Source organism: Symsagittifera roscoffensis, chromosome 7 (assembly GCF_963678635.1).
Source record: "Symsagittifera roscoffensis chromosome 7, txSymRosc1.1, whole genome shotgun sequence".
NCBI lineage: Eukaryota > Metazoa > Xenacoelomorpha > Acoela > Convolutidae > Symsagittifera > Symsagittifera roscoffensis.
The window spans coordinates 45,179,874-45,241,216 of record NC_087068.1 but is presented as its reverse complement, the minus strand read 5'-3'; the positions used below and the strand labels follow the sequence as shown (position 1 = coordinate 45,241,216).

The 61,343-nt window shown below is 34.0% G+C and overlaps 2 protein-coding genes and 1 long non-coding RNA gene across 3 annotated transcripts in view; 2 read left to right on the top strand and 1 right to left on the bottom strand.

Annotated features, from left to right (window-relative positions):
- The first annotated feature begins 8,363 nt into the window (after positions 1–8,363).
- LOC134850949 (importin-11-like) lies at positions 8,364–13,596 on the top strand. Its single transcript, XM_063866780.1, has 7 exons — positions 8,364–8,706; positions 8,952–9,219; positions 9,554–9,937; positions 10,273–11,571; positions 11,899–12,088; positions 12,461–12,742; positions 13,269–13,596. The coding sequence occupies exons 1-7, from the start codon at positions 8,519–8,521 to the stop codon at positions 13,478–13,480; spliced, it is 2,823 nt and encodes a 940-aa protein (XP_063722850.1). The 5' UTR covers positions 8,364–8,518; the 3' UTR covers positions 13,481–13,596.
- A 5,777-nt stretch (positions 13,597–19,373) lies between these two features.
- LOC134850950 (uncharacterized) lies at positions 19,374–52,694 on the top strand. The gene is made up of 11 exons (XM_063866781.1): positions 19,374–19,475; positions 19,815–19,943; positions 20,471–20,670; positions 21,104–21,236; positions 24,264–24,497; positions 28,626–28,776; positions 28,993–29,020; positions 50,066–50,107; positions 50,275–50,298; positions 50,548–50,630; positions 50,999–52,694. The coding sequence occupies exons 1-11, from the start codon at positions 19,389–19,391 to the stop codon at positions 52,405–52,407; spliced, it is 2,520 nt and encodes an 839-aa protein (XP_063722851.1). The 5' UTR covers positions 19,374–19,388; the 3' UTR covers positions 52,408–52,694.
- An 8,488-nt stretch (positions 52,695–61,182) lies between these two features.
- Positions 61,183–61,343, bottom strand: part of LOC134851728 (uncharacterized) — a 5,729-nt gene continuing 5,568 nt past the window's right edge. The window contains exon 3 of the long non-coding RNA XR_010164252.1: positions 61,183–61,343. This exon is cut by the window's right edge and continues 471 nt beyond it. This is a non-coding gene — a long non-coding RNA (uncharacterized LOC134851728).

Below are 61,343 nucleotides of genomic sequence, written 5' to 3'. Positions count from 1 at the left end.
TTCTCGAAAGCTATGAGGATTTGAGCAGTCATATTTGGAGGCAAAAATCTCAATCCCTGAGAGTACCCTGACAGCACCCAAATATAGGGCGAGGAATTTCAAATTTTAAAAACAAAATTAAGTCAAGTTTTCTGAAATTTTTTTGAAAAAAAAAATCAAAAAAACGTGATATCTCAAAAACTACAAGGATTTTAGTAGTCTCATTTGGAGGCAAGATTTGCAATCCTTGAAAGTTCTCTGATAGCACCCAGTTATAGGGTTAGGAATTTTAAACTTAAAAAAGATCAAAGTTTCGTTTTCTGAAAAACAATGACAAAATCTCAAAAACGTCTTATCTCGAAAACTATGAGGATTTGAGCAGTCATATTTGGAGGCAAGGTTCTCAATCCCTGAGAGTACCCTGACAGCACCCAGCTACAGGGTTGGGAATTTCAAGTTTTCTAACTTATTCTGTAATTTTAATTTTCCGAAAAACTTTGAAAAACAATCAAAAATCGTCGTATCTCGTACACTAAAAATTATTGAGCTTTCTTAATTGGACACCAAATTCGCAACCACTTTGTGGACTCTGACAGCATCCCACTATTGGGCTGTTTTTTAAACTGGGCGGAATAGCACTGAAATAAAACTTGAAAATCGAGAAAAAAAACTGAACCCTTGCAATATACGATATAGCTTGAACGTGAAAATTTTTTTTTCGTTAATTATGCAGGAATATTTTGTTGAAAACGCTTAAAGGTGGCGAAATAGTGAAGCTCGTATTTAAAAGTATAATAGATAGATATAAAAAGTAATCAAACGAAATTTATCTGTAAATTTTGTCAAATCAAAAAAGCTTATCTTAAATCATTTTTAAAATTATATTACGTACTGCAACCATCTGTCGCGTGTTTACATTTTAATACCTAGAATAAAAAGAACAAGACTGCTCGTATCAGGGCGAAGCCCTGAAGGTTCCGACTGACTGTTAAGGTCGATGGAGCATTAATAACAAGCCAAATTTCAATGTAATAAAAACTTTGATATTTTATGTAAAAACATCCCCCCACACGCCATATAAAGTACAAAAGGATAGATTTCGCTCCTAGTAACAAATCAATTATGGCAAATAAGCTTCTTTCAGCCAATTTGGAACACAATTTCTGAGACGGATTAAATCTCCGCTTACGCGTTAATAGCGCGAAATATATCGCGCGTTAATTGTCCCAAATTGACCAAAATGGCAATCTTTAAACCCCCTTAACTTTACGAAAAAAGATCACCGGTAAAATATCTTTTCAAATTCAAGCTCAAGACAACAATACTTTTTGAATTAGATAAAATAATTAAGTCAAAAATAGCCAGTTAAAAATTCGAAATTTGTCTGAAGAAAAAAACCTTCCCGGGCACAACTTTTTGGGCTGTTTTGGAAACGAACTTTTTTTTTGTCTAATTGTTCCTTAAATTTTTCACAGAAATTTACAGGAAAATGTTATTAAGGATTACGTTATTTTTTACGTAATTACATTTGTTTAAATTTGTTGGTCAGAAAGTTTCAGAGCATTTTTAGACATGTTTCCCATATCTTTTATCGTTTTGTAAATTTTGTAAAAATTTTTAATCCTGATGATGCACAAAATGTGCGAAAACGTTTGTATTAACATTTTAAACTTCTTATAAAACTATTCCTGTTCGCTCGAACAAAACTGCTGCTATTGTCCGGCCAAAATTTTTAACGAAGTTCCTCGCCCAGAGAAAAAACTGTTAATAGCCATCACCCATTAACTTGTCATCACTGCTGGAACCAATTCAATGCGCGGTGCAATGCCTTAAGCAATAAATTGAAACCCGCAGCTTTTCTTGTAAGGTTGTCATAAAGCTTAGTGAGTATCTTCAGAAAAGCCAAACCAACCCGCAGTTCGAGAACGACAGTTGGCATGATCGAAGCGTAGTACTGGAAAAACAGATATCATTGACTCTAAATTTTCGGCTGTGCGCTTTCTACGTTCTCTATTTCAATCACAGTTAGTGCAGGTATCAACCGTAGTCGACGAATAAATGACCAAATGGAATGAAAGTATTGACGCAGTTATAGCCGAGCTTTACACGAGGAAAGCAGAGACTCAACCGGATTTGTCATTAAATATATTATAAATTAATGCATGTTGAATTTCGAAAAGAGCCGCAAAAAAAACGTCGAGAACAGCCGGTCGATCTAACCAAACATTTGGTCAGATCATATGCGAAAACCAGGTTATAAGGCTCGACTTTTTCATGGCTATACAAAATAATGATAAATGAGTGTTTTTTACCGACAAACAGGAGCTGGTTTACGATTTTTTACTTCAAAATGTGTCCATTATTTGAAATAATTTTAGCTTAATTTGAAATGAAGTTGATTTTAAAAAATCAATTATTTCTAGATTTCACCAAAATTGAACTTTCTACCAAAATTGCAATTCTCTTTTCTACGCCAAAATTGAAAAAAAACTTGCAATCCAAAGTTGGCTGTTTATTTTTGATTTGTCGCCAAACTCAGAAAATATGCGTTTCAACGATATTAGAAAGGATTTTTTAAATTAATTTCTTTAATCAGCCTTATATCAAAAATTTTGAAAAAAATGACTGATTTCGATCAAAATTTTTACTTTTTTTGTTTCAGAATTGGGAAAAAATGACCAGGAGAAAAAACTTAAAAAAACAGAAAAAATCAATGGAAAAAAAACAAAAAGTTTTTTTTTCAAGAAATAGAACAACTAGCAGAAGCATTGAAAGTCATATAAACGCCATAGTGTTAGTTAAATTGCCCTTTAGGTTCCTCTAGAAAAATTATATCACAGTTAGGACAAAAAACATAACAGTTTTCCTCAAAAAATGAACAAAAAACAAAAAAAGGAAAAAACTTCATCGGAAAACATTCGAAAGCAAATTTGGAAAAAATACTTCTGTTTTTCTAGGTTATTTTTAAATGTTCTTTTAAAATGATTGTCACCCAAGTGTTCTTTGAAGCTTCAAATTTATGTCTTTTTGGTATAAAAACTTGCTTTTCGGTGTTTGAAAAAAAATTTAGGCTACTTTCTAGCAGGTAAAGCGAGCGAGCAACCCCTTTACGACCTACTCATTAGAAAACAGACTCAACCTGAGAGTTTCCGGCTCAGTTTTTTCTCTATAGGGACAGGTTCTTAATTTTCGAGCTCGTTTGAATCACGTCCCAGAATGGTTCAAAAAGAATGCTCCCCGAACCATCCTAATGATTATTCGTGATACAAGATTTTTCCTGAAAAAAATTTAGAATACATCCAGAGACAACACTACTCCTTATTTTAAATGCTCGCAAACAAACCGTATTGTCTTTCAACCCTTGCTAAATTAAAACCAAGAACGCCTTCTAGAAGTAGAACCTATCATGATTTGTCATTGATTCTCGGAAAAACACCCGTGTTTTTTCTGAAAATTTTGATTCCTGACAAAGTCTATTTTAAACAAACGAGTCATTGCAAACAGTTCACATCAAGTTCAAAAAATTGATGTGCTGATTTACCTATCTACGATCTGGAGTTTTTGATTCTTCTTTTTCAAATAGTTTTTTTTTCTAAAAAAACGCTAGTCATGCAATTTTCATTTATGGAAATTGTATGACTAGTGTTTTTTTTTTCAAAAAACAAAAATAAAAAAAGTCAAAGTTTTCAGTTGTAGCAGCCCAAAAAACGCTTAAATGCTTTGCCAGAAGTCGAATTGATTGTTCAAAGCGTTTTTTTTACAAAAAATCATATGAAAAAAATGCTAATCATACAATTTCCATATATGAAAATTCTATGATTAGCATTTTTCCATAGACTAAGTGTATGAAATTGTATGATTAGCATTTTCGGTCTATGGAGGTCATCCCGGGAAATCAGCTTTCTCGATTCTGAGCAGTTTTTAGAGGCTGTTTGTAGCTCAACCACTTAGATTCAGATTTTGCCTTTGATATTCAGGGTTGCCTCATGAACTTTGACACTATTTTTGGTACCATTTGGAGCAACACTCTATGCGTTATACTGCTTCAAAATGGCATTAAAAAAACAAAAAAAATCAATTTTGGTACATGTACATTTCAAGGAAAATGTAAGTTAATAAGTAATTTAAATAGATAGAGCAGATTAATCAGATACACTGTATCAATTAACATTGAATAAACAAAACCGTTTTTAAGTAATAGCAAACACCCAGAATAAATATGTTTATTCAAGTTTTACAAAATTAGCGAAACTAAAGCTTCAGCTAAAATATGGTTACGATTACCTTGACAGGTGAAATGTGACTTGAGCGCAGTCACTTATCACACCATCGAACATAACAAAGAGTTTTTAGACTGCTTCACGATATCCTGCTACGTTGCTGTCTTGTATTGTCTTACCCTCAGGGTTGTTGATCATCAGAGAAGAGCTCTTAACTCTCGCAGTAGAGGGATTCGCTCCACCCTTCTGCACGCTCGGACTGTTCAAGTCTTTCGACCTTTTATTTTTTTGTTTGCGATTTTTTTGCTCGACGGTTTCGCTGAACTGATTGATGAGGTTGCTTCACACTGCGGCTGTGTGGGACCGTCAGATCCACTTTGTCATGAAAAACACAGTTTCGATAGCCACGTTGTAATAAAGTTTAGCCGGAGCAAGCTGGCGGGTACCCTTCTCGACAAGCGATCGGGTTAGTATTAGGGCTCTACTGAACTTTGTGGGAATAAAATACTACAATTTACTTCAGTAAACTTGTTTAGATGATGACGACGAATAATTAATTTCTCATCGCCGAAATTATACACTATTGAACATAACACAATCAAATATTAGCAACTATGAGAGGACAGCTGACGAACCCATATGGGTTGCTAGGTGCTTCCCTGAATTTACAGACGTAGATGACAATCCAAATCAATTTTTAATCTTGAAGAAAATCACAAAAAAAAAAGATATTAACATGGGTAGCCGGTTCCTGTGCAAGTTGCACAGAATGTTCCGACCACATTTTCAGTTACACAAATATACGAACGCGTAGAAATTTAGTGAATTAGGAATAAATGAGTCTAATGGTCTTCAAAAATTAATTAAATTTAAAAAACGAAAAAGAGTTTTTTCTTTTTTTAAATTTTGCACTAAAATATTTTTAGGAAGATTTTTTTGCCAGAGAAGGGCTAAATGAAACGTCTCGTTTATAAAACCAAGAATTTTGTATCCTACATTTCTAATATCTATATATAACAAACGTTACTCGCTAAAAACATATCAAAAATAAAAAATTACAAAACGGTTTTTCTCGACAGTAGAAAACATTTTTGAACTTTTTTATTTATCTATTATTTAATCGGCGTTTCATGTGACACATGTTTAAGAAGTACCTATGTTGACATGTTTAAAAGAACTATGTTTGCATGGTTAAATTTTTTCAACTAATTGTTTTTTGTCTCTTTAACGAAAGTGTTTTTGCACGTTTAATCTGAATCGTTTATTAAAACGCTTAAGAAATTTCATTTGGCACATGTCTAAGAAGGCCCTATGTTGGTCTGTTAAAAGGTCAAATTATTGCAAGGGTTGAAAAGTTAACTCAAGTCAGCGTTCGAAATTTTGTTGGAGCTCGAGTGCTTTAACTCTTACGTTTTTTCCTTTATTCGCAACGTAAAACTATCAAGGTTTTTGTTTTACAATTTACTGAAATAATTTGATTTTGTCAACCCTATAGTGGGGTGGTATCAGGGTACACTCAGGGGTCGCAAATTGTTTGCTCAAATCCTTATCGTTTTCGAGATGTGGCGTTTTTTATGATTTTTCTTTTTTATTGTAGTTCAGATATAAAAATTGACCCAATTTGAAATTCTTAATCCTATAGTGGGATACGGCCAGAGTATAATTTCAGAAGTCGCAAATCTGACGTCCAAGTATGACTGCTCAAATCTTTTTGGTATTCGAAAATTCAAAACGCCATATTTCGAATACCAAAAAGATTCGAGCAGTCATACTTGGACGTCAGATATGCGACCTCTGAATTTATACTCTGGCGGTATCCAACTATAGGACTAAGAATTTCAATTTGGGTTAATTTTTATATCTGAACTCCAAAAAAAGAAAAATCATATGGCGTTTCTTAAAGTTCAGATATAAAAATTGACTCAATTTGAAATTCTTAATCCTATAGTGGGATACGGCCAGAGTATAATTTCAGAAGTCGCAAATCTGACGTCCAAGTATGACTGCTCAAATCTTTTTGGTATTCGAAAATTCAAAACGCCATATTTCGAATACCAAAAAGATTCGAGCAGTCATACTTGGACGTCAGATATGCGACCTCTGAATTTATACTCTGGCGGTATCCAACTATAGGACTAAGAATTTCAATTTGGGTTAATTTTTATATCTGAACTCCAAAAAAAGAAAAATCATATGGCGTTTCTTAAAGTTCAGATATAAAAGTTAACCCAATTTGAAATTCTTAATCTTATAGTGGGATACGGCCAGAGTATAAATTTAGAGGCCGCGAATCTGACGTCCAAGTATGACTGCTCAAATCTTTTCGGCATTCAAAATATGGCGTTTTCTTATGATTTTTCGTCAAAAAATATAGATATAAAAAACTAATCAAACTTGAAATTCTAAACCCTGTACTGGGTTGCTGTCAAGGTACTCTCATAGGTTGTTAGTCTAGCCTGCAAGTATGACTGCTCAAATTATTTTGGTTTTCGAGTATGCCATTTTTTATGATTTTTTGAGTTTATTGTTTTTCAAAAAAACTTGGATACAAAAAAATTAATGAAGCTTGGAATTCTCAACCCTATGGTCGGGTGCAGTCAGGGTACACTCAGGTTTTGCAGTTTTTCCCCTCCAAATGTTATTGCTCAAATCCTTTTGGTTTTCGAGATGTGGCATTAAACATTCGGCGTTGCAAATCTACCCTCCGACTGATCAAATCCTTTTCCGAGATGTGGCGTTTTTTTATGAAGTAGAAACGCCTCATACATGAGCCCAGTTCTTTTTCACGGTTGCAGTAATTAGTTTAGTACATGATTTGAGAAGCTCTTTCAACGTTCAACCATCTTTTTAAAGCACCGTTTAGTTAGTTCGAATCATGACTAGAAGGGCTGTTATGTGATATATCACTCGACCCTGTCCGGTAACCTTATGATTATTTGTGGCACTTGATTTTGCGTGGAAAACCAAAAGCTGAAAATTTCCCGAATACGAAGTTCCTCCCCATTTTCAATGGTTGAAACAATAAAATAACTAATAAAAGAGCATAAAAGGATTAATATTTTTGCCAAGGGATGCCGATGGTGTGACTATATATATGAGCTATTTAAGTTTACACTACTCTGATAATCAGAGATTGTGTGTTATCAAATTTGTTTAGCTTAACTTTCTGACAGGTTAATAATTGTGCAGTCTCCAGAATTGATTTAAAATTATTAATCAAGTTTCAAATTTTTCTTGAAAATAAATTTTTATGAACTCGGTAGTAGCTTATAATCAGAATTTAATGCCATATCCTATTTCTTTTCATTCCAGCTGAAGGTGACAGAATTATGATTTTTTGGTCAGTAAATTTTAGTTGGTTTCGTATTTGTTTTTGTACGTTTCTAATTACTATATTTATACTGTTTCATTGTGCTATATATTCAAAAACGCTGACTCAAAACTTTGAAATATATTTTTCAGATGATCTGATGTTTATTTTTTGACCCGGAAACATTTCCTCGAGCCGATGGAAGATTTAGTAAATGCGCTAAAGTTGTCTTCTTCGCCTGATGTTGCGGATGTGAAGAAGGGAGAAGAGTGCCTCTCAGTTTTGTCCGAAAGACCTGAGTACTTACTGAGTTTGGCCCACGTTGTTTCAAATAAAGGGATCAGTTAAACTTGAATCACCTCAAGTCAATGTTGGTAGCCAAACAGAAATTTAGTTTAGACTCAAAACGGCATCAGACACAAAAAGTACAGAAATATGAAACTTAACAAATAGCAGCTTTTTCGAAAATCAGCCGTCTAATATATTATTTCATTTCCTGTAATTAAATGTGGATACCCTCAGGGTTATATGAAAACCCTCTTGGAGCGTGCCCTAGTCTGTAATCGACCACTTATTGATTTGGTTGATAGAATCCATTTCATTTTTAGATGGCCCGAAAAATGTAACACTGAATTACGCAACAGTGGTGAAGTTTTCCTGACAGTTACAAATTACAACGTTCGAAATGTATCAAAATTTTCAGCACTTTTTTTGTTAAATTAGATCTTCTTGCGGAGAAAAAATTGTCGAAATTGTGCGATTGCAGCAATGTAATATCTTAAGTGAATTTCACAAATTTTATAGAGCCACTAAAGTGTATCATATGTTCTACGTAAGTAAATTTTCTTCCTACTTTTTGTTTTCTGCATTTGGACTCAGTTTTTTTTTGCGGCACTTGAGGCCATGTTTGAGCCTCTCGTGAGTATTTGGGGTGGTATTTAGTTTAATTGATCTAAATACAGATCTTGTATCAGCTTTCGGTGACCAGCAAGCGTTCATTATTCGATGGATGGCAGCTGTTTCTCTGAAGAACGCAGTGGATAGGTTTTGGAGGCGAAATTACACTGAAGAGGAGAGAGGAAGGTTGACAGAGGAACAAAATGCGATCAAAGAGAGTTTGTTGAGTGGTGTTTTGCTGAAGGAACTAGATCCTAAAATCAGAATGCCAGTTGCAGTTACTATCTCAAAAATAGCCAGGTTTGTTCGAATGTTTGTCTATCCGCAATTTTTATTCCCATTACCTGTGAATGAGCCGAGTGAATTTTCACTTAGTTGGGTCTTTTTTTTTGAAATCTACGGTCGCCCTCTCATATTCAAGAGGAAGAACAAAGTTTACGCCGGTTACAGAACCTGTTCTATGTTTTCTAGAGCCTTGGTAGTAATATTGATTATTGAATTTTGAGAGTTTGACTGGTAGTTTGTGTGAAGAAAAGTGTTCATAGGTTTGACTGCCCGGATAAATGGACAGATCTACTGCCAACTCTAATTCGAAATGTAGAGCTAGGATTGCAGGATGATTCGAGTCCGAACAACGCCATGCTGTTTCTCTATCACGTGACCAAAGTGCTCTCCCAGAAGAAATTGCCAGCTGACAGGGCCGCGTTTAGAAACTTGGCGGCGGAGGCGTTTCCCATTTTTAAACAACTGTGTGCAGTTAACTATGAGAAGTATGTCGGAGTGTATAGTTGTCTGATTCAGTCACCTAGCAATGTAAGATATTTCATCTAAAAAATCAAGCCGAGTACATTTAAATTCGGATTGAGTGTAATTTTTTGGTTCTCAAGTATAGCTCAGAGCATAAAAAGGGGACCTGAAAAAAAAATCTCACCCGATAAAAGATTTGGAGAAGACAAGTATGACTACCCCGTATAAATTTGACTCAACTAGATATTTTTGACACCCATCTGGTAGTTAAGGTTCTTAGAGTCAAGTAGATTGACCCTCGGAAAATATTCAAACTTAAAAAATAGGTGTGTGGGTTCCAATTTCCATGTAGCCGTTTCTCTATGCTTTATGTACACTACAATATTTTCACCTGTTCTAGAACAATTCAGATTTGAAGGAAAGGATATCAAATGACCTTCAGTTGAACTTTAAATTGATCAAGAAGCTCCTGGTTAACGGGTTTTCTAAGGTCCGCGAACTTCCGCAAGTGACCGAGTTTATCCAGTTATGCTTATCCGAATATCTTCCTTCCACATTGAGAATATCTCTGCTGCATAAAGTGACACAGAAAGTACCCGAATGTCTGTGTAAATTGTTCTATGAATTTGTCTACAATGATCCGATGTCTTTCGCAACATACGTGGGGCCGACAATCAAGTTGCTGATTCAGGTTCTTTTCGTTGAGATTGATAATATTGGTCTGTTGTCGGAGCGATTTGTATTGAAAGCAGTGAACTTGTTCAAGATTATCCTTCTTTCCGAAGTAAGTACTAAGTTCATGTTTTCCACAAAACCGTGTAGATTTTTATTTACAACTATAAAAATTTTGTTTGATGCTGATTTGAGTCAAAAATCAGTTACCACAACTTTTTTAGACAACTTGTCTAAATCACTAAATGTCAATGCGTTCAATTAGCTTTCTCATCACAACCCGTACAAAAAAAAGACTTTTATTAGAAAAAACCATTTACTTAAAAACCGCCTATCCTTGTTATATCTTTGCAATTGAATTTACTTCATACAATCTTTCAGTTTATTGGCTGTAACTTTCTTTGCAACTTTTAGTTTTACTGAACAGTTTGTTCTGATTGTGTGTAGGAGTTCCAGCCTAAAGAAACACTGCTACACTTAGAACACCCACTGACCGTCGAGGCAAGACAGAACATTGACGAAATAATGAATCACGATACCCTAACCTCCTGCGTCCGAATTTGCATAGAACATTACCTAATCATGGATGCCCATCAAGTGGAATCCTGGAACGAAGACCCTGAAACTTACTTCATTGATCTGGATACAGGGGGAGAAAGTTGGCAGACGAATAAAAGTGCAGCAGTGGGAAGCTTTTTCGTGACCTTGATTAAACAGAAAACAGAGTTGACCAATCAAGTTGTATTGGACGTTTACTCGAGTGTGATTGGATCAAATTCTGGGAACATGCCTCAAGATTTGAAGACTCTCTTAGCGTATGATGCAGTTCTGTATGCTTTTGGTCTTGCTTTATATGACGTATCGTCTCAAGTGACGTTAGGGGAAGACGTATTCATGGTTTTAGAGCGTTTAATTTATGCCGAAACTGAAATAGATGAAATGAAAATTGTTCGAAGACGGGTCTGTTACTTTTTATACCAATGGATTGACGTTGGTTTCCCAGCAACTTTGCTGGACCGATTGTCGAAACTTTTAATTTATGAGTTTAATAATGAAAAAGATGCGGTGGTCCTACTAACGGCAACTAAGACACTCCATACTTTGGTTGATTTTATAGACATGCTGCCTGAGTCTATAACAACTCATACACCCTTCTTTATTTCAACGCTACATTCTCTGATCGATAAATTAGAACAATGCGACTCAAAAGGAAAGGTCTTAGCTACTCTTACCTTAGTAATCGATCGAACCAGGTTTGACATCGCGCCTTTTGCCAATGATATCATAGCACTGCTTCAGAACCTGTGGAATACGTCAGCAGCAGCTAGTTTTCAATTTTTGAGATCTGCGGTTCTTGACTGTCTGGGATTTATAGTTTCGGGTATGAAGCAGAATTGTGATATGTTGTTTTCGTTTGTAAAATATGTTGAAGGTGTTTGCCTTGACCAAGAAAACGAACAGAGTATTAACTTGATGCAAGATGGTCTCAACTTGCTTCTCTGTTTTGTTCAAAATACGCAAAATGAGTTGAATGAAGAGTTGTTGACAATGTTGCCAGCAGTTTTACCGAGTCTAGAACTGGGCTCTGAATATGTTCAGCTAGCTTTGCCGATAGTTTCATCTTACGCTGTGTTATTCAAAACAAAGCTGTACCCCTTTTGTGGCGATCAAGTAAACGCCAGTTTGCTATCTTTGTACAGAGACACGTCACGTGACCTGATGATTTTGTTGGTACAAACTATTAAGGTGAGAAACGCATTGAAAATTATTCAGGATGATTTATACACGAACCTTAAAAGAATCTGACTTGAAATAGCTAATGTTAATTTCTAAAAATGGCGTCTTGAGCTTTCTAGATGTTTATACGACTAAAGGTGTTGGTACAGTGTATTTAGGTAGACGCGTGTTTCTTACGATAATTTTTTAAGACAAAAAGCAAATATTTTCTCTGTCAAATATGTATTTTTCTCATCGCCAATTTTTAATTGTGTTTTGGGAATTTTCTCGTTCGTTTAAAAACTGCCAAGTCGATTTTTGAGCCGAACGAGGAATAAAATGTTTTTTTTTCTTCAGGTGTATTTCCAAGTGTCTCTGCCGAATGACCAGAGCTGCTTGTCGTCTCAGTCTTTCTTCGAACTAACTAGAACCCTCCTGCAGGAAATTCTGGACCAAGATTGCTCCTCTTTAGTCCAGTCTGATCTCATCGCTCTTTTCTCCAGACTCATTCTGGAGAAATCACAATTATTTGTCGGAATCCTTACAGGTAGAAGAAGTGTGCAATAGTTTTGTGGTTTCCATGCTTCTTTAAACACTACTGAAATTTGACTTAATAGTTCGAATAAGGAATCTTTTCGAACTCACACTTGGTCTCAAATAATTCAACTTTTTCGTATCGGAAATTTTTTGCATGTTTGAACATAATGATGAACCAACACGTTGTGTATATTAAAATGAAAACATTTTGAAATTTCTATTGCATAGAGCATAAAATACAAACGGACTATGCTTAGACAGGCCTGATAGTCTTTCAGAGATCTTCTGCGGTTCGCAGAAGCATCAGTTAATTAAGCAATTAAATGGTGTTAGTGTCAACAAATTAAATTTAACTACTGACACCGACTGTACATTGTTTTAGCCTATGCACATGAGTCCCAAACAACACTGCCTTCAGTGTTGTCGCGACTGATCGGTATTATTTGTGACTGCATAGACGATATAGTTGACGTGAGGACACGAAAACTAACAGCTCTTGCTCTTATTTTCACGATGAACCCGGACAACACGTCCCTAGAACTGGTGAAGGAGAGATTTGCTGAAGTGTTCTACGTGTGTCTCGGATGCCTGCATGACCTGGTGGATCCAGTCACTGGAGCACCAGACATGCTCTTGATTCAATCGCCAAAAGTCATAATGCAAGGTGAAATTATTTGTTCTGAAAATTTCGATCATATCATTTTTAAAGTATCCGTTAGTCATTTTTAATCTTGGACTTACTGGCAAAAACTAATGGTGTATCGAATTATCAGGCGAAACAACATAAATCTCTGATATTTAGTATCAAAAACACTGAAAATTAGCCGAATAAATCACAAGAGATAACAGATTGCCCATGATTCACAATCGGATAACGCAACAGCAGTTATCTAAAAGTGAAGTTTTCCTTACAACTGTAAACTCACTAGAAAAAAATTGTGATAAAACAGCATAATAAATTCTAACGTAAACTCAATTACAGCAACATCACCTGTAATTTATTTCGTGTTTTCCCACAAGTTATTTTACCCAAAATTATGATGACAGCGCTGTAATTTTATAGCATCTCTACGAGGGGTTTAATAATGAGAATAGGGTTTAGTTCACGTTTTGTCATGCTGAATATAGATGAAGAAAAATTTTTATTTGCGTTTTAAAGAAACATATCCTAAAAATATGTGGTTGTTTAGACGAAGAGCAGCTTTCAGAGAGCATGGAAAATGCACATGACATAAGAGAAAGGTCGCTCAATGAAGGTTGCATTACATCATCTGTATCACTAAAAGAGGAATTACGCAATCTGTTGACCCTGTTACGCAATAGTTCTGGTATTAATTACGACGAACTGATGAGCTCTATCGATGATAGCTGCAAAATTGAACTTGAAAAATTCTATCAATAATATATGCGATGCCTTGTATTGATTTTCGTACAGCTTAATAATTTAATACAGTTTCATTTTTAAATGAGCTTGTTCTCGTGAATAAATTTATCTCAAAAGGGGCAAATGGATTCAAATTTAGCTACTTATTTCTTCTGGATTATTTATATTTAGGGAGGAATTTTCGAAAGTTTAATATTTTAAGTCTGTTTAATTTGGCAATAACCAGTCGTGATGAAGAATTTAGTCATTCAGAAATCTCGGAATATTTGGAAGGCTCAGTACTCAGTGCTCTTTAGGAACATCATCTTTAGATTCAAACAAAATTGTTTACTTTTGAATAGAAATTAATGTTTTGTTTTGATTGTAAACAAAAGGTGTGTACGAAAGATAGCGAATTATAATGCGAATGTGTACCCAGCAATATTTGAAAACAAAAATAAGTCAACAACCGATTTGAGCCCAAATTATGAATTAGCTTATGTCAGCAAACCGATCATATGGATGTTTTTGTCAACCAGAAACGGAATTCAAAAAACTTATCATAGACAAAGTGACTTAGTTCCGAACTTATTAACTTAATTTTATAGCATAATTTAAAGCATAAAATTGTTGCATCATGTACCGCGTGATAAATGACTATGCTGCGCAAAATGACGGTGAAATTGATCTTAGAATAGGTCAAATCCTGGAAGAAGTTACCTTCAATGAAGACGACACGTCAATTGGACATTCGACTCTTGATGGAAAAACTATAACGTTTCCTATGGATTGTGTGGTTAAAATATCTCAAGGGCTACCAGGTATGGATTGTATTGTTCACATGAAAAAATTATTAAATTTTTAGGTTTTATGCCCAAGTTTTTTCATTTGTGCTGTATTGGTTGACCAGAATTAGTAGTTAAGGTAGGCATGCTACTAGAAATTTTTCCTCGATTCAGTTTTTTTTTTACAGTAAAATGTTTCCGATTAACAGTATTACCCGCGTGTGAATTAGCTGACATGTTATGCCAGGGGATTTTAGTTTACCAGTTGAACATCTGACGAGCACTGTCAAAACTGTAGTTTCTACGAAGAGATAGTTGAATACCTAAAGCGTTAAAATTGTGGTGATTTCGCATAATATTTAGAAGGTTCAAAATAAATCAATTTGTGAACTGAAAGTTATTCAGTTGCTGAGTTCAAATGAATCGAATCAAAAAAAGGAGCCAATTCGAATCAAATTGGACCCAAACATTTCTTATCGTGGGGACAAAAACAAAAAACCATTACAAATTTTTCGAAGTACAGATACCAAATCTGAAAAAAAAATTTTGATATTGTTTGTTTAGAACCGCTTAGTCACTTATTTTTAAGAGTACTGGCAAAAAAAACATAAAACTGATTACACGCTCACAAAATCAACCTGATACACGCTCCAAAATTTGTCTGAATATAGAGTTAATAATGGCGTATAATCGGTTACCAGGTAAAATTTCCATTGCGAGAAAACTGAAAGAACTCGTTCATTCGCTCTGGCAAGCGCAAGACCTATCAGCAGCTTTCCTAAATGTTGCTAATTCTTATTGGTGTGCCAAATTGACGCTTCTGACAAGTTGTCGCTGCATGCATGAATATACACCTCTAAGATTCATAAACGCGTTTACTGGCAAAGTTTAATATTTTACTAGAAAAATTATCACGACTGACGTCTGTCAGACTAACCCCTTTAGTGAAAACTGCTTTTTTTTATTTGCATTTGTAGTTGTAGTTACTGCCGTCCATTCATTAATGGAAAACAAGAAGCTTAGTGCGCATTAACCATCGCAATTTGGCGAAATTTACCTTTTCCAAACCACTTAACTTACCAACACGAATTTTGTTACATAAATAGAAAAACTATAAATTTTTGTCTGCCTTTATCAAATCGGTTGTTAAGTTATGGGTGGTTAATGAACTAGTAAAACCAATTAGCTTGCCTCAATTGAAGCTGGAACAGTTTTGCTTGCGGCATAATTTGCTTCGCTTTAATACACTAGCAAGCTTGTGAGCGTTAGTGTTTTAGTACGAATCTTCTTTTTTTTGTAACCTAACTCGCAAATAAAAGTTCATTAAAAGTGTTCACTTAGTTGTTGGAATTTTTGCTTTAATCATAATCTGTTCTCATAGCATCTGTTTTCTGTTTTTTTGGCTAGTGTTTGTGATTTAATAAGTGTTCGCGACTGAGTGGTTAATATGTGAGACTCAATCCTTCGGCCTCAGGTTCGAATCCGAGACGTAGCCAAATTTTTACCAATTCGAAGCCTAATTCTAATGTTCTACTACTCGAAGCGTGTTTGCTAAAAGCTTTGCCTCTGTGTTTATATCTACTTAGTGGCTTTTTATTGAACTAATTGATAAACTTTTGTGTGCTTGTGTGTTCTGAAGGGAAAGGGTACTCAAATTTATTTAATGAGCATTTTTTTTAAAAAATGTTGGCATGAAGGGCTTCTGCTGACGTTTTTTTTTAATTACCGCTAGTTAAATTTTTTCCCGATGCTAATTTGAATTCTATTGTTTTGGCATGTTTTTTAAGAAATATCTTCATTCATTTTAACAGATTGTTTGTTTTCAATATTCATCAAAATTAAATTTTTACTGATAATTTTTCTGCGTTTGATTGAGCTCTCAGTTTAGTTTCGGAATTATGTATATTAACTTGAATTCATTGCCTTTATGGCTTTTGTGGATACTATTTGGGCAGTAAACGTAAGTATTTCATCAATTTTTTGCCGAGCAATTTTGGTTCAGTTCAGCTTATTGGCTGTCGAATTATTTACCTAATATTTTGTTTCCTACAAACTTTTGATAATATTTTTGAAATTGTGGAGATTTACTCCACTTGGAACTGTAAAATTTTTTTATCAAATTTAAACACTGAAAACATGATTTTTATAGTTTGATCTTTCGAAGCACTCTTAGATAGTTCGAAAGTTTCTTGCTGTTTAAATTTTATACTTGTTGTATCACAAATGGTGCGAAGCTCAGTTTTGCCTCTATGTCAATTGTTTACATGCTAATAGCAGCCAAAATTTTTTTGTTTTGTAAAAATAAACAAAAATGAAAAAATTTGAATAAAACTAACAAAAAACGATCTAATCTGTGTCAAAAATTTCGTCGTAGTAGATGAAAATCTCTTTTGTAAAAAGGTTCTGCTTTTGTTCAAACACAAATAAAAAAAGTTTTTCAGTTTTTAGAAACTTATTATGACTTTTATTCAAAGCTTAGTAAGTTAGAGGCTGGTAGCATCCGACAGATTTTTTTTCTGTTTGATAATTGCAGTTTTGTTTTCAAAACACATAGAACCAAAACTAATAAGATCAAGAGATATGAACTGTTTCAAACATTAAGGATGTTCTTTTTTTGAAGATTGAAAAAATATATATATATTTTGGAACTTGTTTCTGAAAAAAAAATTAATTTTTTGGGAGATTTTGAACATCATGATAACTAGCATAATTAGCTATTTTGAATTTTTTGTCAATTTTTGGTTTTACACAAACAAACACTAGTATGATTATGAATTTACTTTTTTATAACTTAAATTGCATAACTAATATTGGATACTGTTTTATGTTGAAACGAGAGTAAAACATGAACATAAAGAAAATTTTTAACGAAAAAAAAAGAGAAAAAGAAAAAGCTAGGGCTAAACCCTCAATTAAAACTTGTTAAAGTCAAATTATTTTTAGTGCGAAATCTTTTGACATTGCTGCTGCAAATTTACAGTCTTTGAATTATTTTTTCGACTTTCGTAACGAAGGTAACGGACGATTTTTGCTCGGGGTGGGTTTTTTCTTCAGACAATCTTCGACTGTTTAATTAGCCACTTTTGAGGGAATTTTTTACATCATTCAAAAGGTATTGTTGTCCTGAGCTCCTGATATTTCATCTGTGATCTTTTTTCGTAAAGTTATGGGGGTTTAAAGATAGCCATTTTGGCCAATTCGGCTCAATTAACGCGCGATATATTGCGCTATTAACGCGTGAGCGGAGATTTTATCCGTATTAGAAATCGTTTCAAATTGGTTGAAGGAAGCTTATCTGTCATAATTGATTTGTTACTGGGAGCGAAGTTTATCACTTTGCGCTTTATATGGCGTGTGAGGGACTGATTCTCACAAAAAATTTTAAATTAAAAAAATCATTTTGTTTTCATTACCTTTTTTCATAATATTACTGCTCCGTAGTCCTTAAGGGGCACTCGGAACATTCAGGGCTTCGCCCTGATACGAGCGGTCTTGTTGAAAATTATTTTCGTGCGCAAGTAAATTATTGCTGGAAAAATATTGAAAGGAATTAGACAGAAAAAGAATATTGACTTTAACCCCCTATAAGCTTTCGATGATGCAAACTCTCAAAACTTGCTTGCAGGTTAGAGCATTGAGCATTCTAGCAGGTTCAATTAAGAAACTTTGTGGTTACTGCCTCTATTAACGGCGTCCAATCCCCCCACAGCCCCTATATTATCAGTAGAAAATGAGCCCCCATAACATCCAAAGAACTGATTGGGGTTAAATGGTCAGCATAGACCGGACTGAGCTCTTACAGCAGTAACCAATGAGGTTGTCCAGGTATGGTTTTCCAGAAGCATAAAACTTCAAAAAACCAAAATATAGAGGACAGGGAAACAACAAGTCATGAGGATATTCCTGTGATATTATCCTCATGAGGATATGAGAATTTAGATCGCATAATCGTTTGACTTCTGCCAAAAGTTTAGAATTTTTTCTATTACGCTGCAAATTGTTCAGCCGGAGTTTAATCAGTTTTATTATTTTTTGAAGACATTGCATACTTTTGGTCGTGTTTTTATCAGTCGTTTAATTTTTTTCAGAGCTATTTTTGTATCATGACCAGCAACAATTTGTTTAATTTGGTCTACCTACTTGATTGACATTACAATTATAGCTGTGAAAGAAGATTTACGGAAGCCAGAAAATACAAAATTTATAAAATAAAAAACAGAGAAAAAGTATACAGAAACATTAATTAGCTCGTAAAAATGACCAGAAAACAATTATTCCAAAGTTTTTATGTTTCCGAATACAACCCAACGGGATCTGTGAAGTAACTTGAATCAATTGACAAAAAAATCATTCCAGAATAGTCGTTTTGTCACAATACCCGTATTTGCTATAATTCAGCACTGAATAAACTTTCAGGCCCTGTGGCCAAACTGAAAGCGGAAGAAGGTGTCGGTAGTGGTATTGTGTTCAGCGACTATTCCACCGACTCTGACTCGGATGCGGCAGCAGCTGCATCGGGCGCGAACAGACAGTTCCGAGCACTGAACAGAGCATATACTCCGCAGCATGTGAGGACGAACAGTGCTAGGTACAAGAAATACCAGGTGAGATATTCAAGTTTGCATAAAAGCGTGCTTTCATTATTAGCGAAAAAAGAAGCTTGGGACGGGGATTTTGATGTATCTAGGTCTATGGCAAATTTAAAAGCTTGCCTTTTTCAAAAGCTATATCAATATTGCTGTTGAACGCTTACAGAAACTAGGTCGCCCTGGGCATATACAATTGTTTTGAAGTATTTTTTTGTTCTTTCAAGTGATTCAGTAATGCTAGAAAACTAATTTAGCACAGTTTTCTAATTAGCTTATGAAAAGTAGTTTCGAGCTTTGGGATTATTTTGACTTGAAAATTGTGTTTCTTTGAATGTGCATTGCGCGCTTCAGTAGAAGCGTAAACGTTTTATAGTATGAGCTGGTTATTGGATGTTATTTGTTGGTTCGATTGACATTAATGAGATCCAAGGAAGACCAAAACAATTTGAAAAATTGCAGCGAAGTGTTTCGGCACCGAAAATAGAAGACAGTGCTGGAGGGGCAACTAGTGAGCAGTCGGCGGGGGTGGACTCAACTGATGACGCGGGAGGGGGAGGGGGAAGTCATTTGTTCATGCCTCACCACCGGGACAATTTGACTTCCTGCAGTGGAACTGAAGACGGATTCTCAAGCGATGTGTGCTACCCAAAAACCGGCACTGTAAGTTAATAATTCAACAATTAAAAACTATTTTCATTTATCTAATGTTGAACCAATGTCAGAAATAGATTTAAAATATAATATCACGTAGAATTGAGCTTCTTTCTCTTAATATTTCAAATTAATTAATCGAATTAGCTTCTTCTCAATATTGAGACCCGAAATATTAAATGCTCTATTGATAAGTCTGGAAACTGTGTTTTTCTTCTTTAACAGAATCAAAAAAATTTAAAACCTCTATAAAGACCGTGGAATTCCCATCCAACTGCTGATTTTTTTGAGACAAAAATGCGCTACTTGCTTTTCAAATTTTGATCAAACGTTTCTGGAATATTCTAGAAAGAGAAGGATGTGAATGGAGCAACATACAGATCTCTGTCCCCTCAGCCATCCTCTGCCAACAGGAGTAACTCCATGTCCTCAATCACTCGCTCCCTCTCCAAGACACTCAGCAAGGAAAGCATGGCGGTGAGAACTAATTGTCCTTTCATCTTCAATAAATAACGAATACTTAAATGACAATGGCTTAATATCTTAATGAAGTTTTAGAGCTTGACTTAACGCTTACATGAGGGATGGTCTTTTTTATTTGATTCATTTTTTGCAAGGGCGGCCAAATTGATTTGAAGAGCTATCCCAAATGACTAAGAAACCTTCAATAGCCAAATATTTCAGCTAATGTACCCAAAGAGTTTCATAAAATTCTCGCAGAGTAACTTAACTCCCCTCAATCTTGATACTATTCATTCTTTTCAAAAAATAATAGATTCAACATAAAAAACATATAATGCTTGCTCGCTTTACTCGCTCGAATTTAGACAAAAAATTAAAAACTTCAAACCGATTTTAATTTTTCTCGACACTGTTCAAACTTTTTCGCTCCGATGATTATTTATGGCATCTGATTTTGCGCGGAAAAAAAACACCCTAATACTAAGTTCCTCTCCATTTTTCAAATGTTCGGAACAAAAGTTTCTGAAGTTTTTCTATTTCAGCATCACGCACAGCAACTCAGCAGTTCAAAGGGCGGCGAACACATGTGTCTGAAAGTGGCCTTCGCAGTGTTCATGTCAGTCATGACCGGAGGTGTCATCATGGGCTCACTGTTCGTGGGCGGGAATCTAACCGTCTATGAGTCAGCATACATTGCGGGCAGTTTCACTCTGGTATCCTTTTGCCTCCTCGTCGTTTCAAGGTTAACTTATAACTGATATAGTGCAGTTTTACGAGTATGCCTAGACAGACTTTGTCAATCAGTAAAGTTGACCTTAAATGAAGTTTTATTGCTGTCTGTAAATTGAGAGTTGCGTATGGTTGTTGGAATTCAGTTGATTTCATCAAAAATCTCTTGTAGTTTTTCATTAGGGTTAAAACTGAATTCCCCGGAAATTACTCAACGTGGTCTTGAATCTTGAGGTTCTCTTCGCGAATAATCTTGTGGTAATTAATAGGGTGTTTGAAACACAATAAAACAAAATGGATTTTATTTTACTGTATTTTTGGTCCTTATGTGCTAACCAACTTATAAATTTTCTACAATGAGCCGAATTGCTCGCATAATTTTCGTTTCCAGTAAATGGTTTCCATAATTACTTTTCCATAACTATAACTTTCACGTCTGTTCTTAGGAAAACGAGGGCGGTTTATGCAGTGATGTTGCCGAGTCTGTGTGCGACTAGGGGTCAAACTGTGATCATGTCTCTGGCCTTCTCCTTCATATTCAGTCATCACATTCAGGCCATCCTCAGCAACATGGAACAGGTAACTAAGTAAAAGTAAAACAGATTCTATAAACGGTACAACATTTTTACACTTGCGATAAGTAAGGGTATTGTAATCGGGTACTAAAATTTTTTCCCGTAAACAACTTTGTTCACAGAATGGTCAATTTTGTAGGAATTGTAAATTTCAAGACATGCTCAATTTCTGAAAATTCAAATAAAACTACCGCATTATGTAGTAAATAGGTGGAATACTTTCCGGGCATTAATTATTTTTTCAAATAAATATCTTGGAAGATGATAATTTTTTTCGGATTCGTAGTTTTCGGCCTAGTTTCCGTCGGTTTATTTTCCATTTTTTAAAATGGCAGCTGTATTATTTGGTAATATTTTGTATTTTCTTACTTTATGAAGCTTGAATTTGTTTTGGCTCTAAGTACATTTTTACTATAATTGAAAGTTCTGTAGTTTGTCATTTTACCAAGGTTGATTTTGAATATTTAAAAAAAAAGTTTTATTGACCAAACGGTTTCGGATTATTTTGCCTCGGCTTAGTCAACTTTTATTGTGTAGTTTCGAACGCTTAAAATTTCCGGTCCGACAAAATCAGTTATTATGAAAATGTGTGGAATTGGGTTTTTTATTTCTAATTTAGTTTTTGACGCTTTCGAAATTTTGTTCATTTTTTGCAAAAATTGTATTTTGATACAAAACTAACTTTTCTAATCTCAAAAAATGTATCAATGGGAAGACCGGCCATTCCTCTGAGTGTCTGCATAGTCCTGTAGTATCTTTGTTCTTTACCCTACTGTCTACAGCCTTCGAAAAACTCTGCGGGAGGAATAATTTACCCATATTCTAGGATTTATGCGTTTTCTGAAAACTAATCTCCCAAATCTCTGATTTGGGTTCAATGAATGGGTTGTAGGAAGCTCCCCTGCATAAGAAGCTACACTCAAACTGTTTACACATAAAGTTCTGGCCCTCGGAAAATTCAAACATTCGAATTCTTGATCATTTTTATGATTCTTTTTGACTTTTCTCAGAAACTGCCTGCCCAATTTTGAGATTTTGGATTCAATTCAAAAAACCAAAAGATTTGGCTTGTCCGGTTACACCCACTTTATTAAACAAAATTCTCCTAAAAGTCACATTTTTGATTTGTGACCATTTTTGGAATTTTTTTTTCTTTTTTCTCGAATACTACCCTCCCCAATCTCGAGTTTTTGCATCGAATGGAAACAATAGGATAGGTGAAATTTCTTCTCTGCATGAACGACACCAAAAAGTTTTTAACACAGGGTTCGATTGTTGGAAAAAGTTAAGTTTTTGATTCATTGACTGTTGACTGGAAACTTTTTGACTTTTCTCAAAAACCACCTTGCCAATTTTTAAGTTAACTGTTCAATCGAGAAATTTGGTTTGGGGAGTTATCTTTGCTCAAGCGGTTACTTCCTTCATGTTGCAGAAAAAAAGTTATGAATTTCGGAAAGTCAAGTTTTTGATTTTGACTTTTTAGAAACAAGCATCTCAAATCTGAGATGAAGGGTTCAATCGAAAAACCCAGTTGCGATAATTTCTAGAAAAGTTGCGAGCCACTCTTTGATAATTTTTCATCGAAAATTTGGGTCTTTGGAAAAATTCCAAAAAGTTTTTCTCACTCAAAAATATTTGGTCTCAATTAGTTCAGTAGAGAAACAACTAAGGTTTTGGGCAAAGTCCAATTTTTGAAGTTACCCATTTCATCCCGCATCAAAATAACTAATTTCTATAATATCAAACAGCGTCCCCAGCTTTTAGCTGGGCTTCTATTTTTTTTTATCGAGACACGAACATTTTAGTTCATCGTTTTTTTTCAAAATTTTTGCATTTTATTTTTTCGTTTTCTTATTTTTTAAGTTAGTGTTGTATTGCAAGTTTTGCGAAGCTCTGCTTCGCCTTTGCCTAAAATTTTGAACCTGAGATACTTGATTAAACTTTTTTTATGAAATAATGCTTAAAATGTTTGATGGCAAAGTCCAAACTTGAGGGGTGGATTTGATCAAGACACTTATCGAGAATTCTCCACGACCAGTTTTAAGTGAACCAGAGCGGTTTTTCGAGCTCTTCGAAAGCTCTACAAAACCCTTATTTTGGCACAATTAGTTTCCAAAAAAGATCTTTTCCCTCTAAACTAATTGAGGGGCTCCAAAAGAATCTGCATTTTTCATCACTTTTGGAAAGCTTTCAGGAATAATACACTTTAGTTGATGCTGGAATTAAAGGCACCGCAAGAACACTTCAAGGGTCAATCGGCCAAATCAAATGTCGTGGAATGATACTAAAAGAGGACCCTTTGTGTCTAGTGAAAGTAAAGAACTCCCGCGCACTCACCTTATAATTGTTAAACGTAACCCTTTGAAATGCTACCAAATTTTATGGATACGAAGTTCCCAAGTATTATATTTATTGTTTCGCGCGTATTTTCAAACCAATATGGGGCGGATTTAGGAGGGGGGGGATTTGACCCCCAGCCGACACAAAAGGTCCCCCCTTTGGTACTTTTTAAGAAATCCATTTTTGGCCGACCGACCCTAAAATTTTTCTAAAGGCGCCTGTGGCGCCAATATACACTAACTTTGAGGGACAGCGCGCGCCCCTATACTAACTTTTTGCCCTATACTTTATATACTAACTTTTTGGGCACTTTTGTCAAAATTTTCCAAAAGTCCCCAAAAACGGCTTTTTTTGACCTGATTTTCAAAAATTTGCATGCGGCGCACAAATTTTAGCCAAAACAGCGTCTTTTTAGTACTTTAGTAGAGCTCGGAATATCAATTTGGCCGACCTAAAAAAAGTCGTCAAAATTTTCAAAATTTTTTTGAAAATCCGCCCCCACCCCTCGCGAAAATCCTAGATCCGCCCCTGAAGGCAGATAAATTTTTAGGCGGTGAATTTTGACTTAACTACAACTGATTCGCCTTTTTCTAAATCAAGCAAAGTACTTGTTAAGGCTCTCCCAGTCTCCTGAACTACTTAACCAGCATCTTCACGAAGATTACGTTTTGAAGCGTTAATAAAATTTTAGGTGGGCAAGTCGATGGCGTGCCACTCAGAGTTAGCTTACAACCAGTCTCTTCAAGTGCTCGAACTGTACACCTCCCCCTTGGCAGGATTAGAGGAGCAACTGCAACACTCAATCGCCAAACTGGAGGGTCTGAAGGAAATCTATGAAGACCCGGTGGGCACTGTGGTCGACATCATCAACCAGACTGCGAATGCCGTGGAGCAGATTAAGAACGAACTGGTCGAATATGAAGAGGTAGATACACAGGGAAGACCGAACTATTCACAAGAAAAATCTGAATATCGGAAACAAAAATATCGGTTGCAAAAATTGTAAAAATAAGTATTATTGTACAATTTTTTGAAATTTTTCCACAAGTTAGTTTTTTTCGGGTCGTTAAAAAACTAACGCCATTATCCGACTTTTGATTGCTATCCGAAAAAAATCAAGCAATATATGGATCTTCCACAAATTTCTGGATAATGCATGAAAACTTTGGCGAAAAAAAACTGTTAGTTCGAAGTTGTTGTTACCAACTGGGGCAAGGTCAATTAATGTATTTGACTGTGTTTTTTTTCCACCTAAACCGAGGTTCCATGTATAAATTTCCGAGTGGGTTGATTAATATATATCATTTCAAAGCCCTTACGGCCTAATTCGAGCTGCAAGTAATCTTCCTAGAAACTTTGTATCGTCGAGAAAAAGAATAAATGAAGCAGTTCGGAAATTAGAGTTGCGAGAATGCAATTAGTTATTTTATTTGTAGTGATTTTTTTCTAGCAAATTTGAGCTTGTACAAAAGTTTTCTGTGAATTGATTTTCATGCAGCAAAATACCCAAATACAAAGTTCAATCTAATCTTCGACAGTCAAAATAATAAATAAAAGAAACCAGGAAAAAAAACGCCCTTTCCTGATGAATTTTTTGGGGGACGATTTTAGAGATATGAATGAAGGGTGTGGAATCACCCTTCCCTCTCGGAGTTTCGACCCCCTAGCCAACGATGGGATCTTTTTGCTACTATTTTAGGATATCCAGTTTTGATCGATCACCCCTAAAGAGGCTCTCTGCGCGCCAATATATACAATATTTAAAAAACGCTCCACAAACTCATTTTTTGTCAAGTTTTTCCAAAAACGGCATAATAGAGAACTTGGAAAATCAATTCGTTCGACCTAAAAAAAAAGTCACAAAATTGTGGTTTTATGAAATTTCACCCCTTTCCCTGGAGATAATTTGCAACTGTTAAGAGAACAGAAACATTACCAACACACGCAAATCCTTGCGCCAAAGATTGCGGAATCTTGAAGTTAGTACAGGACAATTGAAAACTAACCTTTTCCAAATTCTCAAGGCCATTATTAATTAACTAACTAGCTGCTGTAACATGGGTTCTGATTGTCTAACCAGTTGTTGTGGATAAGCAGTTGATATGCTGGTTACATGGCAATTTGCCCCAAGTCAACTTGTCCCAGCCCAACTTGTCCGATTCCAACTTGCCCCAGATGACAACTTGTCCAATGCCATCTTGTCCCAGATAATAAAAAAAGGAAACATGCCCCAGATTCTTTGATATCCTCGTAGAACATAATGTCGGCATAAAGATGAAATTTATTGAACAATTCAGCTTGAAACAAAATGCGGAATCATTAAAACATGTGCTGAATCAAAATGAGTTCAAAGCATGCATGAACAAAATGAAAGCGGCAAAACTTCAATGCAACTTTCATGTCGAATTAAACATTTCAAAAGGTTGATTGCTGATCTTGTAAGCTCCTATAGCATAGTTAATAGTGCACAACACTCATTATCAAGAAATCTGGTTTGCCTCAACTTTCCCAGGTCTAACATCGTGGCTGTGACCATTTTTTGTTGATACGAGTTCATCTCCTGCTGTGACTGCGAGCATGCGGCATTTGTGTGAACTGTATCTTGCGCATCTCCAGTGCTCAGTAGTTTATGTCGCTTTTTTGTGAAATCGTGTCCGTCAATAATAAGCGTTCGTTTTTTTTCGTGAGATGTTCCGCACGTAAGTTGACTCATAGTATTTATGTTGGATTTTAAAGAACAATATGGTAAACAATGAAGCAAAATGAAAGAATAGCCGTGTTTCTTTTTGTTTCAATGGCGCTAATTGTGGATTATTGTCAAATTTTGTTGTGTAATTAACAAAAATAATGGTTTTCCAGGCTCAGCTTCAATAATTTTCGATTAGAGTCTTTTGTTATCTCAAAACGAGTCATGTCTACATTAGCACTTGCTGGTCCTCAATTCGAACATCAAGGAATCAAGTAAAAGTGTTAAGTATGGGACAAAAAAGCATAGGACAAAATGTCTTGTGGGGCAAGTTGGCATAGGACAAGTTGCCATGTAGGGCAAGTTAGTATAGGACAAAATGGCATAGGGCTAATTGACTTGGGGCAAATAGTCCTGACACCGATATGCTAGCAGTACAGAAAGTTCCGACCGCATCCCTATTAACCGAAAAATCTATTATGAAAAAAATATATAATAATCGAAATTTTGAAGAAAAAAATTCAAAACAATCTCAGATTGTTTAAAAAATTATTGAGAAAAAAAACAAACCTAAATTAAAAATCAATTATTATAAATAAAGTTTGAGCCGTCACAAAACATTTTAAGTAAATGGATTTTTGTGCAGCAAACACACCCAAATACAATGTTCAATCTAACCTTCAACAGTCGGTACTATAAATCAAAGAAACCAGGAAAAAAAAACAATTTTTTTCTTTTGAAATATCTCTTGTCTGAAGCATTCTTTTTTAACACTTCTTCAAACAATCAGCAGTTCTTGATATTCACAACATTGCAAAACGTGAAGAAAACCTTGTTTTTAGGTGTGCTTCAAATTTTTATTTTTGTTTTCGAAGCAAACGCAGGTACCGGAAAAATCGAAAAGAGTCGAAAATTGAAATACTGTCCTAGTGTCAAGAAAAATAGATTCAACATTTTTAGAATAATTTTTTATACCTCAGTTTTTCGAGAGTAAAGCGATCGAGCAAGGTTCATTATATGAAAACTTACATTTTATGTAGGTTTTTAAGCTGGGAAAATTTACTTTTAACAAAAATAAAACTATTTTTTAAGTTTATTTCTGTAGTTTTCTTTGAACTGAAGATTTTTTTCAAAAATTCATAGTTTATGTGCAAAAATTAGAGATAAACTGTTTTACAATTTTTTGTTTTTTTTTGTTGGTCTATAATTTTTGAAAACAATGTTTTCAGTTGTGCCTAGCTAACTAATTTTCTACGCATTTGCATGGTTCTCAAATCGCACAGCTAGCAAAAAACGACACTAATTCGAAGAAACAAAACGAAAAAACCCTTCATAATTTATTATGAACATGGTTGAAACATTCTGTGCTGCAAATGCCTAGAAACTTGAACAGCAACCGGCTATCCTTGTATTCAGAGTGGGTAAAATAGTTTTTTATTTGTGAACTAAATGAGAAAGAATCTTGAATTTGGGAGTTTTCCATCATATGATTTTTTTATTGCAAAAACAAGCAGCGCTAATAAACCGCAGATAGTTCAGAGAGATATATCTTATTGAAGCTTTTTCAGTCATCATTGGATCAAGAAAAGAAATGTGAAAGAAAAAGTGGTTGCGAAACTTAACTTTTTAGTACAATTTAGAGCAAGTCCAAGAGCGAAAAAGCAAAAAAAACGTTTAATGAATTTTTCGAGCGCAAAACTGATCGCTTTGAAAACAATTGCCCGTGGAGCTTTATTGAGAGCTTTACTGGCACAAAAAATTCCAGTTTTTTAAAGCAATTTAGAATAGAATAGTGTACATGTTTCTGAAAAAAAATCATTTTTATTTGTTCATCTTTCGTTTAATAAAAAATAGATGTCATCAATTGTATTTTATTGTCCTACGAAGTTTTTTAGTCCCTCTACAGCACCACTTACAATGAAATCATTGAAACAGGAGCAAAAGAGTTTCAACGATAACTGTGTCGGAACCTTCTGCACAGCAAAAATTCACAAATCTTGTTTTCATTTGCCACTGATTTTTAAGACAGCGATTTTAATCTCAGTTCTTGAAACATTTCCATTTAAACGCAATTAACTGTATTTTTTTTAAACAATAGAACACTTTTTTGCTGGTGCAACTTAAATGGAGTTCGACGTCCTCCTCTTCGAAAACACCCCAAATCACTCTTTCTTGAAGTCCCGTTTTCACCAGCACATTATCTTGCACTCCATTAAATGTAATAGTTCAAAAATTTTCTCACGTGGAAACATAGATGAAGACAATAAAAATATGAACTTATATTAGTATCATAAAAAGCTGAACAGTCTATTAGGCTGTTTTTTTTTACTCGTTGATCAGTGATCTGATTGTGATGGTATTTCTCAGGCATGTACCCGGAAATCTAAAGAGTATCAGAAAGAATGCAAACTGATGGGTGAAGACGTGAACAAGTTCTGTGGGTACATACAACAACAACTTGATGACTCAGCAAAAGACTTCACGAGACTCCTTGCTGGAGAGAGCTACAACAAAGACAGTAAGTCAAGTCATCTTTCATTTCATATGAGAAAATATTAAAATAAGACATACCTAAAGTTTTAAAGTTTGCTATCCAAGTTTTTTTTCCATATACCATTGAATTTTTCGCATTTCTTTTTTCTCCTGATAGAATCATTATTCAAGTTAGCACTCTTGATTGACCTCAGAAGAGTTGATAAATTTCCATGAGGGCACAGTCTTGTTGTGTTTCTAGAATATGACAGATGCGTAAGCTGCACGGAGTAAGTCGAGCCTAAGAAATAAATCAGAAAAAAATCATAATTCTTCATCCTGAATTTCGAATTATTCTCACCAAGTATCTTTGCGTATTTTCGAGAATTTTCTGACAAATTGTCTTTCAAATAAACAGTTTGATTAATCTAATTAATTGTAGGTGCTTTAATTGATTTAAAACAATAAATCATCAAAATTTTTGTTGCTCAACTTAACAAAGATGGGTATCAACACTCTATTCAAAAATCTTCTAGGAGAACGACATTCTTCACAACGATTGATTCAACGCGTCTTTCAAGATAATCGCTTTAAATAACAAAAATAGCAAAAAAAATTTATTTAAGCAAATTACTTAAGACGAATAGTTTTTAATAATGATTTATACAAGAACCTTGCAAAATAACATTCGGAAAAGCTAACGGAACGCCGCTTTTGAAAAGTACAAGAGAATTCCGACCGTTTTAGCTTATAAAACCATAATTATTCAACCGAGGATCTGTTTTCATAGGCACGTACTTATAAACGGTCAATGTTTTTACATGAGCAATGCTTAAGTGCCTTACTTTTCAAGTGAATCCAAAAAACTTCGCTTAAGTACCAAACTACGCTTGAAATTGACAAGCAGTTAGCTTTCTTGTTTTTCATTTGTAATTTAGCGATTTTTACAATTTATTTAAAAAGAAAAAAGAAAAAAATCTTCATTTAAAGAAAAAAGAGTTACCGCACAAACTATGATTTTATTCATTCCTGTAATGATTTCCAGATCTCCAGAACAAAAATCAAGTTAATTTGCTAACTTCAATTGCTAACTTCATTCGAGAGGTTAAAATTGTTACATTTATATCAATTGATTTCGAACTAACGTCATTGAACTTTCCAATTGTGGCGTAAACAAAATATTACAAAAAAAACAAATGAAAAGGCTCATAGCTTGAAAAATCGGTATAAAAAAAACAAAATAAACAAAAATTTAACAAAAATTACAACAGAAAACAAACAAAAGGGCTCATAACTTGAAAATTTGGTAGTCGAGTTTGAAACAAAATCCGAGAGAATTTACACCCCCTACTTTATAACCCCGTAACGAGATAACCCCACAACAATTTGACCCGTTTTTAATACCGATAATTTGTTTGAAATTCAGTCCTTTTTATCAGTACAGGAGTATTCCAATTAGGTGTACTAATCGAGGCCTGAAAAGCCAGTCTTATTTCACATGATGCCTCTAGCATATCAAAAACAATTTCATTTCGATTAGTTAGAAAAATTATCTCTCATTCACGCGTTTAAAACAGAGTTGACTTACATAGTGCTAATTGAAAGCAACTCAAGAGTTATAAAAATTGTACATAAAATCATACTGGCTGAAGTAGAGGGTAACTATAGCGGAGTAACTTCGTAACTTCGGAGTAACTGGGTTGTGACTTCGGGGAAGTAACTATAGCGTGATTTGCTATATACTGTAACAAATTTAGCTCAAAAGAAGTTATTAGTGTCAAATTTTGCATCAATTTAAAACGTTTTTGGCCGTTTTTTAGGTTCTATTATAACATAACAAAAAACAAATTTCTCAATTTCTTTTTTTTATCGTATTCAATTTATGAAACTGAGTTTCGACCCTTCTGATGAAACAAGAAGAAACAGAAGTTAAAATAAAAATTACTTTTGAAAAAAAAATTGTTTCTTAATGTAATTTTAGTTTTTTGAGCATGGCAAACGGCTATCACTGCTTTTTCAAGTGTGTCAATTTCTGAATAAACGGTTCTCTATCTATAGTTATAGAGGAATAAAAAGCAGAAATGTTGCAATTCTCAAACAGTGCCCAAAAACAGGCTATTGCAACTTATTGGCGACCTCTCAATCTATATCTTTGTAAATTAGTGAATAGTGCAGTGAAATAAATATGTGGAACCTGATCTAAACTATATTTTATGATTGGATAAATTAAATGTTTTACCAATGTAAAGTATTTAATATTAACCAATCATGATCCATCTAACTAACAACCCACTTATTTGTAAGTGCTGAAGTTACTTGTAATTTCAGCACCAGAGAGATTTGAATTTAACTTAGAAATTAGTTGGACTCTCCCGAGCACTTCAGCAGCCGCAATAAACCAGTATACCCTAGATCTATTGAGCCTAGCAGAGACTAGTTAAACAACCTGAGACTAGATAGTATAAGAGTAAGATTAGGATCGGTATTAGACTAAGAAGTTGCACGAATCTATCCGGCCGAAAATAAGATAGCGTGACGAGCAGACGGTGTACCCTATCCGAAATTACTCTATGAGTTACACTCCAGTCCTAACTCATCTGGTGCGACCATAAGTCTCGAACAAGACCTTATTAGATTAGAATTAACCAAAATTAGATTAGAAATTAGACAAAAACATTTACAAAATGTTATACGACAATAATTTAATTGAAATGTCTCTCCGACTCAATAGATCCGAGCCAATATTCCGAACCATAATAGAACTACCCGGAATTGGAAGAAGACATCGAACCAAAGACGACATACGACAAAGTAGAAACTTGCCGTATAGTTACATGATAGTTCGGCAAAAGCCAGAACAAACTTTTATATTTCGAATACTACTTGCAATGAATTTAGATTTCCATTTGCAAACATAAAACCTTGAAGTAAATCTTCAAAATCATTTCAGGCGCTAAACAAAATTAATATTATACAATAACGATTGATAAAAAGATCTAAGATCGTTTTCCTAAAATTCTGCAGTATTATACAAAACATGTTTGAAAAATATTTATTGGAAAATAAAAATAAAAATTAGTAGCATGACAATAAATGGTTAGTAATCATAAATCATCCTGTTGTTCCAGCTTCATCACCTAAAACATAACAGCAATCATCAACTCACTAATATCATAAAATACTAAATCTTTCCTTTACACAAATTTAAAACCTCATTAAAACTTAAAGTCACTTAATTTTAAAACCAGATCATCAAGGCTTATCCTTGGATCTTAAATCATTTTCTACTTCATTACATTTTAAATTTGATCATCAAGGCTTATCCTTGGATCAAACAGAACAACTTTGTTCTCCCCCACCCACTTAATTAGTGTCTAACGACCTCAAACGTCGATTCACTACCCAACCCTTTCTAAAGACCCAAGACTAATAGAAATTTTTAAACAAAACTAATCATTCAAATTAGGATAAACAGTGAAGAACTTCGGTTATTCATCCTTCACTTGATCCCCCCTCTCACCAGACCCAGGATAAATCTTAGACTTAGTAAGTTTAAAATAGTATCTAACGAACTACTCGCGTTCTAATTATACCTGAACCTTGTGGATCGATTTACTATTCTCCAACCCTTGAACACAATCACTACCCCTAAGTAAGATTAAGTAAGTTAACACCTTAGCTTATACTAGTCACGAGAAAGTAAAAATCATTCTTCGGAATCGATATACTTTTCTCTCCAACCCTAAACAAATAGACCCAGGTTAAGCTAACCAAAAAATCGTAAGAACTAACAGTTTAGGAAAATAGAAATCATTTAACAACCTTTTGCACCCGTCATCCTAAACCTTATGTCATTTAAAAACCTAGGGAATGAACAAACAATCGTTTTACACAATTGTGAAATAGATAACAAAAAATACGACCTTGTAATCACACCTCATACACAAACAGTTGGATACATTCGAACAAAACGACAAACACTAAAGAGAAAAATAATCACTAAACAAAGACAAATAACACGAAAAAGATTTTCAAAAAATCGAAACGCATTTTCAGAATCAGAAACCAACAGTTTAGACGAACTCTACAAACTAAAAGAATCAATAGATAAAAATTACCCACAACACGATCAATTATATTTTTCTGACTCAGAAACAACTTCAAATTCATCACAAAGAGGAAAAAGAAGAATAAAAAAGCAGTATAAACACAAACCAGTACATCTATACAACTGGAATCAACCAATTCGACACATTAATAATTACATATTAACAGTCATCGAACGAAAAAATGAGTTCAACGCACACCCCAGGTGACGAAACTCCAGATGATGATGAAATCTTTCCTTTTATAGTAGATGCAGATACTGATAGAGGACAACACATATTTTGTCAAAATTTACTCGTAAATTTATTTGAACCCGGAATCAGTCCATGTAAAACAGAGTTCCCCGATGTAAAAATCAAAAGACAAATCATAGATCACTATCTAAAAGATATATGCAACATAACACAACAATATGGAATCTACTCTATAGAATTCACTTCCCCAAACCATAATAATAGAACATACACTATTCAAACAGACGACCTTGATTTAGAATTTTCAAAAGTTTTTTCAGAATATATAAAAAGCATACAATACCATAACTCACAAAGAGCAAACTCCATTTTCACCAATGAAGTTTTCGCACTAATATATAGTTATATTTCGATATTAGAAAATGAACTCCCATTAACAAATGTCTCACCGACAGAAACATCTAAACATTTAAGAGTACGACATGAAATCACACTACTCTCTAGTTATTTAAACATCATTAAAGAAAATTTCACGAAAGACGACGTTTCACAACATACCAAACACGATTTACAAAAAATTTTAGCATGGTTCATAATAGATTATTTTACACACAATATTGATTTAATTGCACAAGCAAGAAAAAATTTTAGACCCCAAAACTCGAACGATGATACAGCTATCACAGAACAATCAGATTATGTTTGGGACCCCGAATGGTCTCATCCAGCATTTATAAGCTTCCCACAATCAATCTCAAGTCAAGCAATAAGTACAATATCTTACATAAGAGATTATGTAAGAGTAATACCATTAACAATTGATGCAACACCATTAAACTATAATACATTTTTACCCGATACACAAAATAATAGTTTAAACTCTACAGTCATACACAATGAAAACCTCAATGGAACTAGGAATCTTACTCAACAAGATATCCAGACACCATCACACTTCATAAATGAAGAAATTGTACACACAACAACTACACAACAAAGTATTTCACCAATACGCCCAAATTTAACAACACCAAGAAATACAAATCCTTCACAAACACAGGTAACCTTACAATCAACCGTTAAACCTTCGGTTGCCCCTAAATATTCACATATGGATTACCAAACATACAAACCCATGACAATACCATCAAAAACACGCAAAACATTCACTAGAAACAACTTTGCAGACCATAATTATAATTATACACATCCATCAAAAACAAATTATCAACCACAAAGGAATTTTAATCAATATACAAAACCTCGAAACTGGGATAACCCAACGGCCCAATATAATTCCACAAATTTTCAACCAAATCCTCCACAGGATCGCAGTGAAAATTACCCATTTTTTCAACAAAATAAAAATAAAAAACAAACATCTTATCAAATGGATTATTTATCCTCAGATGAAGATTTCTTACAACCAGATATATTTGCACCAAATACTCAAGAATATCGTAGACAAGGAATACAGAAAACACGTACAAACCATAGAAATTTTTCTCCACAATCAACAGATGCACAATATCAACAACCAATTCGACAACCAAATCCAATTAATATACAATCTTTTCAACCAATTCAACAACAAAATCCAATGACTACACACTCGTATCAACCATCACAAATGCAAAATGAAATACCACTCCCGTATTATCTTCAACAACATGAAATAACAAGAAACCAACTTTCAAATTTTTCTCAAATGCCAAATGCAGCTGAATCATTACAAATGACAATGAATCCATACCTTATGGGTGGATCATCAATAACATCAAATAAACCCTTAATGGTTTTCACAGGAACAGACCCTGAATACTCTGTAGAAGATTACTTAAATGCAGTAACAGCAAATTTAATTTTAAATATTGGACCTGAACCAATTAACACGCCACTACATCAAAACTGGATACATCGACGCACAGCGTTGATACAAACAACCTTAGATGGCGCAGCCCAAAAATGGTTTTCAGTACTACCTCAAGAAATAAAATCAAACTGGAAAAGATTTACACAAGAATTTTCAAAAATGTTTGACTCCGAAAGAAACAAACAACAACAAAGAGTTTTATGTAATGAAATTCGCAGATTACCAAACGAAACCATCAAGCAAATAGCAGTAAGAATCGAAACACTAGTTCGAAAAGCATATTCACTAAATACACATGACTATAAAAACACTAAGATGACAGAAATCTTAATGATGACCTTAACACCACAATTAAGGAAAATAGCAATAAAAAAGAGAGCATCACATCCTTCTTCAATTCGAGAACCCGATTTAGATTTTAGAAAACTAGTAGACAAACTAGAACAAGCAGAAATCACAATGAAATTAGAAGAAACGGAAAATCTGAAATTACAATACGTTAACAAAATTGAAACGACTCCCACTAATATTAATAATATACAAGAATCAGAAACAGATCTCGTTGAAAAAATCACTGAAATACTCAATATTTACGAAAAGAACCCGAACTTTAAAGGCAAACCATCTTTCAAAAAATGGTGTAATTATTGCCGACGATACGGACATAGTATTTCCGAATGTAGACAAAAACAACAAGATAGTCAAAATAAACCTCAAAAATACAAAGAACCAAATAAATCATTTTATCAATACATGAAAAAAGATCAAAACCTACCAAACAAAAATGTATACAGCAACAACAGTTCAGGAAAACCACTCCCAAACAATACAAGCTATACAAGAAATCAATCTCCATATAACTCAAGTTATAGAGGAAGATCACCAGAACGAAGAAACACGTATAATTCATCACAAAATCACTACAATAGACCGAATAGTCGAAATAACTACTCCAGATCAAATTCAAATACACAACGATTTGTTTCTAGATCTAATTCTCAATCAAGAAATAACTATTATCCAAACAACCAATCACGAAATTCATCATACAATAGGAATAGAAACTACTCCTATAATCGAAACAGAAGTTATTCAAACAACCGAAACCAGAATTACCCGAACAACCGATCAAGGAATAACTCATATAATAGATCGAACTATAACAGACAAAACAATAATTACCAAAACAGATCGCGAAATAATTCACAAAATCGACACCCAAGTTATAATAATCGTTATAGAAATTATTCCCAATCACCACACCGAAATAATAATCACTACAATAACTCTAATAATCGTCACAGAAGCAGTACACCTAAACATCAAAGACAAATCAATCAAGTACAAGCTAACCCAGAAACAACATCAGACCCTCCAGGTATTGATGACACAGTAACTGATACGTTACAACTTAATCAAATAAACTGTACATCATCAGATTCAGAAAGTGATACTGAAAACACTCTTGCTATCAATATGATAAAAGTCGAAAATGACTATGAATCTGTCATATATGAACAACCCTTTCCATCACACATATATGAAAATCAATCAGAATTTCTTCAAAATCATTACACTACACCCATAAATTCCACACCAACGACGCAAGAAACAAATGAGATAAACACTACAAATCAAACCAATAAAAATACCAAAACAAAATGCTTGAATACAAACCACATTTATCAAAATATACAAAAAGAACAACCCAAAGAAAAAATTTGGACAATACCATTTCTCTTAGAAAGCCCAAGAAATAAAGAATTTCAACCACCAGACCTTGAAATAGATTTTTTAATTGATTCAGGAGCAGAATCAAACATAATAAACATTCCCACATGGAATGAAATAAAAATCTTACACCCAAAGCTAACACCTCTTGAAACCTCCAGCAAACTAGCGACAGCACAAGGATCAACATTGATAAACTACGGAAAAATCCAATTATTTCTCCTCCCTACCAGAACAATGGAACAAAGTAAAATTTTAAATAAGCCATTTAAACAAATATTCCATATCACCGATATTAAATATAATATCATTGGAATACCATTTATTTCAAAGTATATACCAACAATTAACATACTAAATAGTAAAATATTAATCAAAGATAAATATACAAAAACAAAAGAAACATCCTTAACATTTTTTCAAAGATTGAATAAACAACCACCATTCTTTTCAAAATTTTATCCGATATTTAACCAACAAAGAAAACACCTGAAACCACTATCAGGAAACATCTATAATTTTTCAATCAAACAAGTTCACCAATATGATAAAGCACAAAACAAACAAAAATTTTATATGTCAGATTTTGAATTCAAACCGATTCATAAATTTTTCAAAATCACAATCTCTTCAATAAAATATTTGAAAAATTCGAATTCAGATATCATCTCCTTACATGTCTATAACAACACACCTTACCAAGTAACATTACCATTAGGACTTTTAGGATATTGTGAAACCAACGCAACAATATCACCAATACACGAAAAAGCCTATCGCGTAAATAATATACTCCAATTACTAGATATTTGCCAATCTACAATTCTTAATGAAGAATTATCTATAAATAATATAATAAGTAACGAAAACAGAAATACGGATTATTTCACAAAAACTCCATATTTCAAACCTACATGCAACATCAGTAACTACACAGAGGACCAACAGAAATTTTTAACAATGTTTAATTTCCAACATTCACAAATAACACAAGACGAATTTGAAAAGTTAGCCAAACAGCTAATTCAATATTCATCAGTCTATGCAACATCAAAATTCGATGTTGGCAAAATCAGTTCATCACTACATCTCCCATTAAAACCAGACGCAGTTTTCAAAAAACAAAGAGCAAGTAAAGTACCAATTCACTTACATGATAAAGTAAACAGATTACTCGATATTTTAGAGCAATACAACATTATATCACCGGTTAATAAAGAAGAACAACCAAAAGGCAACACATTCATCAACCCCGTTATCATTCTAGCTAAAGGAGAATCGTTAAAAATCGTTCTCGATGCTAGATACCTCAATTACTCATAGATGAATCAAAATGTAATTGGCCCATTGAACCAATACAAGTTATTTTAACAAAAATAAACGGCAAATACTTCACAACCGCCGACATGAATAGTGCATACAATCAAATGCCACTAGATGAACAATCACGACGTTTAACACAATTTGTTATCGGAAACCAACAATATGAATTCAACCGCTTATTCTATGGAATATCCATAGGACCAGCAGCATTTTCAGCCTTTATGAGCAAAATTTTTAGACCACTAATACTCAAGAAAAACGCAATCACCTATTTAGACGATGTTTTTATGCAATCACAAACAAAAGACGAAATGTTCAAAGTTTTAGAAACATATCACCAAATACTTCAGAACGAAAATCTGAAGGCCGCCCCCGATAAATCACACTTCTTTTTGACTAGAGTTAAATTCTTAGGACATAATATAGAAAGAAAAACAATCACTCCACTGAAATCACGCATTGACGCTATTCAAAAACTTCAACCACCAACAAATAAAAAGAAAATCCAAGAGTTCCTTGGAATGTTAAACTTTTTAAGTAAATATGTTTATAAAATGCAATTATACCTACGACCATTTTATAACATCCTTAGACAACAAAACAACTTTGAATGGAATACAGAACATCAAACACGATTCGAAGAAATAAAGAAACTTTTAACTGAACAAATTTCAAACACAATTCCAGACCCTGATCAACCATTTTATGCAATGTGCGATGCTTCGAACTTTGGCATCGGCGCAGCATTATTACAATCACATAATGGTACAAATAAAATGAACCTCATATCAGCAAATTCTCGATTATTCACTCAAGCAGAGCTACGACTCTCAACTCTAATGAGAGAATGTACAGCCATAATATATACACTTACAGAATATGAATTTCTGATACTTGGATCAAAACATCCCACAGTTTTGTTCACAGACCACAAACCAATCATCTTTCTTTTTACACAGAAATCTAACCCAAACCACCGAGTTTACAGATTTCAACTAATTCTAATGAAATTTCCAAACTTACATATAGTTTGGACTGCAGGAAAAAATCTTGCATTACCAGACACCTTAAGTCGAAATACACCACCTGAATTACTTACACGAAAAACAACAGTTGAAATACCCAAAAATATAAAATTCTACCTTGCAGAAAACGAAACATCACCTCGATTAGAATGCAAATATGCAGTAAAAACTGATATTGAACAATCACAAATAAATAATTTACAACATTTCCCACTTTATTTAGATTGTCAAAATAATCATTATGAAGTTGACCTACTTGGAACATCAACTTTTAAACCAATTCCATATTCTCAATGGATAAAAAATAACACCCAACAAAAACGAACAAAACAACACCTACCTAAAAAAGACCATTTTCCACTAATTGAAAAAGAAGATTTAACTGATAAAATAAATTTATCAGGACCACAAACAAATGATTCAAAATACACAATAAATCAAGTTTTTGACCTTCACGACCCACTTGATACAATACCATTATCTAAATTAGAAATCGAAAACATTTTTCTCCCCCCAACAGAAACAATTACAATTTCAACACTGAAACAATATCAAAACCTTGACCCAGTAATTCGACAACTAAAATCATGGCACAAATATAAAACTAAACCTATCAAAGCAGATTCAACCATTCTAGGAAACAAAACACTCCTCCGATACTTTCGCAAGTTTAACAATACAACAATTAACGAAAATACAGACCTTTTAGAGTACAACCTTAATGAATCTACAGTTCCCTGTCTCCCTATAAGTATGATTCTTATAGCTTTTAATATTTCACATACACAAAACATTAAAGGACACTCTGGATCAGAGAAAACATATTCAAATTTTATACAAAATTTTTACTTCCCAAATGCACCAATTTGGATAAAAGTACTATGCAATGATTGTATAGTATGTCAATTAAATAAACCTTACCCAAATCAAAAACAAATAGCACAAAAACAAGATTTTAAAGGACAAAGTTTATACTTTAATCATCGTATCTCATTTGATACTAAAGGACCAATTTCACCCTCATCAGAAGGAAACTCCTACATTATGGTAATTGTTGACGCATTTACACATTATGTAGCACTTAATCCAGTACCACATTGTAACGCTTATTACGCATACACAACACTCTATGAACACTGGATAGCAAAATTTGGACTACCAGAAATTTTAGTTACAGACAATGGTACAGAATTCATAAATAATGAAATAATAACACTATGTCATTTATACAACATTAAACACAAACCACGTACATCTCATGCACCTTGGACAAACGGCTTAGTCGAAGGTATGAACCGTTCATTACAAGAATATCTCAGATGTATCATCAACGGAAATGATACAAAATATACCGAATGGTCAGCAGATGTAAAATTATTTCCCTTAGCATATAATTCACAAATTACGACAACTTTAGGAATGTCACCATACGAAATGGTTTTTAACCAAAAGCCACGCAAACCAATAATGTTTACAGCAAATTCACATAAAAACGCACAAGGTTATTGTCAACCAAATAAAGACTCAATTTGTTATAACCTACCTTTACATACACACGATGAAGATCATTTTCATCACCCACAAATTCTTAAATTAGCCTCCGGTACACACACCGAATGGATTTTAAATAGAGATAAGAAACACAATGAAATTTACCAAAAAATAACGAAAAAGTTATTACAAAGACAAAACATAAATGAACAAATCAATTCACGTTTTACACCAGCTTCCGATTTAAAAATTGGAACATTTGTTTTAATACCTAATTTTAATACTCAAAAAGGAATTTCTAAAAAATTACAACCCCTCCGAAAAGGACCCTATCAAATAATTGCAAAACCCACAGATGTCACATATAAAATTATCGACTCAAACAAAAAAGAAATCGTTCAGCATCGAAACAACCTATTACCTTATTACCCAAAAGAATACGCACTCCGCGAATTAACCCAATTATATTCTTTCACAGGATTAAAAATTATTCAAAACGAACCACATCTGAAAAACACAGAACAAAATGATAACCCCACCGAAAATCAAAACACAAAACCAATCGCTACCAAAAACAATACACAAAACCATAAAGAATCTCCAAAACAAAGAAAAAATAGAAAAATGACAGAACAAATAATACCCCAAGAAGAAATAGACAAATCAGAACATAGAAAGACAACAAGACTCCGAAATCAACCACGTAAAAACTACAAAATGTTCATCCCCCAATCTAAAATATTAAAGAAAGTAGAATTTAAAAAGTAATTTTAAAATTTTATACTTCACAATCTTGAAACCTCCGTAACATTTTTCATTTCCATTTTTCAAAATAACATGCTCACAAGTACGCAACAATTCTAGTTCAAAATAGACCAATAGGATTCATCCAATCCGCCACTTTCTCTAACTCAAACTAAGATCAATTAGACAAATAATCTAGAACTCCAGGCACATCTCTAACTATAACTTTACAACCTCCAGGTCAAAAATAAGCAAACCACTCCAACTTGACAGCTAAAATAAATATCACCATAATACCGTACCCCTCCCTTATCTAATAACCCAAAGATCAACAATATTTCCCCAACTCAGACCACGAATACCCCCAAAACAAATTTGATAACTTAGCCTAAAGTCACAAAATGAAGATTTTAATTAGCCTAAAGTATAAAAATCTCACCATACCCCGGATCATTTGACAAACAAAAATAAAGAAAAAGACGACCTCCCAGTCACCATGAAAATTGCCCCCAACAATTTTTTACGAAACTCAACCCACTTGTCAAAAAACTAATAAATAATTCGACCACACTAGAAAATCGCCTCAAACAGCAAAAAATATTCGACAAAGAGATCATTTCTTAAATGCTTTTCTCTCAAACAGTCGCTCAAATATTTATCAATTTTAAACATTTTTTTTCAATACTTCAAGTCTTTATAATCTTTCTTTTTGATATCATCGAATCTTTTCTAATAATCATAATAATTTTTTGTAACATTTTTTTAATTTTCTACACAATAATTGAACTATTCCTCCAACTTTCCAAAACCCTTGAATATATCCACAGGTACGATTTTAACAACTTGTCTAAATGATACGAACAATTTTCAGTAGAACTGATATTTTTTTATTGTTTGTAATTTTCATAACATTTTTATCATCCCTCATTTTGACCATATGTAAATGTATAAAGAAAGCAATCATCACATTTGCCCTAGCAACAATCCTTCTAATTCTTTTTTTGGAAGAATATTATAATAAACACAAAATTTCTCACTAAATTAACAATTCAAAAATCCATCAAAAATTGCTACCCAACAGTCACAGAATCAGTCTTCACCGACATCATCCCAAGATAATCCAACACCACCTTCAACTACTCAAAACCCTCAAACATCTACACGAATTTCTTTTCAAGACAATCCATACACCTTTGAAGAAAGGCACGCTCGTTTATCTGAACCACTAGAACCAGTTCAACGACAAGCATCCCTAAGTGAACCAACATATAATCTTTACCCAACACTACCACAAGAACTAAGTAGAATACGAAACCTTAGTCAAAACCAAAACACAGCAGAAATAAATAGACAAATTATACATCCTCGACGAAATAGAAATTTTCAAACTCCCCGAGTTCATTTTGATATACCTCAATCCCCAACACAAACCACTCCAGAAAACACCACTGGTATCACACCAGAAACTCCTACACTTTTTTCACAACGAAGCACTTCAAGTCTACCTTCAGACTACTTAGGTTCAACACCAACATCTGAACAGATACGTGAAAATCCCTTTAACCCCCCAAACCTAACATCACGACTGCCATATTGGACTACAAATTCATTCACACAAGGTGAACCAAATTTAGTCAATGACCCCATAGATATTTCTACGGATACAACAACATCCTCATCACTACCAGAAACATTATCACTACCATCAACACCATCAATAAGTCAATTTTCACCACTACCCTTTAACTTAAATTTTCCAAATAATCTCGACGCCAGATATCGAGAACAATCATCAATAAATATTCCTTTAAGATTAGATTGGAATACATTCACAGCACCTCCACCACTATTTGGACAACATCAAGAAAGTAACCGCCTTCATAACTGGGCACTTAATAGATTACAATATCGCCAAGATATTCACAACGATATCCGTGATCACAATATTCAAATACTCCAACAAAACAGTTTACAATTAAAATTTGAAATCACAGTTAAGTTAAATAATATTACCCAACATCCCTACCCATTAAATCCACCTAACATAACAGCTCAATCACTACCACCACCGTTTATAACTACTGAAGTAATATACAAATACGACAGATACACTAAAAACACAATTGGTTACATTACATTTTATAATCCATACTCAGGATTATCATACACATGTATATTCTAAAATTATTAATTTTTCTCCAAACCCTTTTTCTAATAACCTCAAATCAAAATATAAACCCTTCCCCTCGTACAGGACCACAAGATTTATTAGTAACACATTACGATTGCGAAGAAAATGAACAAAAAACACTACATAAATATGCAATCAATCAGGTATCACAATGTGAAACAGAACCACAAGCTATAGAAACCACAGATATAATAGCAACACTCTATTCAAAAGCCCGAGCAACAACAGTTACAGGTTATAAATTCACAGCAACATTTTCCGAAAAGAAAGTACATTGTTCACAAGTCTCGAACGGAAACAAAAACCGACTTGACCATGAATCATTCTACCAAAGTAATATAGAACGTCTTTTACATCTCAATCCCGACGATTGTAAAAATGAATTACTTAGACTAAACATCACAAAAAATAAAAACTCCCAAAGAAAATTAGTTAATTTTCAAGTTTTTTCAGACTCTGTACATCAATCACAACTTGAAAGACACCAAGGACATATAAGACTAGACGAAAAATACCCGTATAACGGCGCACACGGACGATTAACCTATGACCTACATGATAAACACTGGATACCACACATTGGTATAAATAACCCATCAAACTGCAAAGCAGACACAAAAAATAAAGGATACCAAGAAATAATGTTTTTCGATTGGAAAATACAACTCGAAAAAATACAACTCACACGAGATTTATCTGATAATACAATGATCTATCAAGGAATCCGACTACCTTGTAAAAATGATCAAGGATATTGCGACCCTACAACGAGAACACAAGCAACAATTGTTTGGTTCCCCGAAGACACATGTACAACATTTCAAGTAGCAAAAATACACGCTCGTATGATAAAATTTCACGAAAAATATTTCATACAATCAATTCCATATGAACAAGTCCATCCATCACGCAAACTAAGTTCCGATTTTCGAAACATAGACAATATAGAAAATAAATTGACACGTTTTCAAATATATCAAGAAACAGAACTTGCATGTAAATACAGGAATCCACTTCACAGAACACAATACTCTGAAATATTAGTTGAATATGAAAAAGGATTCGACATGACCACTGGTAAAGTAAAAATCGACCCATACGCCACAGGTCATCCTCTAAACGAAGGAACATCCTATATACCAGTTAATTTTGAAAAAAGCAACGGACAACCTGGTGGACATCTAAAACCTTATGACACCAGAAGCACACGCTTACAAGAATTATCACTAATGAATACTACATATTTTGGTAATATCCACTATGATATTCATTTGGATATGAAACTAGACTATACAATTAGCCGCATTTTTCAAGAAATGTCACTCTCTGAATTAGAAACACTACATCAACTATGCGAATTAGAACGAACACAAATACTACAATCACTTGCACTAGCAGTATTAAAAATACCCTACGCAGGATACTTATTATCAGGAAATAGATCAAATTTTTTAGACTACGAAGGAAACATCTTATGGTTTTATACTTGTACTAAAAAAGTATCACCACTATACGTTTTTGAAGATAAACGATGTTATAAAAGAATTCCTATCTTTTATAAGAATAAAGTACATTTCGTGGATACACTTTCACGAAGAACATATTTCTGGGATACCGCAGTCCCATGTGGATCAGAAAATAGCCACAATGTAGTACAACTAAACCCTGATGAAAACAAATATTATCTTCTCACTCCATATCCCACATTAATGCAATCACTCAAAAAATTTTCACCAGAAAGCATTCGCGCTATTGCTCGAAACCCAAATATAGACTTACAATCAATAGGAATCTATTCAAAATCAGATATTCAACATCACATTAGAACACAACAATTCCAAGAATTATTAACACAAATGGACACTATACAAAGACAATCAATAGACCAAAACTTACGCAAACTTGCAGAAACCGCAGGATTTGCCGATATCTACACGCAAGACTATAGCGGATATTTTAAAGACATAAAAGATTATATATATCTAAACGGCGAAAAATACCGTCCCCAAGATATATCACCAATTAACATTTTTAGCTTTGTTACACTCAAAAATGAGATCCTAGATTTTCTAGGATGGCCCTACTACATCTTAGAAAAATTGACTATTTTATACGCAATGTTTAACTTTATTGGATTTCTTTTCTCACTCTTAAAAGGAATCTACAATACATGTGCTATACACACACAAGTAAACAGACAAGCAAGCGTAGCACGCATACTCTTTGCAGGATTTTTTGGAATTTTTTCCACATCTATAAACAAAATTCTTTTAGACGCACAAATAAAAGAATATAACACAAAAATAACAACACGACAAAATACATACGACGAAGAACATAACAATGTCGACACACAGCCAACGGCACCACAATTACCACCCCTACCAAATAACCATCCACTATCCCTAGCCCCGCGAAATTTTAGAAATTTAGCAATCACACATAATCCAAATTTTCGACTCACCACATCACAAAGTCCCGTCCAACATATAATGACACATCCATCACAAGATGATAATACTTATGAACAAATTATTGAACAGCCCCATACCACCGCTTTTCAATCTCAAAATAATAATTTTTTTAGCCCACGATGAGCCGCCAACTTGGATCACTCCATCGATCAAATTCCCATCCAACCAACCTTACCTCTTCAATCCCAATAATACCACTTTTTGCTTTTCCGCCACCCGATTTTCCATCTAGCAATGTAACATCAGGCATGAATTCCGACACTAACTCACAAATTTCAGTTTTATACTCCATTTCACAGCTAAATAACCCGAATATTGAAACCCCCGACGAATTTGCCGACTCAGAACCATCTCCATCCAATAATTTTCATAACCCTTCTCATTTTTCTCAACCTCCTTTTCAACCCATATTATCAAATAACCCTGACCCAATCACTCCTACACCCTCTTATGCTTCCCAAGTTACCCCAACCTACTCCTCATACCATTCTGACCAATCATCTCCAGACACCCCCCGAATCTCCCCAGAGCTAGACAATTTTATTACCCTCCAACAACAACCCTACCACCTTAACACCCCGACCATAAACCAAATCTCCTCCACTACAAATTCATCCAATCCCCCTACACCCTCTTCAAATTATACCGAATCATTAGCACCATCATCCACATCAACTGAATCCTCACTCAACACTAATAGAGCTTATCGCACTTTTAAAAGAAAGTTCCCCAACCATCCTTTCCCAGCAAAACCAGGAACAGCCCGAGAATACATCAACCACCCCCAACATACTAACACTAGAGAATTTTTAGCCATCACTTTACCCTCATTTCCACAATACACCTTAAACACCCCTCATGACGCTAACGAAACACGCAACTTTGTAGACGAATACGTTTTAATGCCCACTCTCTCTTGGACCTCATACTATCATTTCACTAACCCTCTTTGCTTACCTTTAACTAACACATCCATTGATATAGACCGAAACAAAGACATGCTATATCGACTAACTACACCACTCACCGCTAGACAATTTACTTACGTTGGATATAAAAAATCACTAAAAATACACACTGCACCTAGAGCTAACGAATACACACTAGAATACTATGATCACAACATCATCAGAGCTAACCAAGATCAATTCTTAGACGACGATCGCTTCGCTAACCCACAAATCACCGAGAAATTTTTCATCAAGACACCATATGTATTTACACTAAACATCTTCGACCGAAAGTTTGATCACATTATTTCAGAAGCACTAACAAGCACACAAGCGTACGAAAGTTTTAAAGAACGCTTCCAAATCTTTTCACTAACCTTTCATTTCCTTGCACCACACGAAAGAGATTTACACTGCTCACACGATATTATGTTGCGAACTAAACAAACACATACATACAGTTACTATCGTTTCATCCAAAATCACTTTGACCTCCACACACCCTCTAGACAACCACACCATCGCTTTCAATTCATCAATTCAAAATACACTTCACCGTATTTCCTAAATTTCACATATTGTATTAAAAATACTAACCTTCATGGTATTCTTCGTAATTATGACCCCATAACCCAAATGTATATTTTCTGCCCCATCACCAAGACCTTCAACGCAGAAGAATCCCGACCCTTCCTTATCCCGCACGAGTTTGTACAGCCTATAGAAATCCCCATTTTAGAATTCATCCACAACACTAAATTTAACCACAAGTTATATAACTTAATCCAAAACACACCTTATGAGTTTGCAGTAGGCACTGAAGAACTAACCACTATTAAGGCACTTCAATTGCTTTGGCCACTACTTCAAACTAAAAATATCATCCGCATCTTAGCTAAACTACTAACAACTTCAGAACTAATTCACGATATCTTCCCCCACGGTTTTTTCCCCGACGACTAACAGGTAAGTATGAACTAAATGAATATTACTAACTAATTAAAATATTGAAAAACTCACCATTCCTTATTCATGTTTTCTTTAGATTTTTAGCCTTCATCTTCAATCATCTGAAAAATTCACAAAAGAAAAAAAAAAATAGCAAACTTCTTCAAAACTATTTAAAACCCTATTTAACTTTTGCACCAACAATTAAATAAATATAATACCAATGCAGTAAATTAATTTATAAAATTTTCCCCTAAAAGCAGTAAATCTACATATGATGAAAATTTGTATCTTAAAATTCCCCCATTACTGGCAGTAAATTTCCAAATTCTATGCAGTAAATTAATAAAATGCAATTGCAGTACTAACCTTTTGATATTTTCATTCATTCGCACAGAAATTCTATCCACACTCGCACAGCTCGCCCACGAAGAATTGTTTAAAATAATGAATTTCAGTTTCAAGTTTTCACACTCAACAACTCTAACAAATAATAACAAGTTTCAAACTTTCCTTTAACCCGGTTGGAAAGGAATCATATACTAAACAAAACTAACCAACGCAGCTTACTAAATACCACAAATCATAAAATAACAGCATGACTAAGAAAAGGAAACCAACGGTACCCAAACCGGATTAACCCAGTTTAAAACTAGATAATTTATTCTTTTGAAGACTATTACAAAGTCTTAGAAAGAAATAATAAAACACAAAAAAGTCAAAAGACAAACCCATACCACAAACAATTTGCTTTTTGGAAAAAGTACATAACCAACAAAACATAAGTAAAACCACAACAAACCCAACATAAAATGTTGTCACATAACAGGACCCCTCATAAAAACCGCATGAAATCATACTCCCACACCTGGCCTAACCCACCAGGAAAGGACGTCCTGAGCATGCTCTATAGCCGGCCTAACCCACCGTGCTACATCCACGCTTTGTGACCACACCTTTATTTTTAATAAGAGCTACTCAAGGGTGAGTAACTCTTCAAAATAACCGAACTAAAACAAAAAGCTTTTGTGAAAACAACTAACTAAAATCATAATTAAAAAATATTAAATTAATAAAAGTTTTATAAAATGTAAAATCACATGATGCAATATATAGATCAGAATACAACACCAAGGACGAACATCAAAAGACAAGACGACCTCACTACACTCGAGAGAGAATGACCAACTATAATCGATATGCCGCTCACAATCACAACTCAAAGGATTTAGAGTACGACTTGACCTCGCAGAAAAGGACTTCATTGAACTAGACCAATGACCACCTCGATGTTCAAGTATACGTACAGATCCGAGTAACCAGGCATCCCCTCCACGCACAATCTCCACGCCATTCCCGAGCTAGATCAAACACAAAAGAAGTTCTCTCCGAAGAACAGAAAAACCTGACATAGCCAACCATTCTGAAACCAGAATTGATGCTGTTGCAGAGACTCAGTCGTTGTCACAAGAAGAACACAACGTCTTGTGTCCTCAATTCCAGATCCCTGGAACTTCCTTAACAAAAAGGAAACAAAAGAAAAATGATGTTCGCCAAATACCAACGTCCATCATCCATCCTTGAACTACAAAAGAACTGTTCTAAAAAACTCTGTAAAACCCGGATGGGTGGAACCTGATCTAAACTATATTTTATGATTGGATAAATTAAATGTTTTACCAATGTAAAGTATTTAATATTAACCAATCATGATCCATCTAACTAACAACCCACTTATTTGTAAGTGCTGAAGTTACTTGTAATTTCAGCACCAGAGAGATTTGAATTTAACTTAGAAATTAGTTGGACTCTCCCGAGCACTTCAGCAGCCGCAATAAACCAGTATACCCTAGATCTATTGAGCCTAGCAGAGACTAGTTAAACAACCTGAGACTAGATAGTATAAGAGTAAGATTAGGATCGGTATTAGACTAAGAAGTTGCACGAATCTATCCGGCCGAAAATAAGATAGCGTGACGAGCAGACGGTGTACCCTATCCGAAATTACTCTATGAGTTACACCGCAGTCCTAACTCATATGGTAGCCCTAAATTTGAAACGTTTTTCCTAAGATTATCATCTTGCGCGCTACTTTTGCATCCTTTATTAGGCATTTGTTAATTAAATCAAATGACATTAAAACATCTCGACGTCATTGTATTCATTATTCATAACTAAGCGTACCATACAAAAAACATCTCATGGGATGGCTCAAATACTTGGCCTTAAAGTTCCCAGAAATGTTACCCAAAAGCTTTGGGAGTAAAATCGCATTCTGTTTTAGACAAAAAGAGGATGAACAAATAACAGATCCCAATGGCGAGACGTAAGTCATGAAATATTTTCGAGTTATTTCTTGTCGTCCAAAGTGTATTTGAAACTTAGTTAGTCGCATTTAAAGAAGATGAAAACAAAAAAAAAAACTGATAAACTTTGTATTAATTTTCTTGAATTTAGCTACATTTTTGTGAAAACTCGATGTTTTGTGTTTAGAGGGCTTTGCCTCCCTGACATGCCGTAAAAACTTTGATTTCAAATTGATTCTATAGTTTTCTTTTAATTTTATGAGCTGACAAAATTAGATCATGATTTTGAAAATACGGTAAACTTGTTGATACTGTCTTTTCGAATTAAGTTAATGCTATGAAAAAATTATAACAACTTTGGTTTTTTTGGAGATCTACTTTGGACAGGAACTGGACCATATTTTTGTCTTATTTCTTTCAAACTATAAAAACATCAAATTGAAATCAAATGCCGTTGAAGTTGCCCTCCAGTAAAGAAGCGGAGAAAGAGAACGGCCGACAAAAATGAAGATACCCAGAGAAACACTCCAAGAACTGCATCAAGTAGAGATGGACATTAATATTATAGCTCTGTACAGGACAGTGCTGTAATGTCAATGTAGGGTTATTAATTGTGAAACACAGCATGCAAAGTTTGCAAATTTTCCTCCTCAAAAATGCGCTCAACTTAACTATTTGTTTTTATTTGCAAAAAAAAGCAAAAAACTGTTTTTATATTAAAGGAGCGTACTGGTACTTACCCAATCTGTACCAAACCTTAAGTGAAAAGAAAATTTTTGAGCGCGCTCTAATTTTTACGGGTGTAAAATCTTTTTCTTCTGAGCTTATAGGTAATAGCTGTAAATTGAAAGTTACTTTATACAGCAGCGCTGTTGCGTAATTCGGTTTTAAATTATATGGGCCATCTCTAGCATCAAGTCACAATCCGGAAGACACGTGTATGAACTTTACCTCCTTTTGCGAGGGGACCAGTGATTTGGGTAGTGTTTCCACCTGCTACCCCGCAACAGCTAGCAAGGACCTCGCGGAAGGGGCGGCGAAGTCGGCGCGAAAAGCCGCCGACCTCGTTATTGAGCAGTTTTACTACAAAGTCGACTACAATTTCGAAGCAAATGGAACGTCTAAGCAAAGTTCAAATGCTTCTGAAATCGAACAGAAAATTGTGGAAAGTTTTCAAAAATTGCGACCCATACTTGAAATGGGCTCAAAAATTTTGTCGATTATAATGGCCCTATACTTTTTGACAATACTCCACAAAGCTTACAAATACATTTCGGAATACGTTCAAGATACATCTTTCGATAACCATTACTTGAACGAAAGTTTAGAAAAGTATCTGACAGACGGAAAAAGAACTCTGAGAAGATCTGAGGTTAGAAAACTAGTCAGAATTTGGCAATGGAAACGAACTACGACCGAGAACCAAAGAATTTTCTACAGTTTGATAACTTCTGCTGTGTACACTTCAACCGCGTTGTGTATTTTATTTTTCAACGCCTTTTTCTACTACACGTTAGTTATGATTCGAGATTACGGGGAGTCTGAAGTTGAGTTTGAAGGTAGCACCCTTTTCGTCGTCAATGTCGAAGGCGATGGATTCATGAAAGGTATTATAGAAGTATTCTTGGAGTCATACCATTTCGCTAGTAACTTAACTACTGTTACTAGCAACGAAAAATGTTTACCAGATCCAGTCAAACCCGACCGTGAGTTTTTGGTTAACATGTGTGTTTTGAGCTGCTTTGTGCTGTTTTATTTCACTATCATTGCCCAAACTTGGGTCCTAAGATTCAGACATGTTATATGCGGAATGTTCTTTGAAGGATCTGAAACTTCAAGATTGCATTACCTCGTGAACAAACTGACGTATCAGATCGAAAACCGTGAAATGATTATAGCTCAGAATGTGCTCAGAAGCTTCCAAGAAGACAAAACGCGGAAGCAGTTCCTGGAATTCGGAATAGTGAGGAAAATTTCGAAAATGTCGCGAGGTGTGCATGGCTATTGCTATGCATGTCGCAGGACCGGTTGGGGGCGACATAAAAAGATAGAGTGCAGCGATCACTTTATAAACTGCCAAGAAATCACAATTAAAGCCACGTTTTGCATTCCTTGCAGCTTCGAAATTTACAACTCGTGCATTTTATGTCGACTAGAAATTGTGGATTTGGAATCGCAAGCGCAATTTTTGGCACCGAATTTGTTATCGAACATTGCTTTAAAACCGACACTGGAGTTACCCGTTTTGGGCGCTAAGAACAACAAAGTCGGTCCTGCGCCAAGCAACCCGACTGATGAGAACGATTGCACAAAAGCTTGATATAGTTGTTATACTTATATGATGTCATTATAGCTGAAGAATTGACGTAAAAATAATCAAATGACAGTACGAAATTGACATGGAAACTTTTTTTATAATTGATAGATATATCAAAAATCAACCGCTAACTCCGTAAAAGATATCAACTTTAGTCGGTTTCAGCTTTAACAGTGTAAATTTAACGACTTGCAGTACTGAAAAGATAAATTATAGATCTTGTGATTAATTTTAACAAAAACATGTCTGTTTTGTTTAAAATTTGATAAGAGGAGATTATTAACTTAAGATATCGAGAACTCAATAAATTGTTTTCATTTTTTTTCAAATAAGGATCAAAGTAAAATCGCGCAACGTCGATTCAAAACTTTGGCCTGAAATGGCTAAGAGGTTGATTCCAGCAAAAGAATTCAGAGATTTTTTTAGCTCAGTGAGTTTCAAAATTGTCCAGATGAAGAAAGCGATTCCCGATCCGATTTAAAGGAATACTATTTTTGGTTACTGGCCCAAAATAATTTTATCTAATAGCCAAGAAGAAACCGGTATTTTGCTCATTGTTCCGACCAATGAGAGTGGAAAAAAAAACTTTGTATTCGGGCAGGGGCGGATTTAAGGTGGGGGGGGGGGGGGGGGGGGCGGGGGCTGACATTTTATTCCCTCAGGGATTCGACCCGCTGCTGACCCAAAGGGTCCCCCCTTTGGTACTTTTTAAGAAATCCAATTTTGGCCGACCGAACCTAAAATTTTTCTAAAAGCGCCTTCGACGCCAATATATACTAACTTAGAGGGGGAGCGCGCGCCAAAAAAACGCCATTTTTTTGTCAAAATTTTCCAAAAATTGCTTAAAAAAACGGCTTTTTTGACCTGTTTTTTAAAAAACTTTACAGTGCTTTAGGAGAACTCGGTCGGAGAAAAGTGCTTTAGGTCTCCTCGAGAAAATCCTAGATCCGCCCCTGTATTCGGGTGTGTTTGGTTTTTCTTTTTGTTCCGACCACTGAAAATGGGATTAACTTTGTATTCGGGTCTGTTTTAGTTTTTTTCTTTTTGGTTTCCTCGCAATATTAAGCCATTTTTAAAAATTTCAAAAAGTTTTCCCAGTGTCGAGAAAATTTATATTTTTTTGCCTTATTTCGAGCGATTAATGCGAGCGAGCACTCTTATTTTAATTGCTTAAAAGCTTACAATAGCTCAATTTAAAATATAAAAACTTAGTTTTACTTGGATAATCTTAGTTTACTTCGAGTATTTTAGCGCCTACTGGAATCAAAAAATTCAAAATTAAAAAAAAAACTGCAAAAAACTTGAAAAAATTTTTTTTGATTTTTTTTCTGATAATTTTTTTTGATGAATTTCGTTTTTCTAGTAGCTTTTCTACAAAAAATGTTTTTCAATTAGCTTATTATAGCATGGCTGTCAAATATACCCCCCCCCCCCACACCCGTCCCCCCTCAAATCCGCCCCTGATTTTGCCAACTTATGATTTTGCCTAAATACAATCTTGAGACGAAGAAGTTGCAGTTTTTATCTTTCAACAGATGAAATGAACGAAAATTTTCTCCACGTTTTTGACGTTTTCTCTGTAGCAATTTGAGATGCATGGGTGCATATTTGTCATATAATGGAGGAAACTATCTAAAATGTCTTGCCGGATCAAAACAGAATTTTTGTTTTAGGGCGCTGTTTTGTTATTTAAAGCAAATGCGTCGGAGAGATGTTCTCGTTGCACAAGGTTATGCAGCACCAAGACTATTTAAAAAAAAGCAGAATAAAGATTGAACAATTTTTGGTTAAAAACGATTCATTGGAAAGGTGTTTAAGGCTTGGCGCTTAAATATGTTTTCTTCAACATAAGAAGGATAAAAAAAAAGCAGCTCGGAAAGATCCTTAGCTTTCCAACAAACCTCTTTAATTCTAAAAATTTAGCCTCCTTGTGCTCCTTATGAGGGTTCTTCCGTACTCAAATACCTCTTCGATCAAATTACAAAATAAGCCTTTAAACGTTTTTTGGGTCCGGTCAGAAACTTTTCATTCTATCAGCACCCTTCAATGTTTCTTTAGGGAGCAGCAAAATGTTACTGGGAAAAAGTTCCAAAAATTGAACAAGACTGCTTGTATATCAGGGCAGAACACTGAATATTCCGGCTGCACTTCAGGACAACTGAAAAGTTGTTCTTTGATTGAATAATTGATAAATTAATTGAAAGTAAAAGAAGATTTTTTTTTTTCATTTTTCCGCCTACTACGCGAGTTTTTAGTACGTTTTAATTATCCCAAGTAGCCATAATAGCTATTTTCAAACGCCCGTAACGTAGCATAAAAAGATCACAGATGAAATATCTTTTTTGATTTGAGCTTAGGATAACGATATCTCTCTGATGCTATAAAATAATTCCGCCAAAAACGCTCAGTTAACAAGCGGAAAACTGACTGAATAAACATACCACACCAAGCATAGATATTTCGCGCTTTCTGCGAAAGTCGAAACAAAAATTCATCCCAGTCATCAATTGAAAACTAAAATTTCAATGTTTCTGTACCCGTAACTGTAAATTTTTATGGTTGTTTCTAAGTTTTAAAAGCATCCATTGCTCATTGTAATTGGTTTATTAGTGGAAAAATATAGGTTTTGCTAAATCAGCAGTTTTTTTACTTGTCGGAATTATTCTGCACATTATTTTGTTTTATGTTCTGACATAGTTAAGTATTGAAAAAAAACTAAAATTCAACTGTTTTGGAACATAAAAATTATAATTTTTAGGAGAAAATTTTTTTTCATTTTATCAGTCAGGTCAAACATTTTAACAGCATCCATTGCTCCTTGTAATTGGTATATTATTGGAAAAATATAGGTTTTGCTAAATCAGCAGTTTTTTTACTTGTCGGAATTATTCTGCACATTATTTTGTTTTATGTTCTGACATAGTTAAGTATTGAAAAAAAAACTAAAATTCAACTGTTTTGGAACATAAAAATTATAATTTTTAGGAGAAAATTTTTTTTCATTTTATCAGTCAGGTCAAACATTTTAACAGCATCCATTGCTCCTTGTAATTGGTATATTATTGGAAAAATATAGGTTTTGCTAAATCAGCAGTTTTCTTACTTGTCGGAATTATTCTGCACATTATTTTGTTTTATGTTCTGACATAGTTTTCTATTGAAAAAAAACTAAAATTCAACTGTATTCAAACATAAAAACTATAATTTAAGGAGAAATTTTTTTTTCCATTTTATCAGTCAGGTCAAACATTGACTTTTAGACAAGCTAATGAACCGACTCATTGAACAAATTTGATTCTTTTTTATATTAAATTGTCATTAAAAACAATTAAGTAAATGGAAATAAACATAAAGCAGGTCTGAGTAAAACTTGGAATACGTTTGAACAACGAATCCAGATCAAACAAAATTGCTCATATTAGGGAAGAACCTCGAGTGTTCCGGTTGTTTTGAAGTTTGATAGAGTAGTGTTTACTTAAAAAATGGAAAACTTTTCAAAAAAATGAATTTTTAAAAAAAATCTTTTGAGATTTTGTTTCAAAATCATCACATCAAACTCTATGAAAAGTACAAAGTGATATATTTTGCATTTCATTACACTTAACAGCATGCCTCAATTCAATTCGGAACGATTTCTAAGACGGATTAAACCTCCGCTTATTACCACTAATCAAATTGCGATTTATTTGTCCCAAATTGGCAAAATTTAAACCTTCAAAGCTTTACAAAATATGATCGCAGGTGAATCATCGTTTCAATTTCAGCTCAAAGCAATAACCTTTGCATGATACTTTCAAATTCAGTCAAAATAGCTAGCTTAAAAGTCGAAGTTTTTCTGTTGAAATTTACCTCCCCGAGTACAAATAATTCATCATTTTCTTGGAAATTAATCAGAACAAGATTTTAAAAATGCTGAGCTATTTTGACATTGATTTAAAAATCGAGTCTGAGAAACCATGTAACAACATAAAAACAACCAATAATGACCAAAATAACCAGAATTATAGCTTCAGTTTTTTGACTATGTGCAATTTCAAAGGATATTTCTCACTGAATGGCTGTTCAAAACAAAATTCATTCAATGACCATTTAGCGTCCTTAAGTTATTATTCCGTTTTTTTAAACTCAAACCAGAATAAAAAATTTTGAATCTCTGAAATCAGGATGGAACCTTTCGATTGCTCTATTGGCTGAAAAAATGAAGAATGATTTCAAATGCAAGCTTTTCCTTCATTTATTTCATTTTATGTCTTTAAACATCATGTGAAAGACAGTACGATCTAGTTTGAGCCTGATGATGTATTTAAATGAGCAATATGTTTGCCTCATTTCAATATGGAATGATTAATGATTCATCTCACTCGTTACGCTTCTAAGGACAAAACAAAAATCGCGCCCTAACTTCCAAAATAGGCTATTTTAAACTCTCTTAGTAATAAAAATTGATAGATGCATATCTTTCGCTTTTTCATTTCAACGTTCAGACATTTTAAAATTTATACAAGACTGCTCGTATTAGGGTGAAGCCCTGAATGTTCCGACTGCCTTTTAAGGTTTATGGAGCAGAAGTAACAAAAAAGTTAAATGTAATAAAATATAATGAAAATTTTCTTTTTCTTCAAAATTTGATAATTGTTGTGAAAATCATCCCCCCACACGCCTTGTAGACTACAAAAGTATGGGTTTTGCTCCTTTTAACAAATCAATTTTGACAAATAAGCTTCTTCCAACCAATTTGGAACGATTTCTATGACGGAATAAATATCCGCTCACGCGTTAACAGCGCGAAATATATCGCGCGTTAATTGTCCCAAATTGTCCAAAATGACAATCTCTAAACCCCCATAACTTTACAAAAAATAATCCCAGGTAAAATATCTTTTCAAATTTAAGCTCAGGACAATAATACCTCTCGAATGATATAAAAAAAATCCCGTCAAAAATGGCTAGTTAAAAAGTCGAAATTTGTCTGAAGAAAAAAAAACCCACCCCGAGCACAAATATTCCGTTAGTTTCGTATCGAAAGTCGGAACAAAAATAATCGAGAAAAACAACAACGCACCGAGCACGAACACCACAAACACAACGGCAGTCGTTCCTTCCTCTTTTTAAAGTCAGAAAAAAAACTCTCTCATTGCATCGAAATCATCTGTAAAATCTTGACGAATTAAAAAAAAATGAGATGACTCAAATAGACCTAGATTTAGAGGCTTGCTCAAGAATAAGTTTTCATGAAGTCAAAAGAACACAATTGAAGATGCTAATTAGTTTACCGAAATTATTTGTAACCAAAACAAGCCCAATTGGAGGCTTTCCAAACATTGAATATCCGTTAATATAAATAACAAGACTGCTCGTATCAGGGCGAAGCCCTGAATGTTCCGACTGTCTTTTAAGGTCTATGGAGCAGTAATAAAATGGAAAACTTAAATATATTAAAGTAAAATAAATTTTTTTTCTAAAAAATTTGAGATTTTTTGTGAAAACATCCCCCACATGCCATATTAAGTACAAAATGATAGATTTTGCTTCTATTAACAAATCAATTATGGCAAATCAGCTTCCTTGAACAAATTTGGAACGATTTCTAAGACGGATTAAATCTCGCTTACGCGTTAATAGCGCGAAATATGTCGCGCGTTAATTGTCCCAAATTGGCCAAAATGGCAATCTTTAAACTCTCATAACTTTACGAAAAATGATCACAGGTAAAATATCTTTTCAAATTTAAGCTGAGGACAACAATAGTTTTCGAATGATCTAAAGAAAACTCCGTCAAAAATGGCTAGTTAAAAAGTCGAAAATTGTCTGAAGAAAAAAACCCCACCCCGAGCACAAATATTCCGTTACTTTCGTATCGAAAGTCGGAACAAAAATATTCAACCTCGCTTATGATTAGAACAATTAAATCGAAAGATCCTGAAGGATGATGGTGCACGCATAATCTTGTCAGTTTTAAAAGCCAAAAACATGAGTTTTTCTGAACTTTATGAGTACTTGATATATTCAAAGTTTAAGAGCATTTTTTGGCAACAATCACAAAAATGCATCTCTTATAAAAACTTCCTGAAAACAATTGTAAGTTGCTTCGAGAAATTTATTCGAAGTAAAATGAATAAATAAGTATTGTTTTGACCACTCATTAATAAAGAGTTTGGCAGAATTACGGCGTTGGGTGTTTTCCTTTTCAGTCCATTTAGAATACATCAAAAAAGTTTAGTTATTGAAATGAGTATCATACAAAAGACGTTTTAGTCATAATTTATTTCAAACAAGTTGCTCAGTTTGGAGAAGACTAGTCTGATTTTTTCACAATTCAGATATATTTTTTGGTGAAATTGCTATTTTAACGACGCAATTTCAATTCATGTGAAACTCGGAAATAAAAAAAAATGCTAAGAAGAGTGTAATATGTAAGTTAAAATTGATAGTTTTTTTTCTTTGAAAAAAAATAATAAAGAGAGGTAATGTTTTTAAAAAAATTTAAAAACTTCTTTTTTTTTGTCCAATACACTTTTGTAATTGAACGGATTTTTTTGCAATGGTTTTTGTGGTGAGTAAAATATTCACTTTGTGTTAGTTGGGCAGCAACCGACTCCTTTTTGTGTTCTCCTCTTCAGAGTTGAAACTTTTGCAAACTTCAAATTCGAACTCTATTTCATTGTTTCAAGATTTGCATCTAGTATAAATTTTTGTTCCGAATATCGATACGAAAGTAATTGTTCCGACTTTCGATACGAAAGTAACCGAATATTTGTGCACGGGGTGGGTTTTTTTTCTTCAGACAACTTTCGACTTTTTAACTAGCCATTTTTGACGGAATTTTTTTGCTATCATTCAAAAAATATTGTTGCCTTGAGCTCAAATTTGAAATAATATTTCACCTGTGATCATTTTTCGTAAAATTACGGGGGCTTAAAGATAGCCAATTTGGGACAATTAACGCGCGATATATTTCGCGCTATTAACGCGTAAGCGGAGAGTTAATCCGTCTTAGAAATCGTTCCAAATTGATTAAAGGAAGCTTATTTGCCATAATTGGTTTGTTACAAGGAGCAAAATTTATCCTTTTGTACTTTATATGGCGTGTGGGTGGATGAGTTTCATAAAAAATTTCACATTTAAGAAAAAAAAAATTCTTTTGTTTTATTTCATTGAATTTTTTTAAATGTTATTACTGCTCCATAAACCTTAAACGGCAGTCGGAACAATCAGGGCTTCGCCCTGATATGAGCAATCTTGTTGTTCCGACTTTCGATACGAAAGTAACGGAATATTTGTGCTCGGGGTGGGGTTTTTTTTCTTCAGACAAATTTTGACTTTTTAACTAGCCGTTTTTGACGGAATTTTTTTATGTATCATTCGAAAGATATTGTTGCCCTAAGCTCAAATTTGAAATAATATTTCACCTGTGATCATTTTTCGTAAAGTTACGGGGGCTTAAAGATTGCCATTTTGGTCAATTTGGGACAATTAACGCGCGATAATTTTCGCGCTATTAACGCGTAAGCGGAGAGCTAATCCGTCTTATAAATCAATCCAAATTGGTTGAAAGAAGCTTTTTTGTCATAATTGATTTGTTACAAGGTGCGAAATCTATCCTTTTGGCTCTTTTTCTTTTTCTCCCCACCTGCAAAATTTTACTAGTGAAGTTTTGTTCACTTTATCCGAATGTTACAAAAATTGGCATGCGAACTAATTAGGCTATGACAAACATTTTTGGTCTTCATAATTAACCTTGTAAAACCCCTCGTTACACCATAAAACTGACGTTTATGTGAGGTGGCGGGTGAAAGGAAAAAGAGCTATCCTTTTGTGCTTTATGTGGCGTGTGGGGTGATGATTTAAAAAAAATTCAAACTTAAGAAAAAAAATTTTTCATTTTTTTTCTTTCATTTATTTTTTTCTAATGTTATTACTGCTCCATAAACCTTAGAGGGTAGTCGGAACATTCAAGGCTTCGCCCTGATACGAGCAGTCTTGTTTCGTTTTATGAACAATGCATTTTTGTCCAAAATGGTTGAATCAATAATCTTTCTACACGTGATTAGCTTAAAAAATCGAATTAGGCACAGTTTCACGAATTAAATACTTCTGCTAATTTAGGCCGCCATCAGTTTTTAAACAAAATCGGTTCTAATTTTTTTCTTTTTTGAAGCTATCGAAAATTTTTGCAAGCTGAGACGCCGACAAACCAATAACCAAAAACAATTTATCATTTCAATCAGCCGAAAATTAAGACAAGCGAAAAACATGAAATAGATTGCCTTCTAGCCGACAACAATTTACTTTTTTGTATTTTATAAAACTTTGTTTTGCCATTGCGTTAAATTATTTTGAATTAATTTCGGCTTCAAAATCTGGCATTTTGCAGACATGGTGGTTTGCTGAACATCCCCTAAAAGTTCATATCGATTTTTTTCAAATTTTTCTCTATGGTGCTTTGCCAAAATTTTTTAAGCCGCTGAGCTGCACTTAATATTTCAGCAAAAACTGCGACGATCGCTCATTTCAGAGCAGTATTTGAAAGTTTGAACTATAAGTTCGCATTGTTTTTGGGAAATCCCATTTTTAATGTACTAGCAGGAAAAACCTCGTGAACAAATTGTTGTTGTTGGTTAGCTGCTAAGCAAAGAAGGAGCTGCACTGGCGTGGAAAGGTCAACAAATTTCATCTCACGTACCTGGTCTTTTCTTTGTTTTTGACCTTTTAAAACTTTTCAATGTATAAATAGACGTTTTATATTTTATTTTAATCAGAATAAATTCTAAAGGTTCCTCAATAATGTCAATTAGATTGAATTGCGAAGTTTGTTTAGTGTTAAAGCTATTTAAATTAGTTTAAAGCTACGCGGTAAATTAAAGTTCAGGGCAAAAGTTTTCTACAGTTTTGAGTTGTCTGGCTACGAATAAGACACTGTATGTGCGATCCATTTGTAA

Excerpts from the sequence above, each read along its gene's own strand:
- LOC134850949 (XM_063866780.1), top strand. The coding sequence starts at position 8,519 with ATGGCAGCTGTTTCTCTGAAGAACGCAGTGGATAGGTTTTGGAGGCGA. Across the intron at positions 9,220-9,553 it reads TGATTCAGTCACCTAGCAAT|AACAATTCAGATTTGAAGGA; the intron begins GTAAGATATTTC and ends CACCTGTTCTAG. Across the intron at positions 12,089-12,460 it reads ATTTGTCGGAATCCTTACAG|CCTATGCACATGAGTCCCAA; the intron begins GTAGAAGAAGTG and ends ACATTGTTTTAG.
- LOC134850950 (XM_063866781.1), top strand. The coding sequence starts at position 19,389 with ATGCCTCACCACCGGGACAATTTGACTTCCTGCAGTGGAACTGAAGAC. Across the intron at positions 24,498-28,625 it reads AACTGGTCGAATATGAAGAG|GCATGTACCCGGAAATCTAA; the intron begins GTAGATACACAG and ends GGTATTTCTCAG. Across the intron at positions 50,108-50,274 it reads ACAGATCCCAATGGCGAGAC|AGGGCTTTGCCTCCCTGACA; the intron begins GTAAGTCATGAA and ends TTTTGTGTTTAG.